Consider the following 72,089-nt stretch of genomic DNA (forward strand, 5'->3'; position numbering starts at 1 on the left):
CTCATCAACTATCAGAGTAGACATCAATATATGAATAATCATGTATAAATTACCATTCATGAGCTAGGTTAGAGACTCACCTGAAGCTCACCTTTACTGTAGCTCGAGGTTCCAAATCTGACCATCCTTCTCGAACCAGCAGGAACAACTTCTTAAAAGAACATGAGATTAGCATTCAAACCCCATTTACAGATAGTTTACCACTATATCAATTACATACAACCCTCATGTAGAGCCTCCTATTCACTCTCTATTGTATTTTTTCTTCTTAACATCCTTAATCTTTCATAATCATAACATGAAGAGCTATCAGACTTACCAGGAGGTTGAAACATCCACCAATTACCCTAAAAATATTAACTTCTAGTTTAACGAAGAAGAAAAAATATTTTAGGTTTAAGAAGAAGAACTATAGTGTGGAATAGAAGGGAGAAAAACCATCTGGATGTTCCATTCATACCATATATATACTTAGTTTCCCTTAGTGGATCTTGACAAGTGTCATCTGTATACAAAAATTGTCCTTTAAATGCCTTACAAAATCTGGGAAAATATGAAAGAGAATCCGATACAAATGCTATATGACTAGTCAATCCATTCAATTGACTCCTAGCCAATTACGTTACAGGACCCACCTTGCACAACATTCGAGCAAACCAGACGTACCATACCTTTTGTGGTAACCTTATAAGGTGTGCTTTTAAAGATAATTACGTCTTCTACAGTTTCCTCATACACTTGATAGGTTCTCAATTTACAAAACTCTGGGGCATATCCCTTCATAGGTGCACACTCTCATGGGCGCACTCTTTCCTTTTTAAGAAACATCTTGAGATGAAATCCTCAAATTCTACACAGGCAGATACATTATGTTTTAGGATTTTAACTAGCCAAAATTCTGAGAAGTGAAGGACTATACTACAATAGTATGTCGAAATATGTAACTTTCTCATCTATTTACCTTCTACTCGGATCTGCCAAATTTGGGGTGTGAAAATGCATCTTTGTCAATAAATTTTGACCATTTAGAGGTTGGGATGGAGTTTGAATCCAAAGATGCTTTTGTAGTTGCTGTTAAATGGAATAGCATACAACTTGGTGCCAACTTCACTGTTAAATGCTTTCAGTCCAAGAAATATGAGGCGAAATGTGTAATATGTGCAACAAGATGTCCATGGTAAATCATGGCACCTGTAAGGAATAAGTCATCATTTTGGATGATCTGAAAGTTTACCACTCCATATGCATGTGTTGTAGCTGATATGTTGGTTACCAATATCGACTCAAATTTTGGCATTTTTCCCGACATTCTACTATGTATGGTGACCAATTTATTATTGTTCAGGTATGTCAAACGATTATATAAAATTGGATGTGGGTATGATATCTAACTTTATATTACCCATGATTAAAGCGAGTCCTAGGATTCTAGTCTTGTTTGGATTGCACACATCTGCAACGAGTTCGATTACACCGTATCCTACCACAAGGCATGGTTGACAAAGCAGAAAGTGTTGGACAAGATGCACAGCAAGTGGGAGAAATCCTACAATGAATTGTGGCAATAATGTCAAATACTGGAGCGATATGTACTAGGTTCCATAACCGAGCTGAAAACAGAGATTGCAAATTACGACATCGCTTGGTCCTTGGAAAAAGAGTTTTCCACCATTTTTTTGGACTTTCAAGCAATGCATAACTGCATTCCAGTAATGTAAGACACTTGTCCAAATTGATGGCACATTCCTGTACGAGAGATACAGACATAAGTTGTTAATAGCTATTGCATAGGATAGTAACCGAAGAATCCTGCCAATAGCTTTTGTAATAACTTTAGAAGAATCTGGTAATGACTGAGATTTCTTCTTAACTAACCTGAGAAGGCATGTTGTGCCGCAGCCCGATGTGTGCATCATTTCCTACAAGGGCATCAGAATATAGGCTACTTTCGAATGATGTTCAAGCCTATGGGATCATGCACACAATAGGTATTGTTTATGTCACATAAGGTTTAACTACATGAGCCGATACCATAAGGATGTGGAGCGGCAATGTAATGCCCTCGACCCAATCCAATTCGTCAAATCTAGAACTTGGGTGTTACACTCTGTTACCGTCTTTAATTAAACTTGTTCATACAAAATTTTCAAAATTATACATCTTATTAAGTAATGCTACCCAACCAACAAATCATCTAAGCGTACAATGTATACTTGCAACCATTTGACAAAACTTTTCACCCAATGAGAACTTACAGGTACAAATATATAGATGAAGATTTTCTTGCCCTTAAACAATATCACTGACATCATTTATTTGGCCAACACATTTTATCTACATTGCTAGGCTTATGAATAGTTTGCCTAGCCTAATCACAGTATTCTTGTCATACTCGAACACGTCGCTTCACTTACTCTATATGCATAATAGTTAAACGTGCCCCTCCTTAAGCGTAGCCTTGGCGTCGTTTGTAATGCCCCAAACCCAGCCTAGATGTCATGATCGAATCTCGAAAGTTACATTAACAATGCTTGAAATCATTCACTTAATTACTTATTGAAAGCCTGGTAGCATGAATGTCGCTTGGTAGCGCGAAATTTTTTTCCAAGATTTTGACGTTTTCCTTTCTTATTTTGTTTCTCATTTTGTGGTCCATCTTTATTCTCTCTTGAATAATTGGACGGTGGGTTTGGGGTATGTGGGTCCGTGGTGATCATCGATTCATTGTGTTTGTGTTGAGTGATGATGGGATTGTTGCTTCTTATCCATGTTTTTGGTTTACTTTTTCGAATTCTATGATTGAAAAGGGTGATTGGTATGATTAAAGTTTGTTTCCTGTTCTGTTGACGGTGCTTTCACAAGCGGTGATTTTTGTCTTTCCGATTCCTTCTCATAGGCGGTGTTATTTTCAAATGGTGATCTTTGTCTGTTTCTTGTCTTAATTTTATTTTGCTTTCATTCTCATCACTTATTTTTCCAATTCCTTTGCTAAGGTTGGCTCATTTTCTTGGAACTCAATCTTTATTGGAGCTTGTCATGGGATTAGGTGTTTTGCTCCTTTTGTTTTCAATTTTCTTTGTCCCGTGGCCTCGCTGGGTGATACTTTAAGATTGCTATCGAAGGGGTGTGGCTTTAGCGGAAGCGTCGCTAGTGGAGACTAAAGGGTAGGTGTTTTGGATTTTTTCTTGCTTATCGTGGCTGTGGACGGGACTCGGGCAAATATTCTGGTATCAATGATTGTGCAGTGTTTGGGCTGGCTGCGGGTACATAGAGTTGATTAGTGGGGGTGGTTGAATCCACGATTACGATCGTTGTGTATTGCTCGATCTTGGATAATGACTCTAGGTGGTGTCAGTCTTCTTCTTGTTTTCTTTTAGTTCGCCTTTATTTTTATTTTTTTATTTTCTTTGATATCGCTGTATCTTGTTTCTTGCATCTTTAGGTTTTTTACTTCATTTCTCTTGTATTTGAAGGGTCTATTTAAAGGGGTATTTTAAGTTTTATAATTGTGTTGCTTTTATTTCGGTTTTCCCATGCATGATTTAGGTTCTTTTCAATATAGTTGTTTAGGTTATTATCGCAGGTTTATTTTTTTACTCTACATTTATGTTTTCTTTTCTTTACGTCCAGTTTGTTTGATCTTTTCATCTTTCATTATCCTAAATTTTGTGATTCTGGAATTGGTTATTTTTTGGTTTGTATGAAGCTTTACAATTTGTAGGGGTGTTTTCTTTTTTGGTTTCTACGGTGGAGTGTGTAATTAGTTTTTTTTTCAGTCGCTGTTTGGCTCGGTGGGTTTGGACTGGCAAATTTTGTGCTAGGTTCTGTGCTATTGGGGTGATCTATTTGTGATAGGTGATGTTCGAGTTGGATATTATAGGTGGAAAAACTTTGAAAGGGATCTGAAGCTTGGGACATTGGGAAATTTATGTTGGAGGAAAAATAATAGAGAGTCGGTGTATTGGGTGCTAAAAACTCTATTGTACACTAAGGAACCGATTAATTTTGATGCTATTGATGAAAGCCTAGAAAGGTTGGTCCGTAGAAAATTATCGAAGGGAAGTTCTCCCTTCAAGACGGTGGCTGGCGATCAACCCCGCCTAGAGCCATAAAAATCTTATGTTGGAACTGTTGTGGGGACAGGAAACTTATGACAGTTTGCGAGTTGTGACAAGTTTTTGTTGTCAATGATCCTGATAGCATCTTTCTAAGTGAAACCAAGCTCTATGCTAATGAGTTTGAGCGTATTGGGGTTCGATGCAAAATGGATGGTTGCTTTGTTGGGGATCCTCATGGACGTAGAGGGGGTCTTGCTTTATTATGGAAGGATATGGTTCACGTGATTATTCAAAATTAATCTCAGCACCATGTGGGTTCTATGGTTAAAATGGATGGGAATGATCAGATTCGCTTTACGAGCTTTTATGGTCATATTGATCCTAATCTGAGGCATGTGTCCTAGAACACTCTTCTAAGGGTTAGGAATCTTACAAGTGGGGATTGGGTGGTAAGGGGATATCAATAAGATTATGGATGATTTGGAGAAACTTAGTGGGAGGCCTCGACCTACAGTCCCTATGGATAACTTTCAAAAAATTATGGATGATCTTGCTTTGGTTGATGTTAAGCCTGATAAGAGGTGGTTTACTTGGTCTAATAATCGTAACAGGAATCGGATGGTTAAGGAAAGACTCAACAGATACTTGGTTTCGGTGTCTTGGTTGGGTCGTGTTTCTTTCTTATCCACACAAGTGCTTTGTCAGACTAGCTCGAACCATGATGCCATTCTGCTTGATACTTTGGGTAGGAAGCCGAGGGATGATATGAAGGATCCAAGGCTTTCCTTTTGATTTGAAGCTTGTTGGACTAAGAAGGATGAGGCTAAGGATTTGATTAAAAGAGTGTGGGATCAGTGTAATGGGGATGTGTTAACTGGTTTTGGTCACATTTGTCTTCACCTTAGGAAATGGCAATTTTTGCATTTTAATAAAGGCCAAAATCGAAAGTGGAGTTTAATTGACCGGATTGATAAACTAATGGGCGGACCAATTATGGATTCCAATATTGAGAGGTTGAGAGCGTCTTGGGTGGATTTGGATCGCCTTTATGAGGAGAAGGAGCGATATTAGGCTTAGAGGTATCGTATTTAGTGGTTTAAAGAGAGGGATCGTAATACCCACTTCTTTCATGTTCAGGCATCTAGGAGAAAAAAAAAGGAATAAGATTGATGGTTTGCATGATGCTGAGGGTAATTGGGTTTCCGATTCGGGTGGGGTTCGTTAGGTGGCTTGGGATTACTTTCACTCTTTTTTTAAGATTGAGGCCTATGGTAACCTTAAGAGGGCATTAGGCTTGATTCCTAATTGCATCACCTCTAATATGAATAGTATTTTGGATTACGATGTGACTAATAAGGGGCTTGTTGAAGACTTTAATTAGATGGATCCTCGCAAGACCTCAGGTATTGATGGGCTTTCGAGTCTTTTCTATAAGGAAAATTAGGGGGTGGTTGGTAAGGATATGCTAAAGCTTTGTCATGAGATTCTAGATAGGTGAAAAGACATCAATGGTATCAATGAAACTGTTATTGTTCTCATTCCTAATATTGATGAGCCCAAGGATATGACTCACTTTCGTTCTATCAGCTTGTGTAGGGTTATCTACAAGATGATTTCTAAAGTCTTAGCTAATAGAATTAAAAATGTTCTTTCAGTCTGTATTAGCCAGAACCAGAGTGCTTTTGTGCTGGGGCGTATGGTTCATGATAATTTTCTCATGCTCATGAGCTTTTGTATTACCTCTAGAGTTCTAAAAATGGGCCAAATAAAGGGTTTGTGATCAAGCTCGACATGAGTAAAGCTTATGACCGTGTTGAATGGGACTTCTTAGAGAAAATGATGATCCGTATGAGGTTTTCTGCAGCTTGGGTTACTTTGGTTATGCAGTGTGTCTGATCAGTGAGATATGTTGTAAAGTGTAATACGTCCCTCATAGATGTGATTATCCCCGAAAGAGGGTTTCATCAGGGAAATCATCTTTTTCCCTATCTTTTCTTGTTTTGTATGGAAGCACTCTCTAGGTTGCTCTTGGGGGCCTAGACGGATAGGAATATTCGGGGATTTTAGGCTAGTCAGAATGGGCCAAGGATTAATCATTTGTTCTTTGCAGATGATGCTCTCCTTTTTGTTCTTAATAAAATAGAGGAGTTGAGATCCTTAAGGATATTCTCCACTATTTCGAGGCGATCTCTAGGGAAAAGATAAATCCTTCCAAATCCATTATCTATTTTAGCCCTAATACTCCGAAAGATCAGAGGGAGCAGTTGAGTGGTATCTTGGGTATGTGAGTTCTCAAGACCATGGATAACTATTTAGACTTGCCTTTGGTTATTGGAAAGAATAAGCGAGGGCATTACACATTATTGATCAGTTTTCTCTTAGGATAAAAGGCTGCTCTAAAAGTCTTTTATCCTATGGTGGTAAGGATATCTTCATTAAATTTGTTTTGCAATCTTTACCTACTTATGCATTGTCTATTTTTCTTGTTCCCAAGGGTAACCTTGATGTGATGATTTCGAGGATGAGGAGCATTTGGTGGGAAAAAAAGAATAAGGATCGAGGCTGGGTAATGATGGTGTGGGACTCTCTATGTACCCCTAAGGGCATGGGTGGTCTTAGTTTTAGGGACTTAAGGCTTTTCAATATTGCGCTTATCGGGAGACAAGTGTGGTGACTCATCAACAATAAAGATACCTTATGGAATTGTGTTCTGTTTTCCAAGTATTTTTCGGATGGGGATGTACTTCACTTGAAGGTTGTTGATAAGCCTTATTTCTTTTGGATGAGTATTGTGGATGCGGTTAAAGCTCTTGAGACTGGGTTTGGATGGAAATAGGGGATGGTAGGATAGCTAGGTATGGCTTTGATAGATGGGGCTTTGAGGGTCTTGATGGTAACTTGTTGAGGACTTCTTTTAGTGGCAACCAGGATGGTCGGGTGAGGGATTTATGGAGGACTAACTCATGTGAGTGGGATGGGGATCAGGTGGAGGACCTTTATGGTAAGGAGATGAGTGCTCATGTCTGTGCTTTATCGATTGTTCAGCATGGTCCTCTGGATCAAATTGTTTGGTTTCACAATAAGTCTGGGTCCTATTATTCAAAATCCGGGATTCTTGGCTTATCTTTAAGAAGATGGGTTTTGGACCGCATCGTTTGTATTGGAGAACTATTTGGAAACTTCGTGTGCTTCCCAAAATCCATATCTTTACTTGGAGATTGGTCACAACTTGTTACCGACTAATGTTAAAATAGCCTCAGTTCTTCACAAGTTCAACCGGGTTTTGCCATAGGTGTGGGACTGGGGATGAGAATATTATCCATGCTCTTCGGGACTGTCCTAAAGACTGTGCGGTTCTTTCTTTTGGTGGGTTGGATGGTCGTTTACTTGATCCCGCTTTTGAGAGGTGTATTGATTGGCTTGAGGATGCTACTTGCTTGTTGGACCTTAAGGCATTTGAGAACTTCATTACGGTCCTTTGCAATATTTGTAATAGCCTCAACAATGCTTTGTTTCGCGGGAAAGAGGAGGATGCTTGGTTGATTTGGGAGCATGCACGGGCTTTGGGTAATGATTTTAGGATTTTTAACTTGTCGCATGTTGCGATGAACCCTAGACCTCGTAGATCTCATAAGTGGGTTAAGCTCTTGATCGATGTCATTAGAATAAATGTTGATTCAACGATTCATGACACAGTGGTTGGTATCAGGATTATTATGTGTGACAGTGATGGTTTTGTCTTAGGTGGTCATGTGGTTTACCTGGATTATAAATTGGATATTCAGTGGGCTGAGGCGGAGGCCTTGAGAGAAGGTATTGTTTGGGCGCGTAACAATAATGTTGCAAGGGCCATCTTCGAGACTGACTATGCAGTGTTGGTTAATCGGTTTAAATTTTGTATAGAAGATATCTCGATTTATGGTTTTCGATTGAAAAATATTTTCGATTTGTTGGATTCTTCCAGCAAGTCTATGGTTGAGTGGGTCGCTTGCTCCAGTAATAGGGTGGTCGATGGCCTTTGTAAACTTTCTATTGATGAATGTTGTACCTTTTCTTTTAACATGGAGTATTCGAGCGATATCCATGGACTTGTACTCGCTGATGCTTGTTAATATTGAGGTAGTGGCCTTCGGGCCCATTTTGATAAAAAAATTATTTATTGAAAATAACTAGGTTTGAGTTGTTTGTGAAAACTTAAAATTTTGAATATTTAGTGATTTTTTTTCTCTGAGAAATACTTATTAAAATACAATCATTTGAAAAAAGCGACATTTTATTGTAATGTCATTTAAACTTTTTTAAAATAAAGAATTTGTTCTTTAATTATTTGTTAAAATGGTTTTGGGTAAAAATATTTTGCATTAGATGTTTTATAAAAGCGAGAAAATCACGAGTTAGAAACTTGTTTAAAAACCAAGTAAAATATGTAAACAAGTGAAATAAATCAATAAATAATAAAAAAATGCTTAAAAATCTCATAAGTTTTGCATGTATGCATGGCGTTCTAAAGTTATATGATAAACCAATAACACAAAATAAAAAGAATGTCCAAAGTCCAAAGTCCACAAAAAAAAAACCTAAATAGTTTTAAAATTTATTTAAACATCTATAAAATAAACCCATTCGAGAGACTCCACCGAATTCTGAATCCAAGCCTTATGTCTGAATATTACCTGAAATGTTATAACACTAAATGGGTGAGATCTTTAAGCCTAGTGTGAGTCATTTAACAAATAAATAACAATAAATACATAATCATCAATCAAATAAATATTTCACTTTATGCACATGATCATGGCAATGCTGTTTTTATAAAAAAATTATGCAGATTTATTTAAAACATCCTACCCATCACCACTACATTCCTCAATCGAATTCCCAAAACTTGTCTAGCTAAACATTCCAATTTGTGAACAATGTTACGAATGATGTAGGCAGTGCTGCCAGTATTGTGGTTGAGCCACCAATAATGCAAATAAACTGCCACTTAATAATATTATGGACTAACCACCACTTTTGCAAATAAACTGCCACATAAAAATATAGTGGACAAGGCACCTCAGTTTCAGATAAACTGCCACATCTTCTACTTTTCACATATCCCACCCTATGCATGTTGTAACACCCCTAACTCGTATCCGTCGTCAGATAAAGGTTACGGAGCATTACCGTACCAATAGAAAATTTAAACAAACATTACATATACTATCATAAACATATTATAAACCAATAATTCACATACATATCGTCCCTAAATCGAGCCCTCGAGGCCCTAAAAACACCTTACAAACAATTTAGGGCTAAATTGAAATCATTTGGAAAGTCTAGGAAAATGATACAAAAATTTGAATATAGAGGTCACACGGTCGTGTGGCCTGGCCATGTGCTTCACATGGCTGAGACATAAGCCCGTGTCTCAGGCCGTGTAACCTTTGAACTAGGGACAGATGACCGTGTCCCAGCTCGTTTCCTCACCTGTGTTACTCTCTGAGTAGGGTGACACACCCATGTGCCAAGCCGTGTAACTCTTGAAATTACCCCACACGCCAATGTGCCAAGCCGTGTGCTAGGCCTTGTAACTCACTGACTTGCATGCAAAGGAACCTTCAGGTGACACACGATCGTGTCGCTAGGCCATGTGCCACACAAGGTTGAGTCACACGCTCGTGTCTCAGGCCGTGTGGACATAAATTTGCCTAAATTCAAGCCATTTCCTATACCACTTCATGCATTATCCTTTAGATCTTTTGTACACATAGTCAAGGCATCAAGATCCTATCAAAATATACATATAATAACCATTTCAAGATTCCTAAATCAACTAACCTATATGCCATTCAAGGCACCTCAAACACACACAACAACACTTACCTAAACATGCATATTTGAGCACATTTCTATTATCATTTTCTAGCTCAGAGCTTACCAAACATGGCACAAAATGACCATTATTATACCTTTCAAAACATACCATATAAGCCTTTCCAAACATGCATCACAAGGTAATCAAAATGACACAATCCAACAAGGTATCAAATGGTACCAACCAAGATAACTTACACAACTTATACATACCAAAATATCCATTAAACATTCAACTAACATAATTATAAGTCCACCTATACATGCCATTATAACCTTGGCAAAACATTCAAAAACTACCGATATTTATGCTGGATAGTGTGATAAATCTCCGACAAGCTTCCAAACCGATTGAGCTTCTGATAATCTATAAAACATAGGAAAGAAAGTACGTAAGCACTTAATGCTTAGTAAGTTCATATATCATAAACACAACTTACCATTTCATTTGCATAATGTAAATAGCATAATTATAACACCAACTAATACCATAAGCTTAGTACAATGCCTATACAACATCACAAAATACACAAGTTAGTGCATTTATACATGGTTCAAATGAATTCATCGATAACAAATAACTTAGACATTTGTTCATCTCATTTAGGTCACCATTCCCTTTTCATAAGTACATGATACATTCCATTTGAACACTTACCATTTTCTTTCCTTTTCATACCTGTTGAACCATCTAGAATATCATCAGATACTCGGGAAATCTCACACGAAGTGTGCTTAAACATATAACAGTAACCTTTCCTTTACATCATTGATCACACGAGCTGTGAAATGGGCCTACTCATATGAGCTTTGGGTCGGAATGTAAGCTACACAATGCTGTTCACATAAGTGGTGGAGTATCCAAAAAAAATGCAAGACCTTAGCCATCGATAGGACATTCAAGCCCAGTACTTGAAACATGAAATCCCTAATGACATGTCATTTGTATCCTACGAATTCCTAATATTCAACTGGGACTCGACAACCGTCATAGCATTGATTTATTTACATATCAATCAATTCATATGATAAATAACAAATTAACATACGATTTGAAATAGCATTAAAATGATAACTATTCATACGAACTTACCTCGACGACTAGGGGCGTAGAAATGAAGTTGAATTAGTCTGAGGCTTTTGCTTTTCCCCAATCTAGGTTTGTACGTGGTTTATCTTGATCTAAATAAATAAGTATATTCAATTAAGTACTTCAATTAACCTCAATCATTCAAGTCAATCCATAATTCACATTTGTGCTTAATTACTATTTTACCCCTAACATTTTAAGTTTTCACAATTTAGTCCTTAAGCTCATAAATTGAAATCTAAGCATTTTAATCCCCCAATTAAGCTAACTGGATTCTTTAGGGACTTATATCAACCCAAATCAACCATCATTTCATAAATTTGCCATGAACTTTTACTATTTTTACAAATCAATCCCTAAATGCTAATTTAATCAAAAATCACTTTACAAAACTTGTTTATTTATCAACAAGGACTCATAATCTACAATTTAACATCAAGAATCATACAAGAACATCCATGGCATAACCCTCAATCTTTAACAGTTTTACAAATTGACCCCCAGGCTAGCTAGATTAAGCTAAAACGACCTCAAAAATATAAAAATCATTAAAAACTAACCTAAAAAATGGGCACATGAAAGAACAAAGCTAGTCAAACCTTCAAAGCACCAAAAGTGGTGTTTTTATACAATATTTTGGTGGGAGAAACTAATTAGAAAGATGATGCCATATTTACTTCTTTTTAATTTACTTTTATATATTAAATTACTAGTTTAACATTTGTTATTAACATAAGAATTCACATAATTCATGTCCATATTTGTCCACTACCCTTAAAAATGGTACAATTACCATTTAAATCCATTCAATTTAAAGTTTCATAGCCATTTGACCCTTTTAACTAATAGAACTCTACTTTTACACATTTTATGATTAAGTTCTTTTCACTTTATTAATCATGCAAACATCAAAATTTCTTAACGAAATTTTAACACAACTTTAATACAATCCCATAAAAATTAAAATAATAATAAAATAGAAATTTACTCGTCGATTTGTGGTCCCAAAATCACTATTATACATATGTGATATGGCCACAAAATCATTTTCACTTAAAATCAATTTTTACTTTGGCATGTAAGACATGCTTATTATATTACTTATCACTTAAAATCAAATAGGCATGCTTAACATGCAAATCACATATATTCATATTATATCAATATTTCTCATTCTATCATTCATGTGAAATTCACATAAACCATAACATCACATAACATGAGAATGAAATTTTCATGCATTTTGTAATAATAATAATCAAGATCATACATCATACATTTCATGAAAACAACGGTTTAGGTTCTCTTACTTGGATATTCCATTTCGATGGGTTTTTACTTCTGTTTTTGAATACGTAAAGTATTCTTGATGAGTACAATTTTAATAATACTAATAATTTTTAACAACATGAAACATAGATTTATTTTTGTTTAATGTTAAACCCACACCTAATCATAGATCCGATGTGCAACAACTCTTTAAGAATGCCCACACTTGGATCTAATCGATAGATTACCTATTCAACATCAAATGGCGATCTTTCATTAAGACGACCATTTTTAAGGTTGATACGATAAGTTAGTTATCAACTTCCATTAACACTTACCCTTAGACTAATCACTCAGATTAGTGATTTTGATCCTAACGTTAATGATCTCCCGGTTTGGTGTCGATCGACCCTTCAATTTAATATGAGATAAGAAATGTTAATATACAAAAGTAGCATGTGTAACAACATTTGGTCAAGAAGAAAATAAAGAGGAATGAGTGGTTTTCATCCAACCCTTACACGCACTCTTTCTTGGTTGGCAAGAGAATTAATAGATCACCTTGATTACGAGTCGGAGGGAAAAAGAGGATCTATAGAAAGGGTCATTTAATTGTAAGTCCATGAAATTAAGTTTTAGAAATGAAAACTAATAGAAGTAGATAGTGTAGAATTTTGATCACCAAAAAGAGTGATAAAGGTTGAAAACAAAGAAAAAGAGATGGGGAAACACAATCATTAGCGGTGGTGCTACGGTGGTTACAGTAATGGCAGTTTGATGGAGGAGAAAGAAAGGAGAAGGGTTTAGTCACTTGATAAAAGAAGAAGAAGAGATGAGAAGAGAGAAAGAATGAAAAATAAGTTGTGTATGTGGTGGCACACGGTGGTTGTCGTAGTGGTGGAGGTTGGCGCTAAAGGTGACGATGGAGAAAAAAGAGAAGATGAGTGGTGGCATGGTAGAGGTTCGGTGGTCTAGTGTTGGTGATTCAGTGCCAAGAAGCAGTGGAGGAGAGGAGAAAATAGAGTAAAAAGAGGGTGGTTGATGGCTAAACAAAGAGAAAAAAAGAGAGAGTAAGGAGGAGCTTATGGAGGTGTGGCAATGAGAGGGAGGAGAATGAGAAGATGGATGAAAAGGGGGTTCTCAAACAAGTCTAGGTTCAATGTATCTCATACATGGCATTGGTTGAGAGAAAGGTAAGTTAGGGGAACAAGACGAAAAGGGGATCATGCTTGCTCAAATAATGAAAGTTGACTAGAAAAGAAGGGAAATAATCTCCTTTAAGTATGGCAAGCATGAGTTGGACGATAAGGGAGTTTTTGGCCTATGGAAAATTCAAAAAATTAATTAAAAGATGGTGATGAGAAGACTTGAACTTAGGACCCTTAGGAAATTAATTAAACACTTAACCACTTGGCCACTTTATTCATTGTATTCAATTTAACAGAGAATATTTAAAACATGGGATGTGACCTTTGCTACTAACCCAATTTTTGGAATGTGACATCATCACTCATGGCTTAGCCTCGATCGACTTACCTGTGACATAAGAACATAGAGGTAAGTTCAATAGAAATTAGTGAGTAAACTTTCATTTACTTAATTCTCATCTGAGAACTCTTTTATCTAACTTCATATCTCTTAATCTTTAACTTAACTCTGGCGGATACATCCCTTAGATTCTATTCATTATACCATGGGTGTCACGCTTCGCACTGTGGTCATATTCTTTCCTTTCATATATTTTGTACCACTCTCGCATTCTTTGTCTTATTCTTTCATGATTCCTTAATCATTCCCGTTACACAGGGCCTTTTAGACAGAATGTTCTAGGTTCGCCACATACTTTGGTACACTCTAGTCTCGTTGTTCTTACCATTTTACTATACTGGGTTAGCCATAACCCTTCTTATAAAGCTTTTCTTTTAGAGTTCGTCATATTTATCGTTCCTCCAGAAGACTTCATATGCCGTTTTATCCAAGGTCACCATGGGTTCCTTTCTTTTCGTTCAAATTTCACTAATGTTTCTTTCATTTGGTTGCTGCAAGGGTTATTCTTTAGATGGCACCACGAAGACATTCCTTTTCAGAGATAACGAGAAAGGCTTCCTTATACAGAGATTGCTACAAAGGTGTCCTTTTCATTAAGTAGTTACCACAAAGGCTTTTCTTTTAGAGTCTCACAACAAATGCATCCTTTAATAGGTTCGCCACGAAGGCTTATCCTTCTAGAGTTTTTCCACAAATGCTATCCTTTTACGGTGTTTTAAATGATAGGGATTTACCTAAAGGTTTGCCCCTCATAATTCTGGGACACGCAGATAACCACATCAGGTAATAACCTTCTTTAAATTTTCCCATATGATGCTATAACCCACCAGTTACGATCTTAGACGATATGGTCTTCTTTAATGCCATGACCATGGACTTGTCCTTTTAGAGATTCGTGTTTTTAGTCCTAACGGACCCCTTTTATGAATCTGGGGATAGGCACGGACTCTTCATACTTAGACCCAAGAACTCATCATATCTTGAATTATAACAAATACATCCAAACCCTTCAGTCACATTAACACATTTCCATTATCCAGACACAAGCATCCTCTTTAACCTTGAGATTCATGTTTCATATTTTGACCACGAAACTTCATGTTATCCGTACATGCAAGTCCATGATCTTACGTTCCTCATGAGAATCATCACATCATATTGTACTAGTTCTATTTCAAGATTGGTTATTTAGCATAAAATTTTCTAGAAGGCACAAATAACTTGCCTTACACCAGATTGATAAACGCTCGCTTGTGAGCTTCCATATACTTTTTGCCCATGAATTTCATTTTAAAGGTTCTCAAGAAGAAATCCCACATTAAACAATTCGCAATAGTCCCTTGCTTCATAATGTTTCACCAATGATAAGCTTCATCAGTGAGTAAAGACATAGTGCATCCCAACTTCTCTTCATCAGTACACGCCATTTGCTCAAGGATTTTCTCCACATCCTTACGCCAATACTTTTCCTCTGTAGGATCAAACCCTTTAACACCACTAAACTCTTATCCACCCAGAGTTTGCAAACACTCCAATAGCGATCCTCTACTTGCGGAAGTAGTGTTGGCACTAGCAACTCACTGAAAAGCCTCAATCATAGACTGGGTATCATGATATCGCTGTCTGGCATAGAGAAAAATGATTACAGGGGGTAGTCTGTGTCCAACACAACACTAATCAAAATACAACATCTAGGGGCATTTTTGTCACTAAATATTGGGTTGTAATAAGCTATTTAAAGCCATTTTAACTGAGAACAAGATAAGGAAGTAGTTTTAGGTTAAAAAGCTCTTTAGTTTTAGGGTTTTTTTCATCTTTAAGATTAGGAGTAAGGTGGTTTTTTTCTCTATAGTTTTAGGATTTTAGTTTATGTTTCTTTATGGTTTTATTTAGCTTCATAGTTGTTAGTAGAGTTAGTTTTTATTATAGCTTAGTTTTGTTTTACATGTTAAAGACATTAAACTTAGTTGTAAGCACACTTTAATCATTGAGTTAGTGCTATTTGAGTTTTCTTTCTTTTTATCTGTTAAAGCTTTCATCTTTAGTGTTCTTGTTTCTTTATCTTTGTGTTAGTTGTTTTTAATTTAGGTTTATCAAGTTAAAAATCAAAGCTTTCATCTTTTTGTTCAAGTTGATACTTATGGATATATTAGTTGTTTCTTTCATGTTTGTTAGCTTTAATATAGTAATGGGTAACTGATCCCTAGGGGTTGGTTGATGGAGATGTGGATAAACTAAAATCTTTGGACTAAGGACTAAATCGTAACAAATTGGACTAATTTGAATAGAACTAGGAACTTAGGTAGCGATGCCCTTAAGGGAATATCAAGATAAAGTGAGACGAAAGGTAATCTTGTATCGCACTTGTTCTTTAGTCCCAAATTAACTGGAAATATTGAGAGATAAACCGAACCTAATTCGTCTATGTCGATAAAATTGAGATCGAGAGATAAAATGGTGCCACTTAGTAATTTAAGCGATTTATGTCCAAAGCTCGAGATTTAGTGAACCACATTGAAGTTAACCAACCCTCATTGCTAATTTGTTGGATAGTCCGTCTAGTTTAGCTTTCTTGCAATTTAATCCTTAGGGTAGAATATTTAATTTTCTTGCAAAATCTTCTTCTATGAATTGTTATACTATAAAACCGTGTTAATAACCACTTAGACTCTATTGTGTATAATAATCATTGCTCAATCGCCTCTTCCTTTGGTTTCAATCATTGGAATACTTCGATGTTTCATTATAACACTATAAATATTACAATCAACACTGTACACTTGTAATAAAATCAGAATTTAAAAATAGTTTCATAAATTTAGTGTTTTAACGTGTATGCATGTCGTCGATCAATGCGCAAAAGGGCTTTTGGGAGAATACTACTTCGTCAAACATTTTCTTTTTATCTATGCACTAGCCCTTATGTTCTACAATACTGAGGCGTCATATGCATGCTCAAGAAATACTAATTCTGTGTAAACTCCAAATACCATAAATGATCAGAACTTATCTTATCCATTGTATTTCCATAATCACTATTCAGTCACTAAGGCTTTATCGGGCAAGGTGTTACAAAATCTTTATTTATTAATTCAAGTTTGAATCAATCTTTGACTAACAAACCCCCAGTTCGCAACTCAATTGGCAAACACCAGTTCACCAAATAGACTGGTGAACCCACTTGCAATGAATTTGGCAAACTCCTTACCGCATCTTTTGGCGTATACTACTTTGCCAAAACACTTGGAGAACTCCTTGTTGATACTCTTTTGGCAAACTCCCTAGTTCACCAAAGCATTAGCAAATAGCTAGTTAGCTGAAACACTGGTGAACCCTTACTTGCAAAGCCAAAACATCCAAGCCTGATCTCAGGATGTTACAGGTGTACTCGAGGATGTATTGGTCAAGGTACAGGGATTTGTAATCCCCGTCTATTTTGTAGTCCTCAATTTTGAGGAAGATCGAGAAATCCCCATTTTGTTGGGTAGGCCATTTCTGGCTACTACTAAATTGACCATCCATCTCGATTGAAATGAACTAATTATAAAAATTAGGGACAAAATAGAAGTGTTCAAATGTGGCCACGATTCTCAAAGTGAGAGATCATTAAGGGAGGAGTGTTATGCCTTATTCAATTTATCCCCTAACAGTCTCGATCGAGGGTATCCTTTCAGTTATGCTAGTATAGGTAAGTAAATTATGAAAAATCAAGACAAATGGATAGACCCCGGATGGAATGGAATCGATTGGAAAGCCAATGATAGCCGTGAGATACAGATGAAGTTGTTGGAAAAATTTAAGGAACTATCAGACATGTCCGGTTGTGCAACCTAATTTTTAAAATTATTGGACTTCAATTAATTTATAAATATTGTATACTAATATGTTTTTTATTTCTTAGAATTAGGAATTATACTTGTTATTTTATATTATAATTAGAAGGAAACATGTTTCCAAGAACAATAGAGGAGCTAAATGTTAGTTGGGTGCAAGTACGTACAACTAAAGGCCTTTTACAAGTCCCGAGAAGGCCCATATCAAATCCATGGCATCACATAACAACATCATGGCACGACACAACCATTTAAACATTGAAAACACAAAGATTCATTATCATCTCATGCCATAGACACCCTATGACGCGACACACACACACCTAGAAGCACAAATAGGGCATAGATTCACCTTGTGTCGCGCCATGTCCCCTCTATAGACCGACAGGCAGACCATTTTTGACAAGTTCCCATTCTTGGTTGGACCCAATCTTCAAAGTTATTCTCTGATTTTGCATGGAAAGTAAAGCCCTAGATGGCCTCTATATATTGCTCTTACCAATAGCCACACCTTCCAAGCCATGCGAGAGATTGAGACTGTGTCAACCTAGAATCTCCCAAATTATAAAGAGCATACGACTGTGTCACATGCTCGTGTGTGACACACTGCCGTGTGTTAGCCCATGTCTGCTAATGAGTACCTTATAATGCAAGTTAAAAAACCACATTATCACATATACAATAAGTATGCATTTAACCAATCTTTACACCTATTCAAAATACACCAAAAGAATACCAAAACATATTATAATTTCTAATTCTAACCAATATGCCTCAAGGCACCATCACAAGCATGAATCAATATCAAAGTATATCTCATTTCATGCCAACATAGCTAATGACCAAACCATGCCTTATAAACAATCAAAATTCAACTTTTACTCACCTATTATTGACCAAAAATGCCAAATCCACTACCTATAAGTTTGATATCAAAACTATTCCACGTGTCATACTTAAAACATCTAATTCAATCATCAAAATTTAATGCCATATTCTCCAACACAATTTTAACCTATTCAAACATTATATATCGTAACCAAACATGCCACATATACATATAAATCTATCACATTTCTCATGCCTTATAATCTTCTTAACATTATCATATCAAGCCACAATCATACATTCAATCATCACATATACTTTTTATAACACAATTCACACTTTGCTATTACAAAACACTCATCTACAAGTCACTCGTATTACATGCCACATAACAAAATTAAACGATTAAAAGTTTGCCAAGATGGAGGTTGGATAGTGTGATATTTGAGATGATCCAATCGCCGAGTTCCGCAAAATATTAACTACAGGAAACAAAAAATGAAACAAAGTAAGCTTTAAATAAGCTTAGTAAGTTTATAGGGTCAAAATAATATAACTGACCTTAATTCCAACATTTACAAAATAACATACTTAACTAAGTAATTTTCCTTATTACCACAAATCAAATCATTAGGTTAGTTCATCGAGTATATAACGCATAAACCATTGAACATACGTACTTTTACATTATATAACTTACTTCATTTCATTTAATACTTTTACTATTCATCAAATATCAATAACAATGTTAGTTTAGACCGATGACCTATATAATAAATAGATACATATATGCGGTTATCCACCCAAAACACGCCTAATTGCTCAAACGGGCTGCCATCCAAAAACACGCCTGGGCACTAAATGCCAAGCCCGTAGGCTAAACATCCCTCCAAAACATGCCTGGGCACTAAGTGCCAAGCCTGTAGGCTACACATCCTCACCCAAAAACATGCCTGAATCATTATGGATATAACTAGATAATTTGTAAAAAAATGTTGGATCCTAGTACAATTAGTGAATAAATAGTACATCATCATCTCATCTCATGTCAAATCCGTATAACACACAAAATAACCCTATTAGTATGCAAAATTGAGGAGAGATTCTAACTTTTTTTTATTAAGCTAAGTTATTTGTTATTTCAATTCAGTTTAATCAAGATTTTAGTAGATTAAGTGATTTTAAGTTGATTTTTTTGAAAATATGGTGGATCCGTATTACTTATTTGAGTTTAGTTTAAAAGTGGTTTTAAACTCATTATGGTTTAATTAAAGGTTTTTACCCTTGATTTAACAAATCCTTTAGTAATTTAAAAATTGAACGTTTTCCCCTTCTTGATGTTCATATACTCTTAATTTTTCTAGAAAAATTGGCTCTATGTAATTAGATAAAATTGATATTTTAGATCTATAATTAGGTGATATTTAGGAGGTAAGAAGTTGAAATCTAAGCTTAGAAACGAGATTTGACTGGTTAAACATCTATTTCGGCAAAACTAGCTAAGTTTTTGGTATAGAGGTTAGGAGGTTGTGATATGTGATATTAGAGGGATTTAAATGTGCTTGATGTTCTTTATAATGCCTTTTAATTATGTTTAATGTGTATGTGAAGTTCCAACTCAATTGAGAGCCTCCACAAGCAAGGACAAAGGCAAGCAAAAGCTTACTTGAGCTTTGTTGTGCAAGCAAGTTGCTAAGGCGAGTGGTCTTGTGTGCTATAATTGATGTACAAATTAGTGAGTTAAAGGAGGCTTAGGTTGTCTACTCATCTAATCTAAGTCTTAAAAGTAAGTGTTCTCACTTGAACTTCGTTATTTTATAAGCAAGCTTACATGTGTTGTGATATGTACAAGTGTGTGATGTTAATATATGTGTTGAATATATGATTGTATATACCTTGTGACCAATGTGTTTTATGCATACACATTTGAAATGAAAGCGTATTTGTCTCATTGAGAAAAGTGTTTTCACATGAGCTGCATTATGTGAAAGTGATAAGTGATATGAATGTAAAGCGTGTGAGTGTGCATAAACTAGAAAATTAATGTGTGAACTAGATATATTGGCCTTGTGAACCTTTGAAAACATTGGATATAGTTTGCATGCCATAGGATTTGAGTACACATTTATGTTTTTGATGTTGTGACATGTGGAGAGATAATGGAATGTAGATTATTGCTCCATTCATGGGTCATGTTGATGTATTGAAGAGTGCTAGCTTCATTCTACACTTTATAGGTTTGATATAGATTCTATGAGTCAAGTACGAGGTGATGGAGATTCGTGTATCCAATGAGTGTTTTAACATGTATTTTCATTTTCACAAGGGGCCAATGTATATGTTATCATGTTGATGATGCCTTGTGATAAATGTGTCTAGCATGCTTGTTTAAACTCTTATGTTTGTGGATTATTGCTGCATCTCGAGTACTCACTGAGCTGGGTTAAGCTCACACTCTTTTGTGATTTTTTTTTTTGCAGTGATATAATTGGAGTGGAGTGAGGAGGTGAACAAGTTGGTGATCCAAAGGAAAAAGCATATTTAATTGTGCTTGTGAGATGGTTTTTGGTTCATAAAGATGGCAATGTGGGTGAAAACTTGAGGAACTAGAATTTAATTTTGATTTGGATTTGTTACCGGAATTTCTATGGACTGTTTAAGGACTTTTATAACTATTTGTATGTTTATACTGCTTGAATTATGCTTGAAAAATGCATCAATGGTAGATAGATTGATAAACTATCAAATTTATTTAGGGGTTTTCTGTAGGGTTTGCATGTATCAATGATAGGGGTTTGCACAGGTGAGTTCGCATAGGTAGTTCAGCAATAGGGCTTTACATAGGGGTTCGCATATTGTGAGGGTTCGGACACAAAATATTATGTTTGTATATACATATGAGCTCGCACTCATATAGGCTCACATGCATAGATGTAGACTCGCATATTACCTAGGTTCACATGACACATAGGGTTCACACATCTCAAGACTTGCATCCATATAGGCTTGCACATAATATAGGGCTCACTCAATGTAAGGGCTCGCATACATCATATGATAGTTATTCGCCAAGCGTAGTGTACGCATACATCATGTGATAGTGGTTCGCCAGTATGAGTTTTCCTTAGGGTCACTAGTGTGAGGTTGCCATAGGGTTTGCCAATGTGTGTTCGCCATAGAGGGTTCATCAACAATAGTGCTTGCCGAGCTTAGGGTATTGTTAGAAATTGGTGTTCACTAAGCTTAAGAGCTCGCCAGACTTAAGGGTCACGAACTGGGGGTTCATAGGTTTAGGGTTCATGAGCTAGGGTGTTCAAACATTAAGTGTCTTCTAGGTAAGCTACAAGCTAGTGCTCATATGGTAGGATGCGAGCTAGGTGCTCGTTGATTCGAGTGTGAGCTGCTAGGGTTTCTAAGTAAGGGTTGCCGATTTATATGTGTTTGTTCTTTTTCTAGTATAAATTGATTTTTCGTTGGATGTGATTAGAAAAGCCTGTTTTAGAACTTTCAAATCTTAATTTCATTCCTCGAATTTCAATATGGTAGCTTCAATTTTGTTAAAATAAATTTTCTGGATATTTTGGAAAAAATTATGATTTAGTCCTTAAACTTTGTTTTGGAATTAAGTGAGTTTTAAATATCGTTTTGAACCGAATTTTTCACAAATTCTTTAAATGAAAATACCGAGGACACTGGTTGGTCCAAATTTATTATTTAAGAACTTAACATTTACGTTATGCAAAAATGATGATTTTACCCTTGGTACTTTTCGTTGTATTATGATGATCAATGTATGCTTTAGGATTGTTTAACTAAAATTTCTTATGTGAGCATGTTTCAAATTGGTTTGATGGTTGGTTTGTGGCATGTTGGTTCACCGGTACGGAGAGTCACTTTGGTGGCTAATGTGATGTTCGAAATTCAGGTTGGATCGTCCTGGGCGGGTTTGGGCTACCACACACCCAATTGCGTATACAAAATAGAGAGAAAATTAGTATGCCAACTTACTTAACACATGGGCGTATACTGTGCGCCAACTTACTGAACACATTTGTATATTGTACACCAACTTACTTAACACAACTTTGACAACTCATCTTCATGCCAGCCACAATCCGAGAATTCAGAATTAGAAGCATATCATATAGTTTCATTCACATACATACTCCCTATTAACTCCTCATATCGTTTTCATTCAAATTAGCATGTTTTATCGTGATCTGTCAATCCAGTTTGCAAAATAGCTACCTTACTTGAGGCTACACAAACATATCACCTCTTCTCCATCACCACAGACCAAATCATATTTATCATATCAAAAGCGGATGGTAGTGGCTTAGGCATGAAGGATGGCGCTCACTTCATATCACAAACAGATTGAACTCAAATTGATGACACAGGATGACCATTAACAACCTATATGTCACTCATACATTACATGTAACACCCCAAACCAGACCAAGTCGTTATGGCCGAATTTGGAAAGCTACATTGGCCACCAAAAGGGCCTAGCAAAGCTTTCCTAATTTCAAACGTAGTTTTTAAACCATTTGGACAGTTTGTTCAAAACTAGTAAAATTGAGTGTTCAACTATACTTTCAATTCCATTTGTCCACAAAAATGGCCAAAATAATCTTTTGAAATTTTGAAAAATATTTTAAAACTATTGACGTATTAATTCAAAACAAATGAAGTAAAGTGTTTATTTTAATTTCGTAAAAACCGTGCAAATTTCAGGAATCGAAATGATAAATATCTCAATTGTAGACATTCAATCATTTATTCAAACTATTTTGGATTTTCAATCATACTTCTAAATCATTTGTATATTAACTTGAAATCAAAAGCCTTTAGAATTCTCATTTGTAAACATTTATAATTTTGAAAATTGTCTAATTTTATTAAAAACTCATTTTTTTAAAAATGCAGCGAAAAAATTTATTATTGACAGATTTTATTTTAAAAATCAAGTTTCATACGAAATCTTATCAAATACTAACTTATGCAGTTTTTAAAACATAATGTCATGCAATCAAGTCATGCAAATCAGAATAAAATCCTCAAAGTAAAAGTCCCGTGCCTCAATCCGCACTCAAACTTATTACAAACCCAAAATATGAAAATAAAATTTAATTACATTAATTTAAAAAAACTTCTGAAAAACTCCTCTAAATGTTGTCATCGAATCCTAACCTTAAGGTTATCTGAAAAATTAGAAAACTAAAGGGGGTGAGCTATAAATCTTGGTGTGAGATTAATATAAACGCAATCACATACATATAAAAATACACGTTATACAATCATCACAATCATATTAGTTTCATATAACTCAATATTTCACACGTTATACAATTATTTGTAAAACGATGCAAATTTTGTGAAAACAGTCCTACCCATCTCCACTACACACTAAAATCGAGTTCCCCAGATCTGTTCCATCCAATAACACATCAATTGAGAACAATGTCGCAGTAACAAAAATAAACTACCAATAATCAATATCGTGGATAACCCACCAAAATTGTAGATAAACTGCCATTAATCAATATCATGGAAAAGCAACCAAACTCACAGATAAACTACTGATAATCAATATCGTGGACAAGCCACCAAAATCGCAAATAAACTGCCAATAGCTTCAACCTTTCATACATCCCACCCCATACATGTGATATGGCTAAAATCACTTAGAATCACATAGGCATGTTTAACATGCAAATCATATATGTATAAATGGTACCAAAATTTCACATTTTATAAATCATGTGAAAATCACATATGCCCTAAGATTACATAACATGAGAATGAGATTTACATGCTTTTTAAATCAATAATAATCATCAATATCACAAAACATGTTGTTCACAACATATACGGTTTGGAATCACTTACTTGTCATAATCCATAACGATGGGTTTTATCTCTCTTAATGGACACATAAAGTATCCTCATCAAAAAAATATAATTCAAATAATAACATTTTTATCAATATAAAACAATTACTTAATTTTGTTTAGTCTTAAAACCCAGACCTGATCGAAGTAATTCCAATGCGGAAACTCTTTCTAACGCCCACTACAAGATTTAATTAGATTTATCTCGAATCTAAAAATAAAATGAATAATCCATCATTAAAACACCCTTGATAAATATTTGATAAATGATTACACTTTGAATTCTATGACAATACTTACTCTTTGTTAATCCAGTATTATTCCACTCTTTGAAACATATGAAATTACATGCTTGAAATCGATCCTTCAAACAGTAAACACCAAGTTAGGAAGATGTCATTTGGTCACCATATAGGGATTAAGAAGTTTTGAACAAAGTGAGTATTCCAAATACTTATGATCTCACTAATTGGGAATCGATATGGAAGAGAAGATGACTTAGAATTGGGAGCAATAACCATAATATCTAATATATCCAATACTAAAAAGAATTAATAGAAAATATTAAATAATCTTCCTATGATAAATAACAAAATCGCTATAGAAATGAAGGGAAAACACTATTATTTTATGGTTGTTTTCACAGTGGTGGTCATGACAGTGGACGGCGACGGTCACAACAGCGAACGACGAATAAGATAGAGGGTTTTGACACTTGAAGAAAAGAAGAGAAAAGAGAAGAAAGAGTATAAAAAATGAGTATTAAAATCGATGGTGCAAGGTGGTTGTCACGGTGGAGGAGGGCGACTTTAAGGGTGTGGTGGAGAAAATGGTGAAGAAAAGTGGCGGCAAGGTGGAGATCTGGTGGTGATGATGGTGGTTTAAGGCAAAGGAGTGGTGGAGGATAGGAGGAAAAATAATACAAATTGTGGTTAATGCCTAAAAAAAAAGAAAAATGGAGGAAAACAGGGAGGAGCAAAAGAGGAGGTGGCAAAAATGAATAGAAAAATAAATGATTTATAGCAAAAGGTGTTATTCACCTTGTCCAGGTTCGATGTATGCGATATAAGGTAAGGATGAAGAAAATAGGCATGTAGAGGGGACAGAGCAAAAAATGGATCCTGGGAGTGAAAAGGGGGCTTAATGAGGGACGATTGACTTACACACAAGGAAAGAATCTTTCCCCATGCATGGTAACTAGGTTGGACGGCAATGAGTGTTCATACTAGCTAAAGTTGTCAAAAGGATTAAATAAATATTTGGGAGCATGAGGAATTGAACATAGGACCTTTAGGAAATTAACTAAGCACTTAACCACTTGAACACATTACTCCTTATGATCATTTTAACAGAAAATATTTAAAAACTTGGGATGACCTTTGCTAAGGGTTTAAAACAAATTTGCACCAAATAGAAATTAATGAGAGAGAAATGATTGAAACTTAGATAATCAAGGATAGCTTCACAACTACTCAATCACTATAATTGATATTTATTATCAAATGAGCAAAACATCATCTAAAAAAAATTTTGGCATGACCACTATTGGTTCATTAACCCAATCTATTAACCTGAATTTTTGGATATGACATTACAAAAATTATAAAACAAAGAATTTTACAACACATGGAAGTAAGAAGGAACTCACTAGAAATTCTAGCACAAGCATACAAAGTAGGTCCTTTGCCTTTATCACTTGAACCCTTGTTAGCTTCTTGAGCTAAAAGAAGGATAATTGAACACATCAGATCATCAATCTATCAAATCTTAACATGCATGCAAAAATCGATAGCATAAAATCCAGAAACAAAAAGTTTTCTTCATCCTCACCATTTTGTTATCTATACATGAAACATATGAACATGTAAATGACTTCAATGATAACCTAAGCGTTCATCAATAATAACAGTGAATTGGTACTAACATAAAAGTTAGTTAGATACTATGAACCTTCACTCTGATGAAGTTTTCTTAGGTTTTCAAAAACTTTCATATGAAATCAAGAAAGAAGAAGAAGACGGAAAAGTGTTTAGAAAGACCACCGCTATCCTTATATACTTAAGCAATGGAGACAAAGATTAGTGGAAAATTCAGATCATTTCACTAACACTCTCAATCTTTGTGATTAAGTGAAGTTAGCAAAATTTAGGTCATATCATCTACAGTAGTCTAGTTCTGTTTTAAATAAATCTCAACTATACTAACCAAATCATCATACATTAAAATAATAAGCAAATCTAAAGAACTACGAACTGAACGAGTTCGCCCAAAGCATCTAGAGTAAGTGAATACTTAATAGAAGAGTTCGCCAAACCCTAGAGCTCACCAAAATTAAAAGTTCGCCAAATGACGAATTATACAGAATTCTATACTTAGCTAGTACAAATACTTTACTTGCTCAAATCTATCATTAATTTACAATCTATATGCCAAATAGAAACAAATTACAAAGACTCCATTTGGCGGGCTATTATATAACAATCTATTACAAATATATGTAAGCTCAATTTTATCTTTCGGTTATGTCTTCAAGTTTTACATTTTATTCAATTTAGTGCCCAAAATCAAACTTATTATAACTTCCAAATTTGGACTCCAAATTTTAAACCAACTTCAAATATATCCAATTCCATTCTCTTATTATAAAAATTATAGGAATTACATGCCAATTTCAAGATATTAACAATTTAATCCTTATGTTCAAAACTAACAATTATCAATTCACAAACTACTTCTTTTTAATTTATAAGAAAAAAATCGAACAACCTAACATTAAAAGCTTCAAATATCAACAATGGTAACATTTTCAAACCATAACAGTTTTAAAAATAAACATATGGATTAGTTAAAATGTGTTACAACAATCCCGAAAAGATAAAATTTACGAGAAACGAGTGAAAAATGGCTTACCATGCATAAAGCTAAAGTTGGTCAAATGATGGAGCTTTATAAATGGCTTCTTAAGGTTTCATTATTTCCATAGTGAAGAAGAAGAAAAAATAAATGGACGATGACTTTTAATGTTAACTTATATAATTAGTTTATTAATCATAATTTATCCTATTTAACTTAATTAATAATAATTTATTAACATTAACCTTAATTAACCATTTTGGTGGATGATAGTTGTCTATCACCACCGTCCACTATAAAAAAAGGGTCAAATTCCTCAATTGGTCGTTCAATTAATTAAAATTTCATAGCAATTAACTTTTACCACTTTTACAATTTAATTCTTTTACCTCAATTAGTCACTTATTCAACAAAATTACCTATACAAAATTCAATTCACCAATTAATCATTGTAAATATTTAATAAAATCATTTTCAAGCTCGGTTTACAAAAACAAGGTTTCGATACCTCATTTTCCAAAACCACTTGACTTTAGGACCAAACCACTTGTACTTAACTAATTATCCAAATAATAAAAATTATCATATTTAAATTCACTATATCATTTTACTTAACTTGTAACTATTAAATAATAATATTTACAGACTCACTCAGCGGAATTGTGATCCTGAAATTATTGTTTTCGATACCATTGAAAAATGGGTTATGATAGCTCCGTAGAGCCAATACATCATTTCCAACCAATCCTCCTTAAATCCCCTTTCAATCTATCTATTCCTCCATTACGTGAATTTTCTTATCTTCAATTAACCTGGCAAAATAATTCCCTTTGTACTCTGCATTTTAAAGACAAACTTTTCATGCACACCAATTCACTGTCATAACATGGAGTACACCATATAATAGTTCATTGATAAACAACCATGTCATACATTAAGAGAACAACTTGAAAACATTCATATAATTGTACAGCCATATGCAAGCATAACCTCTCCAGTCAGCCATGATAACATATGTAACACCCTAACCCTTATCCGTCGCTGGAATAGGGTTACGGAGCATTACTCCAAAAACATAACATAAAACATACATTCATGAACATTGATATACACATAGCATAGTTCGTTCATAAATATGCTTATCGCCCCATAATCGAGCCCTCGAGGCCTTAAAAACACTTTAAAAATGATTCGGGACTAAATCAGAAACATTTGAAACATTGAGGAAACAATTATAAAAATTCAAACTACAGGGGTCACATGGTCATGTGACTCACACGAGTGAGACACACGCCCGTGTCTTAGGTTGTGTAACGTTCGAAATAAGGACACATGGCTGTGTCCCAAACCGTATTCGTGCTGGTGTAACTTTCTGACTTGGGTTACATGGCCAAGCCACACGCCCATGTACCAGGTCGTGTAACTGTCTGACTTGCAACCATCAAAACCTATAGGGGACACACAGTTGTGTCACATGGCAGTGTGTTACGCTCGTGTCTTAGGCCGTGTGGACAAGAAATTCCCAAAAATCAAGCCATTTCTTTCACCCATTCAAACATGTACCTACAAGCCATTTGCACATATAACCAAGACATTCAAACATGCACAAAACATAATAAAATGACCAATTTCCTATACCAATAATTCAGACAACCAATATGCCAATAAGGCACCTCAAATACAATCCATCAAACCTATCTAAACATATGCATACTTGGCAGTTCATCAACCTTACTCATCTAACTTATTGCAACTCAATACATACCTTAATTGACCACATTGAAAATACACCATCACATACCAAATTGGTCATTCAAAACATGCATCATCTTGACCATAATAACACCAACCATCAAGGCATCAAAATGCCATAAGTACATCAACCATAATAACATGTCATTATAACCTTGACCAAAACATCAAAATCTACTGATATAATCGCTAGATAGTGTGATAGGCCTTTGACGAGCCTCCAAATCAATCGGGCTCTCGATAATCTATAAAACATAGGAAAGAAAACTACATAAGCATATAATGCTTAGTAAGTTTGTAAATCATGAACATAGCTTACCATTTCAATGAAAAACCTTATAAATTTAACATGAATCAATCCAACATAAGCTTGGCACAAGCCTAAGCATCATCAACAATACAAGTTAGTGCTTTAACACATAACTCAACAAAATCATCACATGGTAAGATAGATTTCATGAACATAGTACATTTGAATTTATACTTTCCATAACATAGTTATAGATACTCTGATCATTATCAATCCATACTCTGATAGATTTCATGAACATAGTACATTTGAATTCATACTCTGATCATTATCAGTTCATAACATAGTTAATGGAACACTTACCATTCTTTCCCTTTTCATGCTCGTTCAACCACTTAGAATAATATCGAATACGTGAGAAGCTCACACCAAATGTGCTAAACATATGGTCGAAACCATTCCTTTCCTTTTCCTTTACATCATTGCTCACTCAAGCCATAAATGGGTTTGCTCACACAAGATGACGGTCGGAATGTAGCTACACGATATGGCTCACACAAGCTGACAAGTATCTGCAACAAATAGCAGAACTAAGCCTTCGGTAGGAAATTCAGGACTAGCACCCGAAACATGGTAACTCTAATGACATGCCATTTGTATCCTATATATTCCTAAGGTTCAAATAGGGCTCGATAATTGTCGTACATCATTGGATTTCCATCGATTCGTGAAATGATACATAACATAATAGCATGCATATATCAAATAACATTAAAACGTTATTTAAACATATGAACTTACCTCGATTACAAAAACGTCGAAATAGGACCACTAATCTGAGACTTTAGCTTTTCCTCGATCTAGATCCGTACAAGGTTTATCTTGATCTAAATAAGAAAATTCAATCTATTTAATCCACATGCCATTCAATTTAGTCCAAAATTAATACTTTTGAAAATTTATATTTTTGCGCCTAATATTTTAACTTCTTTACAATTTGGTCCTTAATCTTTTAAATGGAAATTTATGCAATTTGATCCACATATCATGCTAGCCAATTTACCTAAGGACACATACTAACCCAAACAAATCATCATTTCAAAAATTTATCATGATATTTTACGATTTTTACAAATATGTCCCTAATTGAGAAATTCATCAAAAATCACTTTACAAAAGTTGTTTATTTAACAACAAGGACTCATAATATTTCATTAAACTTCAAAAACCATACAAGAATTTCCATGGAAAAACCCTAATCCTTTAAAAAAATTTCAAATTAGTCTCTAGGCTAGTTAGGTTAAGCTACAACGACTTAAAAAACATAGAAATCATTAAGAAACGGGACAAAAACCACTTACATGCAAGTAAGGAAAAGTAGTCGAATGTTTAAAGCTCTAAAATGGTGTTCTTGATTCTTCAATTCGATGGAGAGAAGAAGATGATTGAAAAATGGGATTTAATTTTGTTAAATTTTAACCTTAATTACCTATTTACCAAAATAACCTTTAAAATTATTCATAATTTCAATAATACCAAACTCATAAATGTCCACTACCACATAAATGCTCTAATTACCACTTAAGTAATCTTACATTAAATTTTTATAGCCATTTAAAACTTTTAGATACTAGAACTCTACTTTTGCACCTTTTACGATTTAGTCCTTTTCACGAAATTAAGTATGTAAACATTAAAATTTCTTAATGAAAATTTTATACGACCTTACTAATATTCCATAGACATTAAAATAATAATAAAATAAATATTTACTTGTCAGATTTTTGGTCCCAAAACCACTGTTTTGATTTTACCGAAAACGAGCTATTACAACTCTCTCCTATAAAGAAATTTTTGTCCTTGAAAATCTTACCAGAAAAGAGGTTTGGTATTGTACTTTCATAGCTTCTTTCAAATCCCAAGTAGCCTCTATTATACCGTGTCGTTGCCAAAGAACTTTCACTAAAGTTATGCTTTTATTTCTCAATTATTTAACCTCTCAAGCTAGAACTCTGATCAGTTCTTCACTGTACGTCATTCTGGCTTAATCTCAACGTCAATAGGTGAAATCACATGTGATGGATCTGATCAATACCATCGTAACATCGACACGTGAAAAATATTGTGGATCTTTTCTAATTTTGACGACAAAGTTAATCTGTATGCTACTTCTTTCAATAATCTCATATGGCCCAAAAGAGACTGTGGACTTAGCTTTCTTTTACAACCAAATCGAAGAACTTTTTTCTAGGGTGATACTTTCAAGAACACTTTTTCATCAACTTGAAATTCAATGTTTTTTTTTTTAAAATCCGTATAAGATTTTTGTCGATCTAAAGTTGCTTTTAAACTATCTCGAATTACTTTAACATTTTCTTTTGTTTCTTGTATCAAATCAACCCCGTGAAGCTTTTTCTCACTGAGCTTAATCCAATACAATGAAGTTCGACATTTCTGACCGTATAAAGCTTCATACGGAGCCATTTTGATGCTCAACTGATAACTGTTATTGTTTGCAAATTCAACTAATGGTAAAAATCTCTCCCAGTTACCTTTAAACTCTAAAACACAACATCGAAGCATATCCTTGAGTATCTAAATCATTCTGTCAAATTGACCATCGATCTGAGGATGAAACATGGTGTTAAAATGCAAAAGAGTACCTAGAGTATCATGTAACTTGCTCCTGAATCGAGATGTAAACTGCGAATCCCTATTAGAAATAATAGAAACTGGCACCCAATGCAATCTGACAATCTCAGCAACATATAACTCTGCTAATCTCTCAAGTGAAAATTTTGTACGCACTGGAATGAAATGCATGAATTTCATCAAACGATCAATAATGACCCAAACAACATCTTTCCTTCTCGGAGATAGAGGTAGTCCCAATATGAAATCTATCATGACCTGTTCCCATTTCCACTCTGGAATCATCACTGGCTGTAGCAAACTAGAAGTTACCTGATGTTCAGCTTTAACTTGCCAACAAACTAAACATCTCGATATGAACTTAGAAATCTCTCATTTCATACCTGGCCACCATTACATTTGTTTCAAATCACTATACATTTTATTGCTACCAGGATGAATAGACAAGCTACTACAATGAGCTTCCTACAAAATCTTTTGGATGACATCAGAATTTCTCGACACACAAATTCTCCCTTTAAAATACAAACTATCATCGGACCCAATCTGAAAGTCTAAATCAGCAGTTGTCTTAATCCATTTTCGTTTAGCTATCAACACATTATCGCATTTTCAAGCTTTACAAATCTCTTGCAACAACATCGGTCTAGCTTTTAACTCAGCTAAAATAGAACCATTATCAATCAACGTTAACTACATGTTCAAAGCTCGCAAAATAAATAGATATTTTTCACTCAAAGCATCCGCAACAACGTTAGCCTTTCCCAAATGATAATCAATGATCAATTCATAGTCTTTTAATAACTCGAGCTATCTGCACTATCTCAAATTTGAATCTTTCTACGACATTAAGTACTTCAGACTTTTATGATTTGTGAAGATATGACATTTTTCTCCGTACAAATGATGTTGCTAAATATTCAAAGCAAATACAATTGCTGCAAGCTCTAAATCGTGCGTTGAATAATTCGTTTCGTGTAGTTTAAACTATCTAGAAGCATGCACTATTACTTTTCCCTTTTGCATCAAAATACAGCCCAAACCATTTAATGAAGAATCACTATAAATACAAATTCTTTATCATAATCTGACTAAAATAACACTGGTGCCTCAGTTAGCAATGCTTGCAATTGATTAAAGATTTGCTGACATTTCTCAGACCACTCAAACTTAATATCTTTATCCAAAAGTCTCATCATTGGTGTAGTAATCATCAAGAATCCTTTGACGAATCTTCTGTAATATCCGGCTAAACCTAGAAAACTTCTAACTTCAGATACATTTCTCAGAGGCTTCCAATTTACGACAGCTGAGATTTTGCTTGGATCAACTCTAAAGCCATCTGCCGATACAATATGTCCCAGAAACGTAACTTCTCGAAATCATAATTCTGATTTGCAAAAGTTAGCGAATAATTATTTTTCGCGCAAAGTTTGTAAAACACTTCTCAAGGGCTCAGTATGCTCTGTTTCATCCCATGAATAAATCAAAATGTCATCAATGAATACCACCACGAATCTATCTAAATACAGTCTAAAAATTATGTTTATAAAATCTATAAATACTGTAGGTGCATTAGTCAAACCAAACAACATCATAAGAAATTCATAAAGCCCATACCTAGTCTTGAATGCGGTTTTCGACACATATGAGTCATTCAACTCGCAACTGATAATAACCAGTATGAAGATCAATCTTTGAGAACACTATCACACCTTTCAACTGATTAAATAGATTGTCAATACGCAACAATGGATACTTATTCTTAATCGTAACTTTTTTTAACTATCGATAGTCAATACATAATCGCATAGATCCATCCTTTATTTTAACAAATAGAACAGGTGCACCCTAAGGAGAAAAAACTAGGTCGAGTAAAACCCCTATGTGTCAACTCTTGCAACTACGCTTTCAACTCTTTCAATTCTGTAGGTGCCATTCTGTAAGGAGCTATCAATATTAGAGATGTTACCAACACTAACTCAATAGCAAACACAACCTCTCTGATCGACGGTAACCCGGGTAACCCTTCTGGAAACAGATTTGAATATTCACGTACCACTGGAATCGATTCTAGCTTCAACTTAGAAACTCTTGAATCAAATATGTAACAATATACCCTTCACATCCTTTTCTAACATATTTCTGTGCTAACATAGCTAATCTCACATTAGATACATTATCCGATCTATCTGATTCAATCTGAAGATTTTCACAGTTCTGGCACTTTACCACAATAAGCTTTTGTCTATAATTCATAATGGCATCATGAAAAGTTAACCAATTCATACCCAAAATCACGTCATACTCATCAAATGATAGTAACATTAAATCAGCTAGAAAGTTACAACCCCGAATCATCAAAGGACAATTTTTACAAACTTTATCAACTAACAGATACTGACCTTGGAGGTTTGTTACTTTAACCACAAACTCAGTAGACTTGAAAGGCAATTTCTTACTTAACACTAAAGTCGTGCATACATATGAATGTGTTGACCCCAGGTCAGTCAAAGCAATAACATCAGTATCAAAGATAGAAAATGTACCAGTGATAACATCTAGTGCTGATGCTACCTCTCTTTCACGGATCGCATAAGCTCTAGCTGGCGCTCATGCCTTAGATCTCATAGTAGGGTCTTTTGTCCCACTGCAGCTATCTCCAATATTTCTAGTGTTCCTTGGCACTCTACCTTTCGCAGTAGTGTTGCTGAGTCGAACAGTCTGAGCCTTTTCTTTTTCGGACCTCTCCGATCAATCTCTAATTAAATGTTCATACGAACCACATTAAAAAATGTCCTATCTTTCATCTTGCACTCACCAAGGTGTCGATGTCCACATTGTTGACATTTAGGTTTGTTACTCTTCGCACTACCTATGCTCGCTACAGACGTAGCCTGAGGTTTTGAAGCTGTATGTTGTTTTCCTCGATCTCTACCAGAGTAACCCACTGAAGCTGATGAACGGTTATGATATTCTTTTGGCTTCTTTGACGGAAATTGATATGATTTTACCACCAATCTCTTACTCGAATCACGAGACTCATAATTAGCGTTTCTTTTAGCTTTAGCTAATTCTTCAACTTTGTGCACTCGGTCAACTAATACAAATTCTTTAAATTCTAGAATCTCGACAAACAACTTTATGTCTTAATTCAGCCCATCTTCAAACTGTTTGCACATGGCAATCTCGCTCAATACACATTCTCAGGCATACTTGCTCAATTGAACAAATTCTCTCTCATACTCAGATACTGACATCCGACCCTGTTTAAGCTCGTGAAACTCTTTGCGTTTCTTGTCAAGGATGTAACACCCCTTACCCGTATTCAACTCCGGAATAGGGTATGAGGCATTACTAGAACACTTACACATGTAAACGTATTAAACTGAGTTACAAAATTTCATTCAAATTTAAACTCTTCAAATTTTTAACATGCTTTTATAATTCTTTATAACATATCCTCAAAATATTATATTCATAACAAATAGGGCCTACGAGACCCGATACTTACTTATGTAATTCAAAGCTCCATTTCCATTTTATTCAATTCACAATATTTCGTGTTCACAATTCAAATTAATTTCTCAATCCAATATATATATTTCAATACCACACTCTCATACTATGAAACTTTATTTTCCCATATGAGCTTAAACCATGATCATCACATATCAAAGACAAATGTTCTTGACATTTCCATGACATAAACCGAATTAATCAATGCAACTCGATGATATAATCATCCATATATCATTATTATCATATATATATATATCAAGACTAAATTTCTTATACATTTGGTCAATTGCTTTTCAAAACCGCAATAGTTCCTTCGGTACCAATACGTATTTACCATTCAATTTAACATTTACCGATTATAATCGGGCATATGACCATTATACACAATTATTTCCTACATTTTATTGTCCTCCTCCTCCTCCTACATTTTATTGTCCTCCTCCTCCTCCTCTCCATTCCACATCCTTTATGTGTATATCACATTTAAACAACATTAACTATAATTTCTCTATTCACTAACATGTATATTCAAAGCTGTCTATTCGAGTCATAGTCACTAAATTATTTTTATCTGGAGCTACAGAACTCCAAATTAAGATCCGTAAATTTTATCCGAAACTATATTCACATATATTCTTACCATAAAATTTTCATAATTTTTGGTTTAGCCAAATAGTACAGTTTATTCTTTAAAGTTTCCACTGTTTCACTGTTTGACAGTTCTGACCTCTCTTCACTAAAAATTAATTATCTCACTGTACAGAATTCGGATATAGTTTCCGTTTGTTTCTAATAAAATAGATTCACTGATAATTCTAAACATATAAACTTTATCCCATAATTATTTTTGTACAATTTTTACAATTTTCCAAAGTCAAAACAGGGATTCCAAACTCATTCTGACTCTGTCTAATTAAACTTCGAATATCTCAAAATATATAACTCTTTTGCTTTTCTATTTCTTTTATGTGAAAATAGACTCATTAAGCTTCAATTTCATATATTATTCAGCCTCTAATTAAATTTCCACCATTTTGGTGATTTTTCAAAGTCACACAACTGTTGCTGTCTAAACTGTTTTGTTGCTAAATGTACTCTTTCATAATTTCACTTTTCACTTTCAATCACAATTCAATTCAAAATTCACTTTTCCATTTCTAAGTCGATATTCAATTCGGTTCCACACCTATATTCATTATTCAATTACACTTAGTCAATTTCCGTTGAACACTCGGAATATACATAGATACGTGAGAATTAGCACATAAGTGCCACAGCGATATGTAGCCGGCTACCAGCGATACGTGGCGAAGCTACCAGCGACACGTGGCCGAAGCTACCAGCGATATGTAGCCGAAGCTACCAGCGATACGTGGCGAAGCTACCAGCGATACGTGCCGAAGCTACCACGATCAATAACACTGGAAATGTCCACGGGCTGCTCACAACAAGTCGTCAGTGTCGCAACACATGCTAGATCACCCAACACCGGGACTCACTGTAACAACTGTAACATCGATCTCTAGTGACATGTCACTTGTATCCACTTCTATTCCTAAGTTCAACCAGAATTTACACTTAACACTTTATTTTAAACACTTTATCACTTGAATAATTCATGAACAATTTTCCTTCCACATTCAATATTAATTCACATATCAAATATAATTCACAATTTATAAAAATATAACTATTATTTACAAGTAACTTACTTTGATGCAATAATATAAAAATTTAGCAATTTAGTCTTTAATCTTTCCTTTTCTCCGGTCAAGGTCGATTCCACTTCTTTCTTGATCTATAATAACACATTTGACTTATTTAGTACTCACATTTATCAAAACAGTCCTTGACTCAAACTTTGGTAAAATTATAATTTTGCCCTAAACTTTTACATATTTACACTTTTGCCCCAAAGCTCGTAAATTAAACTTCATCCCTTATTCTTATGTATTATGACATGTTGAACATTTTTCCCTTCTATAGAAACATCAAATTCCAACTCTAACACTTACTTATGAACATTTAGTATTTTTATCGATTATGTCGTTTTACTCGTTTTCACTCAAAATCGCTTAGCAAAAGTTGCTTAACATAATTCTAAGCTTCATATTCTATCATGAAACATCAAAATTCACACTTTTCATCTATGGGTAATTTTTGGACATAAATTCTAGCTCGAATTAATGGTAGAGATAGCTTAAGCAAGTTATCGGGATGCGAAAAATACAAAGAACAAGAAAAGCAGGGCTAGAAACGGACTTACCATGAAGCTTGGAAGATGAACAAACCCTAGCCATGGTGTTCCCTTGCTACATACTGACCATGAAGAAAAGAATTGAAGAAGACGATAATTTATTTCATGTTATTTTGTCTTTATTCATTAATTAAGGCATTTTACCAAAATGCCCTTAAATAGCTTACTTACTAACCATGTCTATTTTTGTCCATAAATAACCAATGGTCTAATTACCATTTAAGGACCTCCAATTTAAAATTTCATAATAATTAGACACCTCTAACTTGTAGAACTCAACTTTTGCACTTTTTTACAATTTAGTCCTTTTGACTAAATTGAGTGCCCAAACGTCGAAATTTTCGAACAAAATTTTTACAAAATAATTCCGTGAAATCGTAGACCATAAAAATATAAGAAAAATAATTTTTTTCCTTGTCAGATTTGTGGTCCCGAAACCACTATTCCGACTAGGCCCAAAATCGGGCTGTTACAACTCTCCCTCCCTTTAGGGATTTTCGTCCCCGAAAATCTTACCAGAAGAAGTTACTTCCAATTCTCATGAGACACTTTCACTAACTTCCCAAAATCACTAATCAATTTAATCTCGTATATCTCTATATCAATAAATATTTCTCTATAGCATATTTTCTGAAATATAGATTTTTCATTTCGACTATCCGTCTTCATACTCGTAAATACACATGCTTAAATACATACAACTCAAATCACATCTAGATAAATCAGTTCACTCTAGTAAAACAATTGAGTTGATTTCAACTATCGAACATTAACATATCAAAGTACTATTTTCTTCATGCTGAGAATACAACTCAAACACACAATCTTTCAACATTCTTTTAGCATGCAAATCACCTGAATCACCACATTTTAGCTCTGGAATTTCATCGTAGCAAAACAATACACTTTCTAAATATGCATGCAAAACAGAACAATAACCGGTCATAAACCAACTAGACCAACAAGACTTTTGTCTAACATCATAGTTAGCTAACATTCTCACAACATAAGAACTTTATCAAAACTGAACAATTATACACATATTTCTGAGGATAAAAGAATATATAGAATATCCAGAAAAGATCATCGTGTTCGTTTCGATTGTAATCGTCACACACAGGCATCTTTACCACTTAATTGTCATTTCTCTCACTAATTCTGTTATCACGAACCTCGCATTATTCCATTCACTAACAATCTGATATTTCTTTTAAAACTGAGTTCATTTATTACACTAGGCTCAACTCTGTTTGCATTACTAATTATTTGACCACTAAACTCTTTAGTTCACATTTATGAATTTATTCAACATGATTCTCATAAAAAATTTCGTCATAAAACAATATCGATAAGGGGGTGAGGTCGTAAAGCCTCTAACTTACTCTCATAAATACATATATATATATATAAGACTTAACATTCATCATCAATGTAATACCATCATAACCACTTAGTTCATTCATATATTTTCTCACATATAGGGGTCACACGCCCGTGTGTCTAACCGTATGGGCAAAAATCGGGCTAGTTTTCCAAGCTTTATTTCTCACCCATTTGATCTTTTAACTTCACCACTTGTTCACTTTATAGCCATATCAATAATCATCATTTTCTTGTATTTCAGATAAATACATATAACCATACATAAGCATGCAAATCACTATTTCTTCTTGTCAATCACAATTTCAAATGACTGATTCATGTAAATGAGCTCAATATCATTATCTGTTTAATTTACATCACTTAAATTCACATACACATAATTTATTAACATAACGACAAACATAATCTACGAATGGTGAGATCACATAATTGAGCTCAATTTCACTATTTAATATGTTTTATCACATAAAATTTGCCTAACACTTACCACAATTTGTCAAATTACGTAAGCATATACGAATTGAGTACTTCGTTTTCACATTGCCATATCCAACTATGGTCTTACATGTAATCACATATCACATACCGATGCCATAGCCCACTATAGTCTTACGGAATCACATATCACAATGATGCCATATTCGGATATGGTCTTACGGAAATTTCATAATCACATTTTCACATGTTGCATGGCCAAACCATGGTATTTTCCGTCAATTCATCACATATCAACGAGCGAAAGTACTCATTCTGCGTTCTACTCAATTTGATCTTCCAATTCAATTTTCATACTATTATAATATTCATGATTCAATAATAAATACACATAACAAAATATCATATTACCTCTAATTTAACAATTATACATAAGATTACATCATATGAACGCGTCTGAGTTCACTTATTCAAGCAAATATACATAACCACACATTCCATCTATTTAAGTAAATTCCGTTTCCATATTCACTTAATCAAATATGTTGAGCACATAGCATCATATGATCACTAACATACTTGAATGAGTTTATCACAACATAAACTTTCATTTCATTTTTTTATACATGAACACATATACATATCACAAATTTCTATTCTTACCTTTCTAAATTCTAACATAACGTGAGCATATTTCATTTATCTCAATATCATTTTTAGCATTCTCAAAAATAGCTTGGTTGAAAATCATCTCTGTCTTAACAAAACAATTTCGTTAGAGCAGGAGATATCACACCATTACAAGTAATAACATGGCATCTATAGCTAGACTCACATATGCTACGTTCGGTCCGAGAACCGACTAAACCGTAGCTCTGATACCACTAAATGTAACACCCCTTACCCGTATTCAACTCCGGAATAGGGTATGAGGCATTACTAGAACACTTACACATGTAAACGTATTAAACTGAGTTACAAAATTTCATTCAAATTTAAACTCTTCAAATTTTTAACATGCTTTTATAATTCTTTATAACATATCCTCAAAATATTATATTCATAACAAATAGGGCCTACGAGACCCGATACTTACTTATGTAATTCAAAGCTCCATTTCCATTTTATTCAATTCACAATATTTCGTGTTCACAATTCAAATTAATTTCTCAATCCAATATATATATTTCAATACCACACTCTCATACTATGAAACTTTATTTTCCCATATGAGCTTAAACCATGATCATCACATATCAAAGACAAATGTTCTTGACATTTCCATGACATAAACCGAATTAATCAATGCAACTCGATGATATAATCATCCATATATCATTATTATCATATATATATATCAAGACTAAATTTCTTATACATTTGGTCAATTGCTTTTCAAAACCGCAATAGTTCCTTCGGTACCAATACGTATTTACCATTCAATTTAACATTTACCGATTATAATCGGGCATATGACCATTATACACAATTATTTCCTACATTTTATTGTCCTCCTCCTCCTCTCCATTCCACATCCTTTATGTGTATATCACATTTAAACAACATTAACTATAATTTCTCTATTCACTAACATGTATATTCAAAGCTGTCTATTCGAGTCATAGTCACTAAATTATTTTTACCTGGAGCTACAGAACTCCAAATTAAGATCCGTAAATTTTATCCGAAACTAGATTCACATATATTCTTACCATAAAATTTTCATAATTTTTGGTTCAGCCAAATAGTACAGTTTATTCTTTAAAGTTTCCCCTATTTTACTGTTTGACAGTTCTGACCTCTCTTCACTAAAAATTAATTATCTCACTGTACAGAATTCGGATATAGTTTCCGTTTGTTTCTAATAAAAATAGATTCACTGATAATTCTAAACATATAAACTTTATCCCATAATTATTTTTTACAATTTTTACAATTTTCCAAAGTCAAAACAGGGATTCCAAACTCATTCTGACTCTGTCTAATTAAACTTCAAATATCTAAAATATATAACTCTTTTGCTTTTTCTATTTATTTTATGTGAAAATAGACTCATTAAGCTTCAATTTCATATATTATTCAGCCTCTAATTAAATTTCCACCATTTTTGGTGATTTTTCAAAGTCACACAACTGTTGCTATCTAAACTGTTTTGTTGCTAAATGTACTCTTTCATAATTTCACTTTTTCACTTTCAATCACAATTCAATTCAAAATTCACTTTTCCATTTCTAAGTCGATATTCAATTCAGTTCCACACCTATATTCATTATTCAATTACACTTAGTCAATTTCCCGTTGAACACTCGGAATATACATAGATACGTAGAGAATTAGCACATAAGTGCCACACTGATATGTAGCCGAAGCTACCACTGATACGTAGCCGAAGCTACCACTGATACGTAGCCGAAGCTACCACTGATATGTAGCCGAAGCTACCACTGATACGTAGCCGAAGCTACCACTGATACGTAGCCGAAGCTACCACTGATCAATAACACTGGAAATGTCCACGGGCCTGCTCACACAAGGTGTCGGTGTGCGCAACACATGCTAGATCACCCAGCACCCGGGACTCACTGTAACACTGTAACACTGATCTCTAGTGACATGTCACTTGTATCCACTTCTATTCCTAAGTTCAACCGGGAATTTACACTTAACACTTTATTTTAAACACTTTATCACTTGAATAATTCATGAACAATTTTCCTTCCACATTCAATATTAATTCACATATCAAATATAATTCACAATTTATAAAAATATAACTATTATTTACACGTAACTTACTTTGATGCAATAATATAAAAATTTAGCAATTTAGTCTTTAATCTTTCCTTTTCTCCGGTCAAGGTCGATTCCACTTCTTTCTTGATCTATAATAACACATTTGACTTATTTAGTACTCACATTTATCAAAACAGTCCTTGACTCAAACTTTGGTAAAATTATAATTTTGCCCTAAACTTTTACATATTTACACTTTTGCCCCAAAGCTCGTAAATTAAACTTCATCCCTTATTCTTATGTATTATGACATGTTGAACATTTTTCCCTTCTATAGAAACATCAAATTCCAACTCTAACACTTACTTATGAACATTTAGTATTTTTATCGATTATGTCGTTTTACTCGTTTTCACTCAAAATCGCTTAGCAAAAGTTGCTTAACATAATTCTAAGCTTCATATTCTATCATGAAACATCAAAATTCACACTTTTCATCTATGGGTAATTTTTGGACATAAATTCTAGCTCGAATTAATGGTAGAGATAGCTTAAGCAAGTTATCGGGATGCTGAAAAATACAAAGAACAAGAAAAGCGGGCTAGAACGGACTTACCATGAAGCTTGGAAGATGAACAAACCCTAGCCATGGTGTTCCCTTGCTACATACTGCCATGAAGAAAAGAATTGAAGAAGATGATAATTTATTTCATGTTATTTTGTCTTTATTCATTAATTAAGGCATTTTACCAAAATGCCCTTAAATAGCTTACTTACTAACCATGTCTATTTTTGTCCATAAATAACCAATGGTCTAATTACCATTTAAGGACCTCCAATTTAAAATTTCATAATAATTAGACACCTCTAACTTGTAGAACTCAACTTTTGCACTTTTTACAATTTAGTCCTTTTGACTAAATTGAGTGCCCAAACGTCGAAATTTTAGAACAAAATTTTTACAAAATAATTCCATGAAATCGTAGACCATAAAAATATAAGAAAAATAAATTTTTTCCTTGTCAGATTTGTGGTCCCGAAACCACTGTTCCGACTAGGCCCAAAATCGGGCTGTTACAAAGGAACCTTTGACTCACATACTTCTTTCGAAATTCAATTTGAAAGAATTCCCAGTCTACTCGCTCTCTTTGCACAACATAAATCAATGCGTTCTACCACTGATAGGCTAAGTCTTTCAATAAGAAAACAATACATTTCATGCATTCTGCAGGTGTACAATATAACTCATCGAAAACCCTAATTGTATTTTCTAACCAGAACTCGACTCTCTTCGGATCATCTTTAGACATAGCTCTGAAATCTTCAGCCCTATATTTATAGATTTTATCGATCGGAGACTTACTCAATCGTACTGGATCCAAACCCTAAGGAACTACGGAGATATTTAGGGGATAGGTGGGAGTGGAGGTTATTGAGCCATCGGGTTCGTTCGTATGAACTCGGTAAACCACTCATTCATCATCTGGAAGAAGGTGTCCTTAGCCTCTCCTCCCTAACCCTCAGATATGGCATACTACAACTTGACGCTACACCATGAACGGAGGCTTACATGTTACTTTCACCCGCATCGGAATTGGCTCAATTGGATGACATTATCTATATAAAAGCATAGTTCAAATTGAGTCAGGAGTTATCACACTATCATAGGTTATATAATGGCATGTATTTCTAGACTAGTATATGTTACGTTCAATCAGAGAACAGACTACCTAGCTCTGATACCACTAAATGTAACACCCTTAACCCATATTCGTCGTCAAAATAAGGTTACAGAGCATTACCGTAAAATCATAACATAAAACATACATCACCAAACATTGATATATACATAGCATAATTCATTCATAAATATGCGTGTCATCCCTTAATCGAGCCATCGAGGCCTTAAAAACACTTTAGAAATGATTTGAGACTAAATTAGAAACATTGAGGAAAAAGTTAGCAAAATTCAAACTCCACGGGTCACACGGTCATGTGACTCACACAGCTTAGACACACGCCCGTGTCTCTGGCTGTGTAACATTCAAAATGGGGACACATGGTCGTGTCCCAGCCCGTGTCCGTGCCCGTGTAACTCTCTGACTTGGATCACATGGCCAAGCTACACGCCCGTGTAACTTTCAAAATGTCTCACACGCTCGTGTGTTAGGCCGTGTGTTAGGCCGTGTAACTACCTGACATGCAACCCTGTCTTAGGCCATGTGGACAAAAAATTGCCAAAAATCAAGCCATTTCTTTCACCAATTCAAACACGTACCCACAAGCCATTTGCACATATAACCAAGACCTTAAAACATGCCCAAAACAAACATAAAATGACTAGTTTCCCATACCAATAATTCATACAACCAAGATGCCAATAAGGCACCCCAAATACAATCCACCAAACCTATCTAAACATATGCATACATGGCCATTCATCAACCTTACACATCTAAAATATTTGAACTCAATAAATACCTTAATTGACCATATTGAAAATACAACCATCACATACCAAATTGGTCATTCAAAACATGCATCATCTTGACCATAATAACACCAACCATCAAGGCATAAAAATACCATACGTATATCAACCATAATAACACTTATACATTCCATAAACAGCTAGATCATAACACAAGTCCACCTATACATGCAGTATAACCTTGACCAAAACATCAAAATCTATCGATATAATCGTTGGATAGTGTGATAGGTCTCCGACGAGCTTCTAAACTGATCGAGCTCTCGATAATCTATAAAACATAGGAAAGAAACTACGTAAGCATATAATGCTTAGTAAGTTCATAAATCATGAACATAGCTTATAAATTTAACATGAATCAATCCAACATAAGCTTGGCACAAGCCTAAGCATCATCATCAACACTAGTGCTTTAATACATAACTCAACAAAATTATCACATGGTAAGATAGATTTCATGAACATAGTAAATTTGAATTCATAGTTTCCACAACATAGTTATACATACTTTGACCATTATCAATTCATACCTTTCCATAAGTTCATAACATAGTTAATGGTTTCCATTCTTTCTCATGCCCGTTGAAACACTTAGAATAATATTGAATATGCGGGAAGCTCACACAAAGTGTGCTAAATATATGGTCGATATCATTCGTTTCCTTTTCCTTTACATCATTTCTCACTCGAACCATAAATGGGTCTGCTCACACAAGCTGACGGTTGGAATATAGCTACACGATGCTGCTCACACAAGCTGACGAGTAACCGCAAAAATTGTCAAAACTTAGCCATCGGTAGGACATTCAGGACCAACGCCTGAAATATGGTAACCCTAATGACATGTCATTTGTGTCCTATATATTTCTAAGGTTCAAACAGGGCTTGATAATCATCGTACATCGTTGGATTTTCATCGTTTCATGACAAGATAAGTAACACAATAGCATGCATATATCAAATAACATTAAAATGTTATTTAAACATATGAACTTACCTCGATTACAAAATCGTTGAAATAGGATCACTAATCTGAGACTTTAGCTTTTCCTCGATCTAAATCTATATGAGGTTTATCTTGATCTAAATAAGCAAATTCAATCTGTTTAATACACATACCATTAAATTTAGTCCATAATTAATACATTTGCAAATTTACATTTTTGCCCCTAATATTTTAACTTATTTACAATTTGGTCCTTAATCTCGTAAATGGAACTTTATGCAATTTGATCCATATAACATACTAGTTGGTTTACCTAAGGACTCATATAAACCCAAACAAATCATCACTTCAAAAATTTATCATGATATTTTACGATTTTTACAAATATGTTTCTAATTGATAAATTCATCAAAAATCATTTTACAAAAGTAGTTTATTTAAAAATAATGACCCATAATCTTTCATTAAACTTCAAAAACCATACAAACATGTTCATGGAAAAACCCTAATCCTTTAACATTTTTACAAAATAGTCCCTGGGCTAGCTAGATTAAGCTACAACGACTTCAAAAACATAGAAATCATTAAAAAAGGAAGAAAAACCACTTAAATGCAAGCAAGGAGATGTAGCCGAATGTTTAAAGCCCTAAAATGGTGTTCTTATCTCTTCAATTCGCTTGAGTGAAGAAGACGAATGGAAAATGGGATTTAATTTTGTTAAATTTTAACCTTAATTAGCTATTTACCAAAATAACCTTTAAAATTATTCATAATTTCAATAATACCAAACTCATAAATGTCCACTACCACATAAATGGTCTAATTACCACCTAAATACTCTTACATTAATGTTCTATAGCCATTTAATACCTTTAGCAACTAGAACTCTACTTTTGCACCTTTTATGATTTAGTCCTTTTCACAAAATTAAGCTTGCAAAAATTAAAATTTCTTATCAGAAATTTTATACGACCTTACAAATATTCCATAGACATTATAATAATAAAATAAATATTTACTCGTCAGTTTTGTGGTCTCAACTACTGTTCTGATTTTACCGAAAGCGAGCTGTTACAATACATATATGGCCAAAAGACTCAAACTGAAGGTAGTGTAGAACATAAAACCAAAGAAACACCCAAATAGAGGAGTATAGAAACTCACTTGCTATCATTCATCCTCGCTAGCTTAGCTTTCCCAAATGCCAAAGTCCCTTTCTTGGTAGCTAAGGATGACAACCCATATACCAATTAAACCCAATGTATTAAAACAAAAAAAAAAACCAAAAATCCAATATTAAGAAGAAGCTTTTTTTTCAAAGATTTCAAAAATCTTTACTTCTTTTTTCTCAAATTCATGAATACAAAGAGATAAAGAAGTTTATCAGCTCACCAAATTCTCTAGTTTTCAGACTCAAACCTCACGCTCACTGCCCCATGCAGAGCATTCCTCAACTTTCTCTTCTTCAAAGCAACTGAAGAAGATGATGCAGGAGAGAAGAATATAAAATAGAAATGAGAAGAATGCTACTTACATGCACAATCACCAAAGTCCTAAATAAACCATTCTTCATTAATCATTTTGTTTCCCACTAAGGATTTAGCCAATCCCAATTTAACTGAACCAGTTAAGATCAATCCATGCTCTAGATAGCCTTATGGTTATGTAACGACCCGAAACTCACTGGAGTGAAAAACGTTGGTTTCAGAATTTTGTTTTCCAATGATAGAGTGAGTAAATATTATTTATTAATATTTATTATGCTATTATAGTATTACACTAAAGTCTAATAATTTTGGTTATTTGGAAAGTTAGACAAGGTATAAGTGTATCGGTTCTAAATTTAATGGTTTTGAAAATTGAGGTATTGAGACCTAATTTTAGTAAATTAGACTCATAAATATTTTTATTAAATATTTACAGAGTTTTATAAGATTTGAATTGAATTTTAGTTAGACAATTTTGTCGAATAAGTGATAAATTAATGTACATAGACTAAATTGTAAAAGTGTTAAAAGTTCAATTCATATGGAATCTTTAATTATATTAAGACTAAGGACTTTTATAGTAATTAAACCGTCATAATAATAATCTTGGATGATAATGAATCTTATTATAAATGAAAATTTGATAATTTATAATAAAATTAACAAAAATAAATGATAAGCAATAAAAGATACATTAGTGGAATGGGAGAGAAAAATAAGCATTCTTTCAACCTTACATACTGTTAAAGTTTGAGGATGTTAACATTGTTGAATAGTTGAAGTTTTAGGGACCAGTTTGATAAATTTTAAGTTGAGTATTAAAAAAGGAGTAAATTGTAAAGTCAATTGATGATTTTGTGCAATAGGGGTTAAATTGCATAAATTTTGAAATTTGTGGTAGAAATGAAAAATAGAAGGTTAAATTAGGCCTAGAGTGAAATTGAAAAAAAATGAGGCTAAATTTGAAAGTTATCTCTATTTTAGGGACTAAATTGAATAAAATGCAAAAGTTACATAAATTAGCAATTGAATGTGAAAATGATTATATATTGATAAGATAAAGTCGTTGACAAATGATTGAATGAGCTGTGTTTATTTAGTTTGTTAGTTTGTATTTATGTTAGTCTCTATTTGGTTTATATGTCATAACTTTGAACCTTTTCAATTGCTACAATTATGAACTGTGTTGCATGGTGATAATATAAGGTAAGATGGAAATGATTGAATGAGCTGAATTTAATCAATTTGAATTAGTTGGTTGTGATAATGACTAAATTGAATAGATTTGAAAATATGATATATATTTATATTTGTGTAATTGAATTAAGTTGTTGTTGAATTATGTTGTCACGTATGTGATTTGGTGATTTGGTGATGAAATTATGTTGTGGCATTAAGATTTATGATATAAATGAAATTGGAATAAGGGTGGATAGTGGGTATTAGTTTATAAGCTCGAAATTATGGACTTGACATTGTACGATTGAAATAGGGAAAAAATGTATATGCTACAACTATGACAGCTTGGTTTTAGATACATAAATAGATTTCATATTTAGGTGATGTATTATGATTTGTAGATTGACATGTTAAAATGCAGTATAAACTTTATATTATGTTTTAATGTTCGATTATAAAAATACCACTTAGTATACTCAACGTACGATTTTGTTTTTGATCGCCTCCGTTTTGTTTTTGATCGCCTCTGAACGTACCAACGTCAAGAGTAGAAATCCTACACAAAAGATATAAAAGTCAGTATCTGCAAGTATATGGGTCAGGTTGTAATATAGTTACAATGGATAGGTGAGTACTCCGAGGATCATACCCAAGGGAGGCAAACACTAAATTAATTCTCACCTAAACATAAATATATCTAATTATTACTTTAAATGGATTATATTACGATGAATAAAAAGAAAGGTTTTAGTAATCTATACTAATAATAAAAATAAGAGAAATAGAATAAAATAAATAAGTAAATCACAAGAAATCAAATAATAAAATATATATCAAATCTGGGCATGGGTGATTAGATCACTTCAGTAATCATAACAAACTGTTATTTTGGGTTTTCTTGTTCAATCAACTAGTCAATACCCCAATAGGATCTTCCGATATTCCACTAAAATACTCAGTCGATAACAACTATTTATCTCTCAACCTCAAAGTCCAGACCGATTCAGGGTTAAGGCATTTACGGATAAGCCATACCAAATTTGGGTTAATTCCCACATTAATGACTTCTTAGGGTTGTCAAACCTAGGGTTTAGGTTCTTCCTTTCCTGAACAGTTGATCTGCTTAGAAAACCTTACAAAACAATTAATTAGCCATAACTCTACTCCCTAATCTGCAACAGAAGGAGTAGTTCCTTATAGATCTCATAAATAATATAAACTTGATAGAAAGTATAGACATGATGAATAATTCAAGAGAATAAAGTTTATAAGAAGCCTAATTTGTATTAGAATTAAGCGTAAAATCCTTACAGGGTTTGGTTGTGTTTCACAAATTTGATTTCCCTCACAAAAGTAAATAATAAGAACTGAAATAAAACCTAAGCCTTAAAAAGAAAGAAAAACTAAAAACTAAATCTAGGAAGAAAATTATACAATATGAAAGTTGTCCATCACATGTGTTAAATGAGCCTATTTATAGACTTTTGAGTGGTCGTCGTTCTTAACCCTAGGTCAGTTTTCATCCTCGTGCATAACATTTGATTGTGTGGGAAAAAATGCCCAGGGATCATAATTATTTCTTGTACAGAGGTGATATCGTGACACACCAAGTCCTATCTCGCGACATCGAGGGCAATATGCTGATCTTTAGGGTATCTTTAGGGTGTGTCGCGACATCCTCAGGCTGTGTCACAACACCAAAAGTAGTCTTGGAATTCTTCTATTCTTCTCACTATGTTGCGACATCCCATGCTCCATGCTAGAACACCACAACAAGTATCGAGTTAGCACGCCTTCTAGTGGTCTCTTGTACGCTTATCAAGTATATTAGCTCATCCTTATGCCTCGTTTGGCCCCTAAGGGCAATAAAAGACTCAAATTAAATACTTTATTGAATTTAACTAAACTTAATAAAACATAATTAAAACTTAACTAAAATGTTTATGTTCAAGCTCCTAAACTGCGAAAACTAGTTTAATCTGCTACACTGAATTATGACAGATGAAACTCCCCATACTTAAGTCATTAATTGTCCTCAAGCAACGCAAACAAAAATAGTAAATGAAAATATCACCCTTGAGCAAGTATGGTACAAATGTTAGCTTTGGAGCATATGAATAATCATTTCATATTCAGACATAATCTTGGCCTGATATATATCTAACTTACCACTTTTCGTACCAAACACCTAAGTTCAATGTATTACAAAGCTTACAAGTATTAAGGGTCTCAAATGTAGGAGCTCATTAAGAAATTATACCATTAATTTTATTATCCTAGCAGAATACAAATAGTCATAAATACAATTATTCAATATGGTTCCAAATTGTGAATAAGTCCACTTAGATCACATAGGGCTTTTCGACTTGTAATGTTTTGAGGCTTAGGATAGGTATGGAAATCAAGAATAGTAAGCATCAAATGGTTTCAAGTACGAAAATAGTTTGGCACATCAAATTGTCCCCTATTCTCCCCCTTAGCAACCCTTTCCCACTCACCGCCTTATTTCTTATTCTCTCACATTCCTTTTATCTCCTTATAGGAAATCTCAGCATCATTTATTAACTACGGCTAGCTCACGAATTTTTGTTACATTGATGAATGAAGTTTTCTATTGTTGTGAGTTTGTCACTGCTCTTTATTTTTCTACTCGTGTAATTTTCCTTTTTGAATTTTCCTTTTGCAATTTTTAAGCTAACCTATAATCACTATACTCTACTACTCTTTCCTATCACTCTGTTTTTACAAAACCACTGTAATGTATCTACTTAACCCACAATATGTTTGGCTAAACGTCTATAATCATTGAGTTTGGAACCAAAGAAAATGGTAAGCACAAATTATCATTTTTAGTTCGGGTTTTGCCTAGAGGTTCATCAAAAAGTGTTTTCTAGATCAAAATAGGTACTAAGGATGAATAAATAGGGTTAGTTTTTTAGCTCATGGGTGTATACCAAAAAATAAATTAGGTCATCCCTAGGTATCTCAATATTAACAATTTGAGTCAACCAAACAATCACAAATTCAACAATTTATCATTCCTACTAGCATGCTCGATTCCCTGTATTTTCTGTATCATTTGGTACATTCAATTGCTTAATAACTATATACAATGTAATGTATAGAACTTAATAGTCTAATAAAAAATTAAAATCAACTATCCTCATGCCAAATTTACTATGAATACAATCAATCTATGTACATGCTCCTAACCAATCACTTGTATTTCTATAAGATCAAACACACAATTGACCAGAAAAATCAAAGAAAAGCATACAATTTTAAAACAAAATTTCTTTGTTACCCTTCATACTTTAGATAACACATCGTCCTCAATGTGTAGCCCTGTAAAAGATAAGGAACAAAGTTTCCCAATTGATCATGATAGCGTCCCAAACAATTGGTGGTTGCCTCCTCTTTTTATCATTGAAAGCTCAGAATCACTGTGTTTCTTCCATATGGGGTCCTACACAAAAAATTTAAACACAAAACAACTACTAGTCTATTATTACTTCTACTCCTAACAATTTAAATAAATTAAAAATCATCATAAATGTAATACAATCTTTAAAAACAAAAACTAAAAGTTCAATAATCCTCTTCAAAATCCATCTCATCATCTTCTTCCCCTCCTCAGTTCATTCTTCTTCTTCACTCTCATGGTCCACTTCTTTTTGCTCTAGATGTGTCGGCCCAAACATATCCGATGTATAATTACGCACCCTAATATTGTTTTATTTCACAAATTCTTGAAAAATTGGGCCTGACTCCTGCATCCAGTGTATCATCCAGTCTAACTTGGGATGACTACTCTCGCCAATTTCTTGTTGAGTGATCAATTTTGCTTTCCTTTGCGACGAAGCTAGAGCGAACATCATCTCTTGCTGGCATTTGTTCCACTCCTTAATCTGTTTAGCCCGAAGTTTGGTGTGCTGTGTATACAGAGTGTCACCAATTATGCTTCACGATGGCTTTATTGATTACTCCGTAGATGCGATTGGAACACCTACTATTTTGCCTAAGGTTGCCACTAAGTGGGGAAATAAGACTCCCACTATCTACCCACTAACACATCACTTCATATTTTGGTATATCCATGTTCCAATGCATACCTATTTTTTCTGAAAAATAGCGTAAAGTAAAACTGCTCGAAAAATATTGGCATTAAAAACATTCAAAGTAGAAGCTATTTTAGTGCACAGAAATTGAATCCACATTTTTGCTTTAGGAAACATTATTTCTTGCTTAAAGGAGGTTGGAATATCAGTACCTGGGTGACATTTCCATTCACCCCTCCCCTCTATTAGGAAGTTTATAATGTTGTCCATATTTATATCCAAAAATATTTCAAATAAGTTTCTTCTATAAAATCTTCTTCATAAAATGAAACATTATAAAGTTCACAAATAACTCGAGGGGTAATTTGTACATCTTTCCCTCGCACATGTATTGTTTCCTATGTACGACCTTTAGCCTTTTTAGACTCTTGGACCCGTAAATATGCATAAAATTCCTGAAGTAAAGGGACTATGGTAGAGTCTTTTAGGATCATACAAAAACGTTTCCATTTATCATATCAAACTAAAGCCATATCTCCTGACAGAAAACCATCGATGGTTCAAATCCTCTCTCTTGAATAAATGTTTTTCCCTCAAGTTCTAGAAAATATTTCTCTATGTTGGGATTTGGGAAATTAGAGGGATTGGAAACAGTGGGAAGTTTTGGTTCATTAGTTCTTCTAACCTTTTGTCGAGGCACTTTGAATGTTGTTTATGTTCAATAACTAATGAACTAACAAGCAAAGTTTCCAATGGAACAATAAAAATAGGAGTTAGGAACCCTTAACCTTAAATGGAGATTCGTTAGATTCCCTTAAGAAATCTTATTGTTCTATCTATAAATCCTTGCACCGAGTAAGTTTATTCTGAAAATAAGATCTGTAAAACAAAGATTTGGAAACAAAAGGAGATTTGGAGGTTTTAAGAATTTTAGGATTTTCAAAATTTAGAGGATTTTGAGAGAATTAAAGGTTAAAAAGGTTTTAAGTAATGGTTAAGAGTATTTTGAAGTTTGAAAATAAAGATTTTTGAGCTTACAACTTGGTATAATTAGGTTTAGTGATTCGAGCTGCGTAATTGGGTTGGGTCAACCTTGCAGAAAATTGCAGCGATGTCGCGACACAAGGGTTCTGTGTCAGGACACCCCTGGCAGTTTACTATTGTTGTGACATTGGGGTTCGATGTTGCAACACAGTCTAGAATTTTATAATTCTGGGAATATTGTCTTTGGTGTCGCGATACACAGAGTCCGTGTCACGACATCGAGTTGTTTTTCTCAATTCCATTGATTCTGGCCTTGGTGTTGTGACACGGGGTTGCCGTGTGGTGATACTGGCTTTGTATATACCCACCATTCCAATTTATTGAGTGTCACGATTTCTACAAAATATAAATTTGATAAAAATTCAAATCTAGACTAAACAATTAGCTAAATATAAAATAATTTACAAAGAGTTAAATATCAATTTAAATAATCAAGTTTTATTATTGGATTTATCTGACAGCACCATTAATTCATATAAGGATGATTCTCTGGTTCTTTGAGTATTAGTCCATCGCCTGTCATGCTACTCCACCTTCTTCCGTTTATCTTTTTCCCTAAACCTGGTCATTTGACCTAAATTGATTGTAGGAAGTATGTCCTTTGATTTGAGATTATTAAGGTTAAAGATAGATAATTCATTACAATTCTCCCTAAGTCCCTTTTATTTTTCCCACTCTGTTAGTGACCATATTTAAAAAATTTAGTTTCATCTTAGTCCTCATTGTTAACTCATTATTTTCCAGATAAATGGTGTACATTGAAGTGGCTAGAAAAGGTCTACTTAACAGGAATGATAAAGTCCACCGGAATGATAAAGTTGTGCACTTTGACTAACACATCTTCCAGTGCCCCTTTCGGATGCACTGAAGACCTGTCAGCCAAATATAGTGTAATTTATGTATTCTTGAGGTCCCCTAACCCGAGTTTTCATAAATAGATAAAGGCATTAGATTGATACTGGCTCCTAAGTCACATAAAGCTCTATTAAATGAATTTTCCTTATCTCTAGGGGAATTGTAAAGCTTCCCAGGTCTTTTAGCTTTTGGGGAACCTATCTAGAAATAATAGCGCTATAGGAACTGCTCATATTAACTTATTCTCCTACCGTAACTTTCCTACGCCTAGACATAATTTCCTTTAAAATTTTGGCATACTTACGAACTTTCTCAATTAGTTCAATTAAAGGTAGGTTAACATTTAATGTTTTGAACAAGTTTGGAAAGCTTACAAACTCGTCTTCATCCCATTTTTGTTTCTCTTCCAACCATGAAGGGAACAATCATCAACTTCTAAGTTTTCAACTACCGGTGCCACTACTTCCTTTAGTTCTGGTTCATCATCAGCTTCTAAGGGTTCTTCATGAAAATCATCAATATTCTCCTTATTTACCATTTGAGTTGGGTTCTCTGGGCTACTCAGTACTTTACCCAATCGGAGAGCAATTTCTTTCACGTGCTCCTTCCCTTCTCTCTGAGGACTATCTTTGGTGTTGCTAGGAATGCATATTCCAATTTATCTTTTTATATCACCCATCATGCTCATCAATTGGCTCATCTGATCTTTGAGCTTAGTAAATGTTTTTGCTAAATTGGTGCACTCATAGTGCACTTACTTCACGTCTATTTTCATTGACTTCATTTCCCCCATTAATTTGATCCAACCGTTGACCACATACATTATGGTCATTTAGGTTGGCCCTTTTCTGAGGTTTCTATAAATAAGGACGTTGATAGTTAGTATTTTTAACCTGATTTGAAGTATTACCTCCTCCTTCATTTCTTCCCCATCTCAGATTTGGGTGATTTCTGTATCCGAGATTATAATAATTCAATAAGGGTTTCCACCCCTATTCCCTGTGTAGTTCACATCCTCAGTAGGATTGTCAATAAAGTGGAAGAACGATTTGTTTCCTCCATATATAGAGTGTACATTTTTCTCAGGCTCTATTCGTTTAATTCTGTCCACTAATTGTTGATATCTATCATCCTTCTGGACAGCCTTTACCGTAGATGGTCTTTGGCCATATGTGTGTCATTCAATTGGCCACTGGTCAGACTTCATTTCCATATTTTCAATTAATTTGTACGCATCCTCGTACCTCTGTTCATTAAGGCACCTCCTGCTGCACCATCTAATCCTAACCTTGAATGCACATCCAACCCATTCCAAAAAATTTGTAGTCCTAACCATGCAAGCAATCCATGGTGTAGGCATTTCTAAATTAGCATCTTAAAATGCTCCCATGCTTCGTGAAAATTTTCCCCTCTAATTGTTTTATCTTGGAAATTTCCCTTCTTAGTTGGACCGTCTTGCTAATGGGGAAAAACATTTGTAGGAATTTTCCCACGAGTTCATCCCATGTCGTGATTGATTCTGGTGCCTGCGAATCTAACCATGAAAAGGTGTTATCAATGAATGAAAAGGGGAACAATTGAAGAATAATTGCGTCATTAGTGACCTTATTATATTTGAAGGTATTACAAAGTTGGAGGAATGGTTTTAGATGTTGACTCGAATCTTATGTCATCGTTCCTTGACACTACAAATTATTCTGAATCATCTTGATCATAGTTGGCTTGATCTAAAAATTATTGGTCGTGATGGTCGTCCTCGTTATACTCCTTTAAACCATATCTAGATTCGGAAGGGCATATTTCCTTAGAGTCCTTTCACTATGCGCCATGAAATTGTTTGCAGGTAGTTGTGGCGGTGGTGATGGGTCTTTTAGGTTTTATTGCTAGCTTCGTCGAATAGTGGATTCTCGCGTGGTGTTAAATTACCTTCAGCAGGTAGCTAATTCTGCATTGGCTACTGCTATTTCTGTTGTTGTTGCTGTCGACTATTTCTTTGGATTATTCTTTCTAGCCTTGTGACTGGGTCTATAGGTGTTCCCCTACTACAAGTCATACACTAAACCTAAAGACACAAGATTAGTAGAAAATAAGAAACATAAATTCGTAGCTATAATCCAAATATTTCCTAATTATTCTATTAATATGCAAAAATTGCAATTCATATAGTGACATTGCCTCCCCAGCAACAGCGCCAACAACTTGACTACCTCTGGATGTAGCAATGTCCAGAGTAGAAATCTTACAAAAAAGATATAAAAGGAGGTATCCACAAGTTTATGGGTAAGGTTGTAATATAGTTACAATGGAGTAGATGAGTACTCCGAGAATTGTACCCAAGGGAGGAGATCACTAAATTAATTCTAACCTAAATATAAATAGATCTAATTAGTACTTTAAATGGATTATATTACGATGAATAAAAAGAAAGGTTTTAGTGATCTATACTAATAATAACAATAAAAGAAAGAAAATAAAATAAAGAAATAAATCACAAGAAATCAAATAATAAAGTATATATCAAATCTGGGCATGGGTGATTAGCTCGCTTTAGTAATCAAAACCAACTATTGTTTTGGGTTTTCTTGTTCAATCAATTAGAAAATACCCTAACAGGATCTTCCATTGAAATACTGAGTCATCAAGAACTAATTATCTTTCGACCTCATAGTCCAAATCGATTTAGGGTTAGGGTGTTCACGGATAGGCCGTAAAAAATTTTGGTTAATTCCCACCTTAATGAATTCCTAGGATTGTTAGGCCTAGGGTTTAGGTTCTTCCTTTCTTGAACAACTAATCTACTAAGAAAATCCTACAAAAAGTTAATTAATCATACATCCACTCGCTAATCCCCTACAGGAGGATTAGTTCCTCATGGATCTCATAAACAATAAAAACTTGATAGAAAGAAAAGACATGATGAATAATTCAAGAGAATAAAGTTTAGACGAACCCTGATTTGTATTAGAATTAAGTGTAGAATCCTCACAGAGTTTGATTATTTTTCACAAATCTGATTTCTTCCAAAAAAGCAAATAACAATAATTGAAATACAACCTAAGGCTAAGAAAAGAGAAAAAACTAAAGAATAAATCTAGGAAGAAAATTACAGAATATGAAAGTTTTCCATCACATGTGTTAAATAAGTCTATTTATAAACTTTTGAGTGGTTGTCATCCTTTACCCTAGGTCAGCTGCCATCCTTGTGCTTAACATTTGATTGTCCAGACCAAAACGCCTCTGGCTCGTAATTATTTCTCGTATAGAGCTGTTATCGCGACACACCAGGTCTTGTGTCGCGACATCGCGGGTAGTATGCTCATCTATAGGGTATCTTCAGAGGTGTGTCGCAACATCTTTAAGCTGTGTCGTGACATTAAATAAATTCTTCTATCTTGCTCCCTATGTTGCGACATCCCATGCTCTATGTTGCAACACTGCGACAAATATAGAGTTAGCACTCCTTCTAGTGGTCTCCTGCACACTCGTAAAGTATATTAGCTCATCCTTAGGCCTTATTCGACCCCTATGGTCAATAAAAGATTCAAATTACACACTTTATTAAATTTAACTAAACTTACTTAAATGTAATTAAAACTTAACTAAAATGCTTATGTTCAAGCTTCTAAAGTGAGAAAATTAGTTTAATTTGCTACACCGAATTACGACAAATTAATTTTCCATGCTCGAGTTAGGTACTTAAAGAATTTATTGTTGATCCAGCTTCTAGCGACAATCTCGAACTCAAGTGTTGGTGAATTGTTCTTTTTGGTTTTGGCATGTACCTAAGATGTTTTAAACTTAAAATGGCCATTTTGTGGCTTGTTAGCATTTGAAGACTATGTATTTATGTATAAATGTAATGGCTTTAGTCATGTTGTTAATGACTTGATAGGTTGCTTGGATTACATGTCTAATATCTTTATGGTTGAGGAAGTATCATGCTAAGTGATATATCTTGAAAAGAGTTATATTTCATGCCTTTAGACCTAGCTAATTGTTTGTACTCAAGTACATTTTGTTGCATTTTTAGACATTTTTGTTAGTATTTGTAATATTGCATTAGGACTTGGATTGTGTGGGAATTGGGTGCTTTTTATGGTAGAGTTTTTTGTGTTGGTGTGGTAGGACCTGGTTTTGGAACGAGGAAATAAAGGTGTAAAGTTGTGTCAGGCAAAGTGCAGAAAGTTTGCCATCACAGATGCCGTGGCAATATCGGGAAGACCAAGTCAACATTTTTTGTGTAGCAGTTCAAACTTAAGTTCAAACTTGTACCAGATAAACCCCTAAAAGTGGAGAAGATAATCATGAGCAGTTAGCCAACCCTAGCCTAATCTTTCTATAAAAATTGATGAAGGAGATCTCACAAAGGGCGACAAACAGGTGGGAGAGATCCTTAGGCGTGAATAAGGGTTAAACTGCGTAAAGGAAGAAAAGTCGAAGGCAGTCCTTCTTAGCCATCACAAGGACGTTGTGCTGCTGAATTATGGGCTGGGCAAGCGAAAAATGCTTCCTGAAGTTCTTCCATTATTTCCTTCGAAAGATTGAATTGTAATAGTTGAACACAATGTCAAATAATATTTTGGTTTGGAATTTTATTCCCCAGCTCATGAGCTAAATCTCATAGGGTTGGGATTACTTTCAATGAACCCTTAATTGTTTTATGAATGCCGTATATATCTCATTTACTTCAAGGTTTCATTTGATTGTTCTTATTTCTTAATTAAAATGCAACGATCTCTAGATATAAAAGGCTGTTTGCATTTTAAAAACTAAGTCTAATCCCGGAAGGGTTGGATTGGTTGGATTAAAATTAAATGAAATAAGCAAGTATTCAATAGACACTTGTATTCAACTTTAGAAATAGAGTCACAATTATACAGAAGGAACCCATGCAAGATATCTAAGAAGCCTATAGACACGGGCAAGGTAACTTGAGGTTTTGTCCTTACGAGAGGTAGGCCATTTTAGAACTCTTATGTGCAGTAAAGTAGATATGGTTTTGCCAAGGCATTATTGACAGTAAAGTTCAATTCTGGGTAATCCCAACCTTTCTAAATCAATATCACTCCATCCTTATTCTTTGTCGTAGTAACTTTTCCACAACATATTTTTTTGTTTATTTCTTTTTTCACAGTCTATTCAAATAATCACTCTCGTTATTGCCATTAAATTTCTGCTTTCACTGTTTCCATAGCATTTCCAAGTATTCATTAATTCTTCATATTACATGCATCACTATTTCTTTAATTGCCACTACATACTTATCATTGATTTTGCAATTAATGACGCTCTTGCAGTGGACTCTGTGCTATGTAATTGGCGTATCCTACATTGTCCCTAAATGCAAATAGTAGGACCAGTTAGTATAAGACGTATCCAAGAGTATAAAAGTAAGGTATTTAAAATGATTAAGATTTGTACAGGATATAGGAAATTAAAGAGATATAGCAAAGTAATGAAAATATATTCTTGAAGTGAATGTAAACATGGTATTTTCTAAAGGAAATATCAATCATCTATGTATGGGTCTCTTTCTGAAACTCGATGGAGCCACGGCTTAGTGATTGAAGAATGTAGGTAAGGTCTCAAATATACTAAAGAGATGGAAAAAGGCCTTAGGGTCAGGTATAGAAATGAATATGAGTATAAGAATGGCAATTGAGGAAGTAATTGTAACAACCCGTTTTTCAATGGTGTCGAAAATAGTGGTTTTGGAGCCACCAAATCTGATGAGTAAGTTCTTAAATATTATTATTTAATATTTACGAGTCAAACATGGTTTAAAAAGGTTTTTGATTTGATAATTTATGTTATATAAATGATTTATTAAGTTCAAGTGGTATGACCCTAAGGTCAAGTGATTTCAAAAAATGAGGTATTAGGATCTCGTTTCTATAAATCAAGCCGTAAATATTTTTATAAATATTTACGAAGTGTCGTTAAGGTGGTATTAAAGTCTCGTTGAAAAATTTTAACGTTTCGATAGTTAATTAATTAAAAAGGACTAAATCGTAAAATATGTAAAATTTGATCACTATTTGATTGAGTGATTAAATGGTTATTTGAATAAAGGAAAAGGGAATTAAATGGTAATTAGACCATTCAAGGTGTTAGTGGACAATAATGGACATGAATTTGATGCTTTATTTAATTATTAACTAAGGTTAATTTGGTAAATTGATAACTATATTAAAATAAAATAAAACCAAAATGTTTTATCATCATCTTAATGTCTTCTTCATCGGTTTTGAATGGAGAAAAACTCCATGGAAGACCTTGAAGCTTCAACTTACCTTGTAATGCTGCATGTAAGTTCGTTTTAGTCCCGTTTTCAATAATTTTATGTTTTTGAGATTGTTGCAACTAGGTCAAGCTAGCTCGTACCTTCGATTTTGAAACTATTAAAGATTTTTAATGTTTCCATTGATGAACCTTGTGGTTTTAGATGTTAAATGATGAATTTGAGATATTATTTGTTATTTAAAAGTATTTTATTTAGTGATTTTTTGATAAAATTTTTGATTCGGGACTAAATTATTAAAATAGTAAAAGTAAAAGGATTTGATGTGAAATTATTGCATGAATGGACTATTTTTGATGCCATAAGTATTCAAATAGGCTCAATTTTGGGTAAAAATGGTTAATTTGCATGTTTTAGGCTCAGGGACTAAATTGAATAAAAGTAAAACTTTAGGGCCAAATTTGTAAAAATGTCAAAAATGACCAAATTCCATGAAATACATTTTTTACTGTCTAAGTTGATAAATTGGATGAAATTATTAATTTAGATCAAGTTCGAGTGGAAAAATCGAGGAGAATAAAAAATTACCAAAATGCCCCTGAACTTTAGTATTTCTGCAAATTATCCAGGTAAGTTCGTTTGAACTATAAACACTTAAATGTGAGTTAAATTGACTGTTTAGTGTGTTATTCTATTGTACATGAATTAATATATAGATGCTATTATGCAATTTATTATGTCATGAAACGATAGAAATTCAACAATGTACGATGACTACCGAGCTTGTTTGAACCTTAAGAATTCATAGGATACAAATGAACTGTCATTAGGGTTTACATGATTCAGGTGCTGATCTTGAACATCCTACCGATGGCTGAGGCTCGGCATGTGTTGCGGATACTACATAGCTGGTGTGAGCAGTATCGTGTAGCTATGTTCCGACCCATAGCTCGTGTGAGTAGGCCCATTTTCACAACTCATGTGAGCATTCTGATTCACAGCTCGTGTGAGCGTACATGCACAAAAATTGACGGATTACAATTATATGAGTTAGCACACTATGTGTGAGCTATCCCGGGGTATCCAACAATATTCTAAACGGTTCAACGGGTATGATTTGAAAGAGAATGGTAAGAGTTCCATACAAACTAAGACATGAACACATGTGAATTACATTAAATTGGTGATACATGGATAAATGTAAGTGAGATGGATGATATATTCATATGTTACATGTATAAATGTTGTGATCATCCATGAGTAAATTGCCTATGTCTTATTCTTATATTGCTCAAATGGAAATATGCTTGTGTTCATGAAAGAGTGGTAAGGTTTAAATTATGTAATTTCTTATAAAATGGTTTATCATGTGGTTAATTTCAAAAGAATTATGCTTAAATGCTCTAGCTTGTGGCTCTGGTTGATGATATGCTTATGTCTTGTGTGTTAAGCATATGAATGAGTGTGGAATGGTAATGAAATAGTAAGTTCATACTTGAAGTGTAAAATGATGAAAAAGGGAATGATGAGTTGAATTGATTTTGTTATTTAAGCTTAAGAAAGTAAATAAAATGGAAAGTAATGAAATGAAAATGAAAGTAAGAAAATTTGAAAGGGTTTAAAGTTTTATAAAATCCTACTATGCTAGGGATGATATGTATATGTGATACTGCTGATTTTTTCTTGATATGTATAAATTTCATACTTGAAATGGATTGATATAACAAAAGTTTAAACGAGCATACTAAGCATTCATTGCTTACATAGTTTTTTTTTTTACTTTTCAGATTATCGAAAGCTCGATCGGGTTGGAAGCTTGTCGGAGATCTATTACACTATCCACCGATTATATCAGTACATTTTGATGTCTTGGTTAAGATTATAATGGCATGTATAGGTGGACTATGTCTAATGTTTAATTGATGAGTTTGGTATATATATGTTATTTTGGTTGATGATTATGGCATGAAATGTTGCCTTGGATTTGAGGTACTTAAGGTACTATTGATAGCTTGTTGGTTGTGGTTAATATGGTCAAATTGGTGTATGTTTTGAAGTGACCAAAATTGGTATGGTTGTTATGTATCAATTATTGTATGTTTTTGCATGAAAACAAGTTAAGTGATATTTGGTTAAATATGCACATGTATAGATGTTTTGGTTGATGTTATAGCCATTATGTTTTGGCTTGTAATTATGGTGTATATATGTGACCTTATGATGGTTGATTTTATAGTCTTTATGATGTTTAAATGATGAAAGTTGAAATGGTATTCAAAATGTGTATAATGAAATGTTTTTTGACATGCTTAAATGGTGAAGTAAACTGCAAGAGGCTCTGGTTACTAAGCTTAATTTCAACAGAGCATTTCATCCTCAGATTGACGGGCAATCAGAATGAGTGCTTCAAATTCTTGAAGATATGTTGAGATGTTGTATACTCAAATTTAAAGGTAGCTGGGAAAGGTATTTACCGTTGGCTGAATTTGCATATAAAAAAAATTATCAATCCAGTATAAAATGGCACCATTTGAAGCTCATTATGGAAGGAAATGTAAGACACAATTATATTGGTCTGAACTGAGCGAATCTCAACTAGTAGGAGTTGAATTGATTTGAGAGACTAAGGATAAAGTTAAGATTCTTCGAGACAGTTTGAAAGTTGCTTTTGATCGTCAGAAACCGTATATAGATTTGAAAAGAAAAGATATAGAATTTTTTGTTGGTGATCGAGTATTCTTAAAAGTCTCTCCATGGAAGAAAGTGTTACTGTTCGGTAGAGAAGGGAAACTGAATTTGAGATTTATCGGATCATATGAAATTTTTAAAAGAATCAACCCTGTAGCTTATAGATTAACTTTACCTCCTGAACTTGAGAAAATTCATAATGTGTTCCACGTATCGATGCTGAGATGGTACATATCTGATCCTTCACACATGATTCCTCGTAGTGAGATTGAGCTACAGTCAAATATGACATATCCGGAATAACCAGTGAGAATTTTAGCTCGAGAGGTTAAAGAGTTGCAGAATAAACGAGTACTATTGGTAAAAGTCTTGTGGCATCGACATGGTTCAGAGGAAGCTACCTGGGAAACCGAAGAATTAATAAGATTACAATATCCGAATATATTCTCAGGTAACAAATTTTAAGGACGAAATTTCTTAAGGGGGAGAGTTCTAACAGCTCGATTTTCAGTGGTGTCAAAAATAGTGGTCCGAGGCCACCAAATTCAATGAGTAAGCTCATAAATTTTATTATTAAGTATTTACGAGTCAAATGTTATTTCAGAAAGATTTTGAATTGGTAATTGGTGTTTTATAATAATTTATTAGGTAAGTGGTTTTAGAAAATGAGGTATCAAGACCTCGTTTCTATAAATCGAGCCATAAATATTTTTATGAATATTTACAGAATTTCATTAAGATAGTATTAAAATTTCGTTAGAAAATTTTAACGTTTTGATAGAATTAATTAAAAGGACTAAATTCAAAAAGATACAAACTTGCTAATTATAGGAAATAAGTAATGAGTAATTAAGCCCAAAGTAAAGGCATGAGGCGACACAAGCGAAAATAAAATAAAATAAAATGAATTAATGGAAAAATGGAAATTTAGTTGAAATTAAAATAAAACAAATGACCAATTGATTTCTAGACATTTTTCTCTAAAATTCGGACTAAAAACACCATAAGAGAGAACTTCATAACTGGTTTCATATTTTGCTTCAAGTGAGTTTATCTCTTGCCCTTTTCTTGTAATTTTATGTTTTTGTGATTGTTACAATTAAGTCTAACTAAATCTTACCTTAGTTTTTAATTTTATTGAAAATTTTGAAAGTTACCATTGATGAGTATATGATTTTTTGATGAATAACATGGATTTAAAGCTTTAATTTTGTTGTATTATGATTTTATAAAGTGATTTTGTTAAATATTGATTTTAGGACCGATTGTGAAAAGATTAAAATATTAGGGTTTAGTAATAAATTTCTATTTATCAAAGCCCGTATGATAGCCTAGAATATTTAGATGAATTATTAATTGAGAAAATAGTTAATTTGATAGATTAATTAGTTAAAGGACTAAATTAAAAAGTTGTAAAAGTTTGGGGTAATTGTGTAAATAAAAATTAAAGGGTATTAATTATGAAACAATTGGAACTGAAATATATGCTAATGAATGAAAAATTTTATATTTTAGATCAAGATCACGTATATACTCGTGAAAAAGGGAAATAAGAGAATAGTCCCTGAACTTCTACAAAAATTACAAATTTAACCCAGGTAAGTTTGTACGGTTAAACTTAATATTTATATTGATTTGGTGAATGGTATATTATGTAATTATTTTATTGTTGAGAAATGAATTATTGTTAAAGTTATAATTTTGAAATGGATATATTCGGGAACGCAGGATTTGAGTACATTCAAGAATTGGAGCATTGGTAACATTGGAGGAAGATATTGGCAAATTACCCAAGTAAATCGGGGTTCATCATTTGGTACGAACTCTCATATTTTACTTTCTTTTTAGCTCTTTCGAGCTTCTATTTAACCCTTATAAGTTTTCGTTTAGCTCTTTCGAGCTTCTGTTTAACCCTTATGGGTTTCTGTTTAGCTCTTACGAGCTTTTGTTCAACCCTTATGGGTTTTTGTTTAGCTCTCATGAGCTTCTATTCAGCCTCCGGGCTTCTAAAAATGGAGTACTCATATCCGTAAGTCATTCTTCGATCTAGGAAAGATTGGTAAGATGATTTATAAATTGAAATTGAATAATTTATCATTTATTATTGGTATTGATTTGAAACAAGTGTATTCATCAATTGAAGTTGTGATTGACAAGGAAATTGCATGAATAATTTTGTTTATTTGATTTATTATAGTAGATTCGGTAAGAATTATGTTTAACCCATCAAATTTACTAAGCTTTATTAAGCTTACTCGTATTGTTAAATGTCTTTGTAGATTTTTGAGAGGTCAGAATATCAGATCAGCACATCAAGTCACACTATCCAGTTTATTCCGGTAGTTTTTCAATTGTTAAATATGGTTTATATGGCATGTAAAGGGATTGATGTGGATTATATAAAAGTTGGCTTGTATAGATGTTATGAATGATGTTTTGTTTACAGAATCAACTTAGAAATATATTTTGATTTGGTAATAAAGTAAATTTGTGATGTGGGTGTGTATAATATATGCTTATAGGTATTCAATTAGTAGTAAACCTTAGTAAAATTTATTAAATGGACTAAATAGGTAAGTTTGAGTATTTACAGTATATGAGATGATATATTGTGTATAAAACATGACTTTAGCTTGTTTTGATTGCTTTGTTGTGGTATATTGATGTGTTAAAATGTTGTGTTTAGGTTGATACCTCAATGGGTGAGAAATGTGGCCTTGAAATGACCTATTTTCGTCCAGATGGGCAGAGACACGGGCATGTGTCTTGGCCACGGCCTAGCACATGGGCGTGTGGTTTGGTCGTGTATCCCCTACATCTATTAAATTGCAAAATGGAATACCCAGGATTTTTCACATGGCCTAGCACACGGGCGTGTGGCTTGGCCGTGTGACCCAAGTCAGAGAGCACCCAAGTTTGGACACGGGATGGGAAAAGGCCGTGTGCCCATATTTTGAATGCCTACACTGCCTGAGACACGGGTGTGTCTTCTGGCCTTGTGAGCCACACGGCCTGGCCACACGGGCGTGTGTCCCCTACACCTTTGAAATTTTTTGATGTTTCTAAAAAATTTTCTGAGTAGCCGGTTTAGTCCTAATTTATTCTAATGTGTAATTTGGGCCTCGAGGGCTCATATAAGAGACTTTATGAATGATTTAAGATATATTTGCTAGATAATATGAAATGTCTGTTATTTAACCTGTAAATCCCAGTAATGCTTCGTAACCCTGTTCTAGCAACAGATACGGGTTACGGGTGTTATAATTCTATTGTAAATTAATTAATATATAGATGTGATTATTCAATTTATTATGTAATGAAACGATAGAAATTCAAAAACATATGATGACTACCGAGCCTCGTTTGAACCTAAGGAATTCGTAGAATACAAATGACATGTCATTAGGGTTATGATTTTTATCGATGGCTGAGGTCCAACATGTGTTACAGATACTCCACAGCTCGTGTGAGCAGCATCATGAAGCTAGGTTTTGACCCACAGCTCATGTAAGCAGACCCATTTTCACAGCTCGTGTGAGCATACATGTACAAGAATTGATAGATTACAGTTGTATGAGTTATCACACTATGTGTGAGCTATCTCAGGTATCTAACAATATTCTAAACAGTTTAACAAGCATAATTTGAAAGAGAATAGCAAGAGTTCCATACAAACTAAGACATAAACACTTGTGAATTACATTAAATTGGTCATACATGGATAAATGTAAGCGAGATGGATGATATATTCATATGTTACATGTTTAAATGTTGTGATCATCCATGAGTAAATTGCCTATGTCTTATGCTTATATTGCTAACATGTTTGGTGTGTATTCTTAGGCTTTGGCCAAGCTATTGGATGGATTTTATTATGCTTACTTATAAGTTATGCATTGAAATGGTAAGTGCTCAAATGGAAATATGCTTGTGTTCATGAAAGAGTGGTAAGGTTTAAATTATGGAATTTTTTATGAAATGGTTTATCATGTGGTTAATTTCAAAAGAACTATGCTTAAATGCTCTAGCTTGTAGCTATGATTGATGATATGCTTATGTCTTGTGTGTTAAGCATATGAAACAGGTGTGGAATGGTAATGAAATAGTAAGTTCATACTTTAAGTGTAAAATGATGAAAAAGAGAATGATGAGTTGAATTGATATTGGTAGTTAAGCTTTAGAAAGTAAATAAAATGGAAAGTAATGAAATGCAAATGAAAGTAAGAAAACTTGAAAGGGTTTAAAGTTTTATAAAATCCTACTATGCTAGGGATGATATGTATATGTGATACTGGAGATTTTTTTTCTTAATATGTATAAATTTCATACTTGAAATGGATTGATATGACTAAAATTTATACAAGCTTACTAAGCAGTCATAACTTACGTAGTTTTTTTTCCTTTACTTTTCAGATTATCGGAAGCTCGATCGGGTTGGAAGCTCGTTGGAGATCTCGCAACAAGTATGGTAACAACTTCAACCTCAGTGCGTCTTCAGTCACACTGGCTATCTTGAATGAATCAGTCACCTCCATAAACAATCGAAGATGGAGATGTGGATCTTCCTTGGGCATACCACTAAATTGGCCCACTGTTTGTAGCATTTGAAACATCACTAGTTTCAATTCAAATTAGGTTGCCTCAATATCTGGCCTTTTAATTCCTGGGTTTAACTCATTGAAAAGGGGCACAGCATATTGTCTGATGCAACGATCCCTATCATCAGCAATGAGGATAGTATTTCGTACATTATCGGCTTCATTACCTTGGTCTTGATTCTGATTTCCAAGCTTCATCTCGACTTATCTTTGATATGTTCATTCACGTCTTCTTTGTCTAAAAGTTCGCTCAATTTCAGGTCTACAGGGAGTAAATTGATAATTCAATCTATGCTCATAAACACCTAACAAGAAAATCACAAAAATTAAAAAGAATAAGTTAGAAATGTTAGAAATAAATCAAATTGAAAATAAATAATTTCACGAAAAAAATGATTATGGCAACGATTGACAATCCCCGACAACGGTGCCAAAAACTTGTAATAGTGGGGTTTGTGCAAGTGTACACAGTCATTATCAAGTAATAAGTAAGTATCGAGTTATCGTCTCCATAGGGATTGTATTTGTGCTAAGTCACTTAATTTGTAAAATTATATTAACAATTTTGTAAATAAAAACACAATATAGTTGAGAGGTGGTGATTAAAATATATTAAACTGAATACAATGATCCCTAATGCAAATTATACCAAGTATGCAAACTATATGAATGAAATAGATTTTAGTAAAATTAAACACAATTTGCAATAATTACAACATAAATAAACTCGGACAATTACTTTAATTAAACTCAATTTATTATCAATATGCTTAATAACATTCGAAAAAACATTCCATGTAAACTCAATCTTTCATGGGTTTGGAAACCACATTAGGTCCTTTCGGAATCCTTTACTTAGCAAATACGCATTTTACTAATCCTTATTTACTAAGGGTTTCTTAGCATTCATGTGAGGTAACAGGGACGTGTTAGGTTTGAAACAATTTAATCACACAAATCTAAAAACTATGCAAATAACAGAGCTTGGTTAGGGTTGTGATGCAACCTACAATTCAATCGGGTTAGGATCTAAATTGAGCATACACATTTCAATTATGCATCCATTGGCCGTCGTCTGGTTAGGGTCGCTCAGCTAATTAAGGTTCATTTCAATCACGTATGAACGAAACACAGACTTGATTTTAATTGAAAACATGATCGATTGAGGCAAAAACATTATATGCATGAATCAAATAAATATTATTTAATCAAAATAATCATTCTAGCTTAAATAAAATCAAGCTATCATTGTTGTAAACAAGAACAAAGAACATATAGCAAACATATTTAAATTAAATTTAAAGAAAGGAAGGATTAAACCCAATTCAAAGTGGCTATCACCCAAGACTCTAACTGACAAGGCTCTTTCGCTTCTTTGCGTTGCTCCTTTACTGATGGCTCTCCAAGGTGGCCGACCAAGGGTTTTTAAGAGGCTTAATTGCTAAAATCCTTATGCAAGGATGATGAAGGGGAGAGATAGCTAAAAGAGTTGAGAGAATGATGAATGAGTGAGAGATGATGGGATGAGAAATGATTGAAAAAGTGAGAAATGAGCTCTTATTTATAGGTGAGGTAAGGGAGCTAGTTTGCTAAAATAGGAGTATCCATCCTTTGAAACTTCCTCCAAGAGTGGGCGACCATGAATTGTGGAAATGTGGCAGATTTTTCCGTGATTTTTGGTCAATTTGAGTGTCACAACAACTCAGAGTCACAACAACTCAGAACTAAGACTCGGTCATCAGAAAATCTTTGGGAAAATCTCCAATTTCTTTAACTCTTCAAGGACTTTGTATATTTAAACCAAAAAATGGTTTATAACATCCATGTGCAGCCGAAAATTGGGTTGACTTGGTTCCAAATTTGGATGGTTTTGCAATTAGAAGAAAGCTCTCAGACTTGTCAAAAAATTGTAGATAGTTTAGAGGACCAAATAATATAATTTAACCACTTTAATTAATCAATTTACTTAATTAATTATAACCCAATTTGTTAATTAATTATTAAAATTGAATTATTGAATATAACTTTATATTTTATTATTTAATTTAATCATGCATGGCCCACTTTATAGCTTAAAAATATAATATGCTCAAATTAACATAAAATAAGCCATTTTATGCATGAAAACTATATAATAAAGTATAAAATCACATTTTAATAATTTCTATGTCCTAATTTTATATTTTCACATATTTCATTAATTTATTAAACAATTACTTGGTTTTAACAACAAATTTAAGTAAAAATGTGATGAATTATAAAGGAAAAATCCTATATATTTTTCAATTTACATGTGTCCCTACTTCGAATGCCGACATGGCTTGAAAGACGAGCGTGTGTCTCAATCATGTGACCCTTACAGTTTTAAAATTTTCATCTTTTGCCAAAAAAATCTTTATGTTCCCGATTTAGTCCCAATGTTTTTCTAATGTGTTTTTAGGGCCTCGAGGGCTTGTATAAAGGAAAATATGTATGTTAGTAATGGAGTTTGCGATGATTGATGTTGTGAAATATATTATTTAATTTTTTATTTTTTTGAAATGTAGTCTCTGGAAATGCTCTGTAACCCTATTCTGGCGATAGAAATGGGTTAAGGGTGTTACAGTAATCGTTAAAGGAAAAATGCAAAATAAGGGTGACGAGACGATAATTGAAACATTGAATGTAACTCGTAAGTATGATTCAAGTAAATAAGTGTTTGACTCACTAATTTCTTTCGAACTTACCTCGATGTGTTATGTTTTAGGTGGGTTTTTAGGGTCTTAGTCTGGAGGAACAATGCCAAGACTGTGCTGAAGGAGTGGCGTATTGGGATAAATGTATATAGAGCGAGCTTGATGGCCAGATCAAGTCTGAGTTGATACATTTTTATAGAAACCTTCTTTGCAGGAGAGCTATATTAGGCCAGGGCCTCAATTTGGTCGTATATGTAACAAAATTCTCAATATTTTCTAGCAAGATTTATTCATTGTTTATACTTACTTATTTTATGTAAACCCCTAAACCCGACCTAGATGTTATCACCGAATCTCAAAGATCACATTGGCCATATTGATGGAATAGAAAATCATTTAGCAATTCTATCTTAAAAATCGTCATTGCTAAAAATATCCTTGTTGATAAAACCGAATTTTGTTTGAAATTTTTTATCTTTAGAAAACTCAAGTTTTTATATTTTTCAGAAAGTGTCGTACTTCAATTAAAACATCGTAGCGGATAATTTGCATATCTAAAACTAGTTTTTCATTTTCAAAACGTAGATTTAATATGTCTCATAAAATATGAATTTTGTGAACAGAAAGTGTTGAGTTTTGAAAACAATGTATTAAATTTTGAAAACACCATTGTTGGGCCTTGTTTAACCTAGTTATGAAAATCCATTATAAATTGTGAAATTCACAATCTTTTAAATGATAATTTTAAAACCTAAATCATGCAGAAAAATCCAAAATCCAAATAATCCTAAGTCCAAAAGAAAATCCAAAGAAAAAGTCCACAGTAATAAAAACACACCCCCGAAATGTCGAGTACCAAAGTAATATATTTTTCTAAAAATGACTAAGAGCACCTCCATAAGCCGAGCCCGTCCTAACCTCGACTATTGTCTGAAAAGTCAGAATTAAAAATGGGTGAGCTTTAAAATCCTAGTGTGAGATCAACACATATATAATCACATAGATATCAAAATATCAATCTCATCATATCAATCATCATAATAATCACAAGTTTTAATATTGATACTTATGCATGAATATGCCGATGCATTCTTTAAAAATGATGCACATTTTATAAAATTTCCTACCCATCTCCAATACACACGATATATCGAGTTCTCTGGAACTCGGCCATCCAATAACACACCTTTTGTGGACAAGCCATGACATAAATGTCGATAAACGACCATATAAAACATTATGGACAAACCACCACATATTCGATGATAACGACCACATAATCGCAGATAAACTACCACATAACTTCCACCTTTCACAAAACCCCACCCCATGCATGTGATATGACAATTTCACTTTTTAACACATATTATTCACTTTTACACTTAGGCATGTAAACATGCTCTCATAATCACATCACTTATTGATCACTTATAATCATCTTAACATGTTAAACATGCTTTTCACATTAGATCATAGATTTCAATTTTCACATACACAGATATAAGTCTCACATGCTTAAATCATCACATATATCACATAAGCCATACGTCACATATCATGAGTGTCACATCCCATTTTTTTAATTAATTTAATTTAGTAAAGAGGGTG

The 72,089-nt window shown here is 33.7% G+C and overlaps 1 long non-coding RNA gene and 1 other non-coding gene across 2 annotated transcripts; one reads left to right on the forward strand and one right to left on the reverse strand.

The window, feature by feature from the left end:
• Window positions 1–42,185: 42,185 nt before the first annotated feature.
• Window positions 42,186–42,889, reverse strand: LOC128040557 (uncharacterized). Its single transcript, XR_008195230.1, has 2 exons — window positions 42,836–42,889; window positions 42,186–42,368 (listed from the first exon to the last, which is right to left on the reverse strand). It is a non-coding gene; the product is annotated as an uncharacterized LOC128040557 (long non-coding RNA).
• A 12,732-nt stretch (window positions 42,890–55,621) lies between these two features.
• On the forward strand, window positions 55,622–55,727 carry LOC128040820 (small nucleolar RNA R71). Its single transcript, XR_008195626.1, has one exon. It is a non-coding gene; the product is annotated as a small nucleolar RNA R71 (small nucleolar RNA).
• The last annotated feature ends 16,362 nt before the right edge of the window (window positions 55,728–72,089 follow it).

The sequence above is a fragment of the Gossypium raimondii genome, chromosome 4 (assembly GCF_025698545.1).
Source record: "Gossypium raimondii isolate GPD5lz chromosome 4, ASM2569854v1, whole genome shotgun sequence".
Lineage (NCBI taxonomy): Eukaryota > Viridiplantae > Streptophyta > Magnoliopsida > Malvales > Malvaceae > Gossypium > Gossypium raimondii.